Below are 72,089 nucleotides of genomic sequence, written 5' to 3'. Positions count from 1 at the left end.
CAGTCCTAAGAGGGAAGTGCATAGGAATATAGAAACACATTAATAAGTAGGAGAAATCACTAGTAAACCATAAAACAACAGCTATTCTCATATCTGATAGAATAGACCTTAAAATAATCAAAGTAATAAAGGATAGGCATGGACATTACTTAGTGTTCAGATGGTCAGTCATCCAGGAGGACTTAAAAAATAATATGCATCCAATGAGGGCTCATCTAAATAAGTTAAACACTTACTGAAAGCTACAAAAACACATCAATAGTACCATAGTAATAGTAAGAAACTTCAAACCTCCCTCTCACACATAGACATATTATCTAGGCAAGGAATCAATCAAGAGCATTAGTTGAAGTGATAGGTAGACTAGATAGACACAACAACACTCTGCTTAACATCTACTGGGTCAAAGAGGAATTCAAGGAATAATTTCAGATGTTCCTAGAATCAAATGAAAGTGAAGACACATGCTATCAAAATTTGGGGGATGCAGCTAAATCAGTACTTACAGTGAAAGTCACAGTCATACAAACTCCTATTAAAGAAGAAAAAATCCAGTAAACAGTATAAATTCATGCCTTAAAAACCTAGAAGAAGAGGAACAAAGCAAGACTAAAGCAACCAGAAGGATTGAAATAACTAAAATAGGAGCAGAAATAAATAACATTAAAATAAGAGAACCATACAAAAGATCAATGAAGCTAAATGTTAGTTCTTTGAAAAAGTAAAGAAAATTGACAAACCCTAAGCCAGACTCACAAAAAAAAAAAAAAAAGGAGGGAGTGGAAGAAGATTTAAGTAAATGGTATTGTAAGGGAAGATATCACAACAGACAACACAGAAACCCAAAATATTTGAAACTTGTATGAACAACTGTATGCCACTAAAGCTGAAGAAAACCTGGAAGAAATAAAAGAATTCCTAGAAAATGCCCTTCCAAACTGAACCAGAAAGAACTGCAAAATCTAAGTAGACCAATCATAGACAAAGACATTGAAACAGTAATTAAGGAACTTCCCAACAATAAAAGTCCAGGACCAGATGGCTTTATAAATGAATTCTACAAAGCCTTCAGGAAACACATTTACTTTTAAAACTCTTCCAAAAGATCGAAGACACAGGAATACTCCCAACTTCTATAAAGCCAACGCCACCCTGATACCAAAAGCAGACAGTGACACAAAAAATAAGGAAAACTACAAGCCAATATCTCTGGAGAACACTGATGCTAAAATACTGAACAAAATTTGAGCTAGCCAGGTAGAGTAGTATACTGAAAAGATTGGTCATCAAGACCAAGTGTGATTTATCCTAGGAATGCAAGTCTGGTTCAATATACATAAATCAATCAATGTGATTCACCACATTAATAAAAGCAAAACCAAAACCACATGATTATCTCAATAGATGCAGAGATAGCCTTTGACAAAATCCAACATTCCTCAAAACACTACAAAAATGGAAATAGATTGAAAATTCTTAGGATAGTGAAGTCCATATACAGCAATTATACAACCAACATCATACTCAACAAAGAGAAGCTGATAACATTTCCCCTTAGGTCAGAAATTAGACAGGGCTGTCCACTATCATCATTACTGATAAATATAGTATGGAAGTTACCACCATAGTAGCAATCAAGCATGAGTTAGGAATTAAAGGATAACATATTGGAAGGAAAAAAGTCATACTCACTGTTTGCAGATGAAATGATAGTATAGATAGAAAGACTAAAAGGAGACATTTAGTGGTGCACCTGGTTAAGCACACATTATAGTGCACAAGGACCCAAATTCAAGCCCCTGGTCCCCACCTGCAGGGGGAAAGCTACACAAGTGGTGAAGCAAAGCTGCAGGTGTCTCTCTGTCTCTCCCCTTCTCTATCTCCCCCTACCCTCTCAATTTCTCTCTGTCCTATCCAACAACAAATAAATAATTTTTTAAATTTTTTATTTAAGAAAGGATTAATAAACAAAACCATAAGGTAGGAGGGGTACAACTCCAGACCATTCCCACCACCCAATCTCCATAACCCACCCCCTCCCATGATAACTTTCCCATTCTCTATCCCTCTGGGAGCATGGACCCAGGGTCGTTGAGGGTTGCAGAAGGTAGAAGGTCTGGCTTCTGTAATTGCTTCCCCGCTGAACATGGGTGTTGACTGGTCGGTCCATACTCCCAGTCTGCCTCTCTCTTTCCCTAGTAGGGTGGGTCTTTGGGGAAGCTGAGCTCCAGGACACATTGGTGAGGTCTTCAGTCCAGGGAAGCCTGGCCAGCATCCTGATGACATCTGGAACCTGGGGACCAAGTAATGAAGCTGAAGGGTTGTCATTCCACATGTGAAGTCTCTGGACACAGTCTGAGGTGAAGCATGTTGAGGTGGCAATCGTTGCGTTGGTTAGGTTGTGTTCGGCGGATGCAATATTTTTAAAAAATTTTTAAAAATATATTTTTAAAAATGGGTAGATCAAAAACAAAACTGCTACTCTAATGAATGAAGACAAGAGCCCAGAAGAAACTACAAATCAGCCAGAAATAACCATAGATAAGAAAAGTATGCAAGCAATAATAAACTTATTAATCACAGAAATGAAAAGAACATTGGAGGAAAGGAATGGCAGTATTAGGGATACAACAGTTGAGACCTCCAAGGAAAATACTGATTATCTAGAGGCAATTAGAGAACTGAAAGCTGAAATAGCTGTAATAAAGAAAGAAGCCAAGGGAAGGGAAAGCAGACTAACAGAAGCAGAAAACAGAATTAGTCAGACAGAGGATGAATTAGAGAAAACTAAGAAAGAGGTGAAAGAGCTCAAAAAGAGATTGAGAGACACTGAAAACAACAACAGAGACATATGGGATGATCTCAAAAGAAGTAACACTCATATAATTGGCCTGCCAGAGGAAGAAAGAGAGGAAGGGAAAGGAAATATTCTAGAGGAAATAACAGAAGAAAACTTCCCAGACATGAATAACAGAAAGGACATCAAGATTCAAGAGTCCCAGAGAGTTCCAAACAGAATCAAACCAGACCTAAAGACACCAAGACACATCAACGTCACAATGAGAAGAAGTAAGGATAAAGAAAGAATCCTCAAGGCTGCAATAGAGAAACAAAAAGTCACATACAGGGGAAAACCCATAAGATTATCTGCAGACTTCTCCATTCAAACTCTAAAAGCAAGAAGAGAATGGCAAGATATCTGTCGAGCCCTGAATGAGGAAGGGTTTCAACCAAGGATAATATATCCTGCTAGGCTTTCATTCAAACTAGATGGAGGGATCAAAACCTTCTTAGACAAACAACAGTTAAAGGAAACAACCATCACCAAACCGGCCCTGAAAGAGGTTCTAAAAGACCTCTTATAAACAAGAACATCACTATAATACTTGCAATATATCAGAGCAAACAAAAATTTATTTTGAAAAATGGCACTACAATACATTAAATCCATAATATTAATAAATGTCAATGGCTTAAACTCACCCATCAAAAGGCACAGAATGGGGGGATGGATCAGAAAACATAACCCAACCATATGCTGCTTGAAATAATCCCATCTATCACAACAAGATAAACACAGACTTAAAGTGAAAGGATGGAAACTGTCATACAGGCTAACGGACCACAAAAAAGGGCAGGAACTGCCATTCTCATCTCAGACACAATAGATTTTAAATTAAATGAAGTAATAAAAGATAGGCAAGGACATTACATAATGATCAGAGGATCAATCAGCCAAGAAGACTTAACAATTATTAACATCTAAGCACCCAATAAGGTACCATCTAAATATGTCAAGCACTTACTGAAAGAATTTCAAAAATACATCAATACAATATAATAATAGTGGGAGAATTCAATACCCCACTCTCACACTAAGACAGATCAACAATGCAGAGAACCAACAAAGATACAAGAGAATTGAATGAAGAGATTGACAGACTAGACCTTTTGGACTTTTTCAGAGTCCTTCACCCCAAAAAACTGGAATACACCTTCTTTTCAAATCCACATAACACATACTCAAGTATAGACCAAATGTTAGGCCACAAAGACAGCATCAATAAATTCAAGAGCATCGAAATAATCCCAAGTATCTTCTCAGACCACAGTAGAGTAACATTTAACAACAAACAGAAAATTATTAAAAGTCACAGAATTTGGAAACTAAACAACATACTCCTTAAGAACCACTGGGTCAGAGTGTCACTCAAGCAAGAAATTCAAATGTTCCTGAAAACAAATGAAAATGAAGACACAACCTATCAAAATATTTGGGACACAGCTAAAGCAGTACTGAGAGGGAAACTTATAGTCATACAATCACATATTAAACAGCAAGAAAAAGCTCAAATGAGCAACCTTATTGCACACCTCAAGGACTTAGAGGAAGAGAAACAAAGGAACCCTAAAGCAACCAGAAGGACACAAATCACTAAAATTAGAGTAGAAATAAACAACATAGAAAATAAAAGAACCATACAAAAGATAAATGAAGCCAAATATTGGTTCTTTGAAAGATTAAACAAAATTGACAAACCCCTAGCCAGACTCACCAAACAAAAAAGAGAGAAGACTTAAATTAATAGAATTGTAAACGATAAAGGGGATATCACAACTGACACCACAGAAATCCAGAGAATCATGCAAAACTTCTATGAAGAACTATATGCCACCAAGCTAGAGAATCTGGAAGAAATGGAACAATTCCTAGAAATATGTGCCCTTCCAAAACTGAACCAAGAAGAACTACAAAATCTAAACACATCAATCACAGACAAAGAAATTGAAACTGTTATTAAGAATCTCACCAACAACAAAAGTCCTGGACCAGATGGCTTCACAAACGAATTCTACAAAACTTTCAGGAAACAGTTAGTACCCATACTTCTTAAGCTTTTCCATGAGATTGAAGAAACAGGAATACTGCCTTCCACCTTCTATGAATCCAAAATCAGCCTGATACCAAAAGCTGATAGGGACAGAACAAAAAAGGTAAACTACAGACCAATATCTCTGATGAACATACATGCCAAAATATTAAATAAGATCTTGACCAACCGGATACAGCAGCATATCAAAAAGATTGTTCATCATGACCAAGTGGGATTCATCCCAGGAATGAAAGGCAACATCCATAAGTCAATCAATGTCATTCACCACATCAATAAAAGCAAAGCCAAAAACCACATGATTATCTCAATAGATGCAGAGAAAGCCTTTGACAAAATCCAACACACATTCATGCACAAAACTCTACAAAAAATGGGAATAGATGGGAAGTTCCTCAAGATAGTGGAGTCTATATATAGCAAACCTACAGCCAACATCATACTCAATGGACAGAAGCTGAAAACATTCCCCCTCAGATCAGGGACTAGACAGGGGTGGCCATTATCACCATTACTCTTCAACATAGTATTGTAAGTTCTTGCCATAGCAATCAGGCAAGAGAAAGAAATCAAAGGAATACAGATTGGAAGGGAAGAAGTCAAGCTCTCACCATTTGCAGATGATATGATAGTATACATAGAAAACCTAAAGAATCCAGCAGAAAACTACTGGAACTTATTAGGCAATATAGCAAGGTGTCAGGCTACAAAATCAATGTACAAAAATCAGTGGCATTTCTTTATGCAAACACTAAGTCTGAAGAAGAAGACATCCAGAAATCACTCCCATTTACTGTTTCAGCAAAATCAGTCAAATACCTAGGAATAAAGTTGACCAAAGAAGTGAAAGACTTGTATGCTGAAAACTATGAGTCACTACTCAAGGAAATAGAAACTGATTCCAAGAAATGGAAAGATATCCCATGCTCATGGATTGGAAGAATAAATATTATCAAAATGAATATTCTCCCCAGAGCCACATACAAATTTAATTCAATACCCATCAAAGTTCCACCAAGCTTCTTTAAGAGAATAGAACAAATACTACAATCATTTATCTGGAACCTGAAAACACCTAGAATTGCCAAAACTATCTTGAGGAAAAGAAACAGAAATGGAGGCATCACACTCCCAGACCTTAAACTATATTATAAAGCCATCATCTTCAAAACAGCATGGTACTGGAACAAAAATAGGCACACAGACCAGTAGAACAGAATTGAAAGCCCAGAAATTAATCCCAACAGCTATGGGCATCTAATCTTTGATAAGGGGGCCCAAAGGATTAAATATGAGAAGGAGGCTCTCTTCAATAAATGGTGCTGGGAAAACTGGGTTGAAACATGCAGAAGAATGAAATTGAACCACTTTTTTGCACCAGAAACAAAAATCAACTCCAAATGGATCAAAGACCTGGATGTCAGACCAGATACAATCAAATACTTAGAAGAAAACATTGGTAAAACATTTTCCCACCTACACCTCAAGGACATCTTTGGTGAATCAAACCCAATTGCAAGGAAGACTAAAGCATAAACAAACCAATGGGACTACATCAAATTTAAAAGCTTCTGCACATCCAAAGAAACTATTAAACAAACAAAGAGACCCCTCACAGAATGGGAGAAGATCTTCACATGCCATATATCAGACAAGTAACTAATCACCAAAATATATAAAGAGCTCAGCAAATTTAGCACCAAAAAAGCAAATGACCCCATCCAAAAATGGGGTCCCAAAACCTAGATATACACCAGTTTCTGTGAGAGAGAGCATATGTTCACACGTATCCATAAACTACTGCAAAATATATGCCTGAAAGCAGAAGTACACTAGAGTTTGCAGTGAGTATCCCCCTGATACTTCCTCTCCACTATTACAAGCTTTGGGTCAATGATTGTTCAACAATTTGTTTGGCTTTGTATGTTAGCTCTCTTTTCAGTCACCAGGTTCCAGATGTCATCAGGATGCCGGCCAGGCTTCCCTGCACTGAAGACCCCACCAATGTGTCTTGGAGCTCCGTTTCCCCAAAGACCCACCCTACTAGGGAAAGAGAGAGGCAGACTGGGAGTATGGACCGACCAGTCAACACCCATGTTCAGCGGGGAAGCAATTACAGAAGCCAGACCTTCCACCTTCTACAACCCATAATGACCCCTATGCTCCCATAGTGATAGAGAGTGGGAAAGCTATCAAGGGAGGCTGTGGGATATGGAGATTGGGTGGTGGGAAGTGTGTGGAGTTGTACCCCTTTTACCCTATGGTTTTATTAATTTATCCTTTCTTAAATAATTAAAAAAAGAAAACAACCAAAAAAGTAAAACTAAAGAACACATCAAAAGCTTCTGGGAATTACTAGGCAATATAGTAAGGTGTCAGGCTACACAACTAACATAGTGTCAGTGGCATTCCTTTATGCAAACACTAAGTCAGAAGAATAATATATCCAGAAGTCACTTCCATTTATTGTTGCAGCAAAATCAATAAAATATCTAGTAATAAACCTGACCAAAAAAGTGAAATTTAATTGCTATTCAAGGAAGTAGAGAATGATATAAATATGTAGAAAGATATCCTATGCACATGGATTGGAAAACTTAATATTGTCACAATGAATGTTCTACCCAGAGCCACATAAAAATTTTATAAAAGGTTCCACCAGTTTTCTTTAGGAGAATAGAAAAAAAAGACTGCGTTTACCTGGGACCAGAAAATACCTAGAATCACTGACACAATCTTGAGAAAAAAAAAAAACAGATCTCAAACTATATTATAAGACCATCATAATCAAAACAGCTTGGTACTGGAACAAAAGTAGATACACATTCCATTGGAATAGAATTGACAGCCCAGAAATAAATCCCCATACCTATGGATGTCTAATTTTTTAATAAAGGGGCCCAAAATATTAAATGGAGAATGTGGGACTATGTGAAAGCTTTGTAGAGCTTAGGGAAAACTCTCCCCATCCTTGGATGGAGGTCTGGGAAAGACACCCCCTTGTTAGCCTCTCTCATAGAGATAAGCAAAGAGGAAAAAGTCTTGCACACTCTTCCTGCTTGTAAGACTCTCAAGCCCACAGAAATCTCACAGTTTCTCCCTGCTAGCAGCAGGCCATATGGCTTCCTACTTTAAGCTTTATTCAAAGTTCACATAGTTACCCAGAGTTCATATAACCACCTCACTTTTGATCACAAAGGAAAACACACTCCATTAAACACCTTCTTGACACCATACAGTGAAGCCCCAAAACACTATTTCCTTATGTTTCTTGATATCTATGATTTACATCAATCTTTGTTTATCTTCTCTCCATCTCACCTTATTGGTTTAACCACTATTATCCTCTCAAACGCCTTTGGATAATTAAATGCCTACATCAGGAAACTAATTATCTTGACCTTTATGTATTTGCATCAGTTCTTGTGATACCAGCTCCCTACCATAGGGGCAAGCTAAGAAACCTGTAATTTCTGACGTATTTGAAAAATGTTCTTTGTTTAAAACTCTATATATACCCAAGTCCACCCCTGAATAAATTGAGAGTGTTTGTATCAGAATCCTCCCTGAGTCTCCTTCTTTATCATGTAGTCTCTGGAGCTAGAGATGGAGTCTTGGTAAGCTTACTTTGATGGCTGGAGTCACCCCATGTGAGCCCCAGCAGGAGAAAGGATGCTCTCTTTAATAAGTACTATTGAGAAAACTGTGTTAAAACATATAGAAGAATGAAACTGAACCATTATATCTCATTAGAAATACAAGTAAACTCCAAATAGATGTTATACAAGAACCTGGATATTATGCAAGACCTGGATGTTATATAAGGACCTGGATGTTATACAAGAAACTATCAATTAAAGGAAAATGTTAGTGAAACTCTCTCCCATCTAAATCTCAAGGGCAAGTTTGATGGTAAAGGTGCAATTGCAAGGAAGAATAAAACAAAATTAAACAAATGAGACTGCATCAAATTGGAAAGCTTCTGCACAGCAATAAAATTTAACCCAAACATAGAAATTTCTCACAGAATGTGAGAAGTTCTTTACATTAAACAAGACGCTAATAACCAAAATATATAACTGCTCATGAAACTTAGGTACAAGTAAGCAAGTGGCACAATCCAAAACTGGGCAGAGGATATAAACAGAATATTTACTACAGGAGAGATAGAAAAGAACAACAGACAAATGAAAAATTGTTCCAAGTCACTGATTGTCAGATAAATGCAAATAAAGAAGCAATGAGATACCACCTGAGTACCATACATCAGAAATTACAGTAACAATAAGAAAAGAGGTTGTGAGCACAAAGAGACCCTACTGTACTGCTAGTGGAATTGTAAGCCTGTCCAACCATTGTGGAGAGCAGTCTGGAAAACCCTTACAAGGCTATAAATGGACATTCCTAATGACCCAGTAATTCCTTTCCTAGGGATATATCTGAAGGAGTCAAACACACCCATCCAAAAATATATGTGTACAGTTATGTTGATAGCAGCATAATTCATAGTAGACAAAACCTGAAAACATTCCAGGTGTCCACATAGGGGTGGGAAGAGGGACAAAGACCTTGGGTAGCATGAATTGTTTCGATATATAATCCTCTTAATTTATAGTCTTATAAATCACTATTTAATCAATATGAGAAGAGAAAAATAGATTTAATGTCTTGAGCTTTTTAATGTACCTAGAATATTAATTCCTTGAATCTAAGTACTTTAGGATTCAAATTAATAAACTGATTAAATTTCAACACTGGGTACAAATAGTTATTCCTTTTTTTAAAATAACTTTTTTCTTTCTTTTTACTATTAAATTACCTATAATCTTAGACAAGGGAGACTGAAGCAAATAAATGGTCTTGTCAATATGTACAATACAGTTGTTTGTAAATAGCATTAAATTATATAAATCACAGTAATGTTTTATACAGAACCTCTGGGGCTTTTCTTCATGCTTCTTTTGATCCACACCATTAGATACTATGTTTGCTTATCTCAGCCAAGCCAAGGAAACCTTGGCTATCTTGATATGTTTCACTTTGAATTATGTACAGAGAAGCCAGGCCTAGGACATAAACCTTCCATTTCCATTACCCTGGTCAGACCTTTCCTAGGTCATAGGACTCCTTAATTCTATTTTGGTGGCTCACCTCCTGGAAGAGTTATAGAACCTAGATATAGAGCAGGGGACAAGAAATTGGGCACAGGTGCACATGTATGCATTAAGGCAAATACCTTAAAGTAAAAGTGTGCAATAGTCTACAGTGACTCAATAAGTGCAGCAAGCAAGTAAAAAAAAAAAAAGACACTATAAAGTACTTAATCAAATATTTTATATTTAAAACTAGATGCATTCCTCACCTACTTCCTACTTCATTTCCTTCATTAATTCTAATTATAATCCTGCCAAATAAAGTAAGGACTACAACAACTGGATAAGGACAAGAGGATAGCACAGTTTAATGATGGTCATTTTGGTCACTACAAGGCCACCCTAGCATCCAGGTCCCTAGTCAGGAAATCCTGGGATTCCCATACAGATATGATGGGCCTAGGCCTCTAAAAGATACCTCTCTTCACCATCACTGTTCATCTCCATCAGGAACATCATAAACGATCTGTGGGTCTCTCTAGGACCTTGCCCTCAATATGGAACAGTAATGATAGAAACTGAAGGAAGGCTGGAACATCATACTTTGTTACTCAAGGAAGACTGATCCTGAAATGATTCATCCCTAGAATGCTCCTATCTATGACCACTTAATTTGAGTTTAGACCAGAGGGGATACAGAGATTTCACAGGCTCTGTTGTTGTGCAGCCCACAGAGAAGAGAGAGAGGAGGTCCGGAGCAAAGAGGGAACACAAATCTTTATTTGCACTGGCACCTCAGAGAAGCAGGTTGGGCCACGTGGAGGTAGCGAAAATGGCCACCTCATGTGTAACCTTTCCTGCATCTGAACACCAAAGTGGAGTGCTAGCAAGAGAGCGAGGTGTGGAAGAAGGGCTTTTATAGGAGCAGCTTTCGCGATAATGGGAAGGGGGAGGAGTAGCCATAGCACTCCAGGATAGGATAATAACTCTCATGAGAATGGGAGGGGGGAGGAGTAACCAAAGCACTCCAAATATCGCGGGGAAAAGACAATGCCCTGAGGGCACAACATGGTGAAATAGGCACTCCGAGAATGTCCCAACTCTCGTGGGAACTAGCAGTAGCCTGAGGGGACAACATGGCAGATGTGACTGCATCTGCACAATTTCCCAGCAAGTCTCCTGTGCTAACTACTGATAGACATGGGTCAGATCAATGAGGTTTACAATTAATGGTACTTATATACTTTTCCCCTATTTTAGAGCTACTCTCTACCCTGACCCAGTTTTCCAGTCCTATTTCCAACTCTGACATTATCTTCCCAGACAATACTTTTAGCTCACTTGAAAGTTAGCTTTCAAAATTAGGCAAACATTAGTAAAATCATGTACCCATTGGAATAAACCTAAAATAGACTTCCTAGCTTCTTCCAACATGAAGACCTCAAATATCAGCTTCTAGGTTCCTAACTTTAAATTACTAATTATTGAAAAAAAAATGCTTTGCTTTATATTTTAATGTTTTTCAGCCACTAATTTGCAGATGATGCTATGACAGCCTGACTTCCCTGGGCAAATGACCTCATCAATGAGTCCTAAAACCCCACCTCCCCAGAGCCATACCCATTTGGGAAAAATAGAAACAGTCTGGGGGTATGGCTCCATCTGCCAACATACATATCCAGCAGAGGAGCATCTACACTTCTGCACTCCATAAAGATTCTTGATCCATACTCTTGGAGGCATGAAGAGTAGAGAGGCTTCTAGTGAGTGGGATGGGATGTAGCACTCTGGTTGGGGGAAATGTGCCCTTCTTATCCCACAATATTGTCAATAATTATTAAGTCACTAATAAATTATTAAAAATAAAATAAAAACATATTGTGTATAAAATAGTTAATAATAAATAGTTATTTTTTCTACAAATTTTTTTTGAATGGGAGCTACTCACTGCCCTAATCCAACTTTCTAGCCTTTTTCTCTACTTTAACACCATTTTCTCAGACAATATTATTTTTTTATTTATTTAAGAAAGGAGACATTAACAAAACCATAGGATAAGAGGGATACAGTTCCACACAATTCCCACCACCTGATTTCCATATCCCATCCCTTCCCCTGATAGTTTTCCCATTCTCTATCCCTCTGGGAGTATGGATCCAGGGTCGTTGTGGGTTGCAGAAGGTGGGAGGTCTGGCTTCTGTAATTGCTTCCCCGCTGGACATGGGTGTTGACTGGTTGGTCCATACTCCCAGTCTGCCTCTATCTTTCCCTAATAGGGTGGGTCTCTGGGGAAGTGGAGCTACAATACACATTGGTGGGGTTGTCTGTCCAAGGAAGTCTGGCTGGCATCGTGCTGTCATCCAGAACCTGTTGGCTGAAAAGAGAGTTAATATACAAAGCCAAACAAATTGTTGAATGACCATGGATCTAAAGGCTGGAATAGTGCAGATGAAGTGTTGGGAGGTATTCCCTGCAGGCTCTTGTGTACTTCAGTTTTCAGGTATATATTTTTCCCTAGTTTATGGGCACATGTGAACATATGCTCTATCTCAGGGGACCTGGACTATATCTAGGTTTGGGGACTTTACTGGGGAGTAGAACACCTGGAATGTAATTAGAGAATACTATGAAAGGAAAGGTCTCACCCAAATGATGAAGCTGAAGGGTTGTCATTCCACACATGAAGTCTCTGGACACAGTGTGAAGTGAAGCATGCTGGGGTGGCACTCGCACTGATTGGGTTGTGATCTGTGGATGCAATATTACTTGGTATGTATTGAGAGAAGCATGCAGGAAAGTGGGCCCCATCCTAAGATTCCAGGACTGGAAGAAATATAGGCTCTATAGTGGAAATGTGAGGTTCCTGCTGTCTTAGGGTTCAAGAAGACAATGGATAGTTATTGTTATCATCACATTATTTAGTAATTGGGTTAACTTTGAAAAGTCTCTTTGTTAGGGTTTGGGGTATAATATCCAGCATCTTGTATATAGCTCTGCTACCAGTTGCTTCTGTTCTCCCTGGTCTAGGCTTTTGAGAGAGTCAACGTATCAAAGATAGCCTATGTATTTAAAAGACTTGGTCTGTGTTTTAAGATGTTCTAGACATATGATCAATTTTTCCCCTCTCATATTAATTAAATAGTGGTTTATATGTCTACAGTTTAATAGGAGTGTACATAAATATCATTCCCACCACCAAAAGACTGTGTCCCATCCCAACCCCCCACCCCCCACCCCCCACCACACCAGGAAGCCCAATGGCCACCCTCCCCTTCACCACAGGGTTTTTACTTTGGTGCCCTGCTCTAGATTTAATCAGATCCTGCTTTTAGTTTCCCTTTCTCTTCTTATCCAACTTCAGGTTAGCTATCAAACTCAAACAAAACAATCATAGTTGTGTGCCTCCTGGATTATGCCTAAAATGGACTGTCTAGCTTCCTTCTACTCTAAAATCTCTAATCTCATCTCTTCTATTCCTACATTTTTGTTCCTGTTAATTAACCATTTTGTCTCAACTTAGGTCCTTCTACCTTTCAGACACTTAGTTACAGATGCTACCATAATTCCATCCTGACTTCTCTGGGCAGACAAACTCACCAGTGATTTCTAAATCCTTGCACCTCCAGAGATCTGGCCCACTAGGGAAATATACTAACAGGCCAGGGATTATGAATCAACCTGCCAACTTTCATGTCCAGTGGAGAAGCAATTACAGAAGCCAGAACTCCTACCTTTTGCAACCTCAAAACAACCTTGATCCTTACTCCCAATGGGGGAGAAGTGATAGAATTAAGATAAGAGGGATCTGAACTCCAGCTCCATCAGCAGCCATAGAGAGAGAAGTAAAATGAGAGAGACATATGGCAGTAAATAGGTTTTCGTGAGTGGCTTTGAGGGGAAGAGATACTGGATCATGAAAAAAGGGGCAATTATGTACAAATGTATAAATGTAGACATAATTGTAGAGATGATAGCTGGCCTGTTGGTATGCTTCTAAATAATTCTGCTTCTAAAAACCCCTTCTGTTTCATTTGGTTTACCCCCCCCCCATTTAACACTATTCTATTTACATAACTAAGCACCAGCATGCCTGCATGGCATTGGTTTAATCCCCATTGGTTTAATCCCCATTGGTTCATGATGTCTTTTTGCTCTGCCCCCTCTCCTTGTCACACCCTGATTTTCACCAGTCATTTTTCTCTCCACCCTCTCTACGTCACATCCTGTCTACACCCTATTTGGCAAGTATATATAAAGACAGCATTGTGAGCTTTAGTTTAGTTTTAGCATATCTTGGTTTAGATTACGCTGCATTCCGCGTGAATAAAGAGATACTGCCTACAGCTCAGCCATGAGTCCCTGGTCATCTGTCTCCCATCAGTAAAGCTCAGTCCAACATAATGATGCCTGAACAGGGAGCAGCACTGATGTGGGACCTAACCTTCCCATCCTCCAGATAAGTAAACTTGGCTACCCACCCACCATGGGTTGCCTCTCTACTTATGAAGAGGTTTGCCAAAGCCTCTACTGTTTCATCATGAGACAATTTCTCTGTCTCTGGAACATTTTGCTCTGGGCTACACTTTGGTTCCCTGACCAGGAAGTTTGGTTTCTTGTGACCCTAATCATAGAGCTTGGGAGATGCATGGAGATTTCTCCTTGGACTTTCTGGATTCCCTCTCCCATGTTTCCCGAGGAAAAAGACTACATTTTGCTCCGGGCCACAATTTGGTTTTTTATGATCGTCGTAGAGCTTGGGATATGCAGAGATTTCCCCTGGGATTTTGTGGACTTCTTACCATGGAGAAGGACTACTCTAATTTGAGGAGCATTCTCGAGTACCCTGGCAGTCCCCAAGAATGGAGACACATGGTTAGTTCTACTCTCCTGATTGGACTCTTTCTTCGATGGGAAGACACTTTTAAAAAATGGGTGCCTGCAATCCTGCAGGAACAGTCAGAAACACCCTAAATGGAATTTCGAGGAGCTTTTTGGACTAGGATGCCCTCTGGGGACTCATGATGCTACATGGTGAGATCTGGATAATCTGGTTCAAGTTGTGTTTCATAAGAGAGTGATTTGAATGACTGAATTTTTGTTTGACATTGACTTAAAAAAATGTTGCATGCGGCCATGATTTCTAGAGACATCCAGAAACAATCAAAAAAATGCTTTTCCCTCCTTTGATTTATTTTTTTTTATGTCTTGACATAAATCTAAAACGTTTTGTTCTGAAAACGATGAGTTATGGACGGGGCAGAGAGTGCAATGATTATGTTAATGATTCTTGTGCCTGAGGCTTCTAACCGTGGTTCTTCTGTTTACCTTTCCACATTTTATTGAGTTTAAACTGTTTAAACAACCTTAAAATCATACTAGAAAGGACTTCCAATTATAATGGAGTTATCAATTATAGTAAACTTCTAATCTGCTACATGTTTTGTTTGACAAGTAAGTGAATTTCAGCTGTCAAGTCTTCACATGAAAAAGCATCTGCTCAAAAAGAATTCCTGGAAATCCATTTGGACCCCTGTTCTTTGACATTGCCCACAAGATGTAATGACTACAACACACCCCCAGAAACCAATGATGTGACCTGGCACCACCTGAAGAAACAGATTCACATACTCCAAAGCTCACTCTCTACAGAAAAGTGGAATTCCAGTGGCTGACATTCCCCAACAAAACAGACGTGCAGCATTTCATCCCCTGGCATTTTCTTCCGTGGTCATCTACTTTGGACTGACACTTCCATTGGACTTACTGGTACACCTCTTGGACACTTTATACAACTTTACAGCAGCTTCCCTTTATGCTGCTGGGTTTCTCAAAGACTGACTGCAGCAGTGCATGGACTTTGCAGCCAGAGCCTTGCGACTTTATAGGCCATGTCCCCTCACATGCAGGCTCTGACCCCAGACTCAGGAAACCTCCCCTCCTTACTAGGTCATGCCCACAGAGGCATGAAGTCCCTTTGAGGCAAGAGATGCCCACAGAGGCATGAAGCGCCCCCAGAGGCAATAGATGCCCCCAGAGGCAAAAAATGATCCTTCGCCTGCTAGGCCTTGCTCTTTGAGGCAGGAAATGCCCCTCTCAGACCTCCCCTTGGCATCTCACTGGTTCTTACTGCTCTCCTATTTTGTTCCTCCATGTCGTATGCCAGTTCTTTTGAAAATGCCTGTATGATAAAGGTTTCTGTTCACCCCACACTCCTGATACTATGGCCATTAGTTAAAAAGAAAGGGGGAATTGTTGGTATGCTTCTAATTCTGCTTCTAAAATCCCCTTCTGTTTCATTTGGTTTAACCCCCCCTGTTTAACACTGTTCTATTTACATAACTAAGCACCAGCATGCCTGCATGGCATTTGTTTAATCTCCACTGGTTCATGATGTCTTTTTGCTCTGCCCCCTCTCCTTGTCACACCCTGATTTTCACCAGTCACTTTTCTCTCCACCCTCTCTACATCACATCCTTTTTACACCCTACTTGGCAAGTATATATAAAGACAGCATTGTGAGTTTAGTTTAGTTTAGTTTAGCTCAGCTTAGATTGTGCTGCATTCTACATGAATAAAAAGATACTGTGTACAACCCAGCCATGAGTCCTGTGTCATCTGTCTCTGCTCGTGAAGCTAGTCCAACACTGGCCCATTTCTACAACCTTAGGGCAACTGTGGTGGATTGCAGTGAGGAGAAGATTCAGAACTCTGGTGAAGATTCAGAACGCTGGTGGTGGGGATGGTATGGATTCAGAACTCTGGTGGTGGGGATGGTATGAATTTAAACCCCTGTTGACATGTAATTTTGTAAAGTAAAAATAAATAAGTAAATAAAAGATATCGGCTGGGGCTGGGGGTGTGGATTGATCTCACAACATCCATGTTTAGTGGAGGAGCAATTATAGAAGGCAGACATTTCACCTTTCACCTTCTGCACCCCATAAATATTTTTTGTCCATACTCCCTGTTAAGGATAAAGAATAGGGAATCTTCCAATAGAGGGGATGGAACACAGAGCTCTGATGTTGGGAAGTGTGTAGAATTGTATCCCAGTTATCTTACAATTTGTGTGGGAATCTAAGGATTCCCTGACTAGGGCCCTAGATGATGGGGAGTCTGGTATTGACCAAAAAGGCTATTATTAAGTGAGGCAGTCTCTTGTCCTTACTCAGCTTTTGTAGTCCTTTCTTCATCTGATAGCCTTAGATTTTTCTGCCAGTTGTTTAATTGCTGAGTGCCATTTTGTGTACCAAACAAGACTTAGGCTTATAGGGTATGTTTTCTTTAGGCATTTCTGTTAGATTGCCATACTAATTTGGTCTAAGTCTTATCAATTAGAAAATTTATTATGCTTGGTTGAGCACACATGTTATAATGTTCGAGGAACCCCGTTCAAGGTCTCCTTCCCAGTTCCCACCAGCTGGGGCAGTTTCAGAAGTGATGAAGCAGTACTCTCTCTTCTCTCTCTCTCATTTATATATCTATCTCTATCTCTCCTTGCTCTCACTTTTGGCTGTCTTTATCCAATGAATAAATAAAGATAATAAAAAGAGAATGTATGTTATATAGGCACTTCTACTAGGATTCCAGACTTATTAGGTCTACATCAAGTCACAAAGACATATTAAGAAATGTTACTTTGTACAATAATTGTGGCTTGCTTATGGGTACATGTATGCCTGTGCCCCATACCCTAAACCCTAGCCTATATCTAGCATCTGTAACTTTTTCAGAAGATGTGACATTTAAAGTGGAACTAGGTAGTCCCATGTGTTAAGAAATATTTCACCAAATTTGAGGAGTTGACAGGTTGAAAACTCAGGCTTCATATCTCTGGCTACAGTTAGCAGTAAAAATTCATTAGCAGCATAAAATGGGATAACACCATTAGTAATGACAACTTAATTGAGACAAGCAGTTGCAATGTAAAGGTAAGGAATCAAAGAGAGGAATAAAATAAATAAGGGAATAGTCCTATAGGTTTCAAGGTTCTTTGTTCTTAATAGCTGCATAGTGTTCCATTTTGTAAATATACCACAGCTTTCTCAGCCATTCATCTATTGTTGGGCACCTAGGTTGCTTCCAGATTTTAGCTATTATGAATTGTGCTACCATGAACATAGCTCTACATATACATTTTTGGATGGGTTTACAGAGTCCTTAGGATATATCCCTATGAGAGAAATTACTGAGTCATATCAGAAGTCTATTTCTAGACTTGGGAGGGTTCTCCAGACTGCTTTCCACAGAAGTTGGACCAATTTACATTCCCACCAGCAGTGTAGAAGGGTTCCTTTGCCCCACAATCTGTACAGAATTTTTTGGAACTGTGATTTTTGATGTATGACTTACTCATAGGGGTGAGAAGGTATCTCAATGTTGTCTTTATTTGCATTTCTCTGACAATCAGTGACCTGGGTAAATTTTTCATGTGCTTCTTAACCTTTTGGATCTCTTCTGTAGTCAGTATTCTGTCCATACTTTCTGTCTGTTTTAGGATGGGATCATTTGGTTTTTTGTTTACAACTTTGATGAGTTCTTTATACATGATGGTTAATAGTCACTTGTCTGATGTACGGCATGTGAAGATCTTCTCACATTCTTGTAGAGTTGTCTTTGTTTGGGTAATGGTTTCTTTGACTGTGCATAAGTTCTTCAATTTGATGTAGTCCCATTGATTTTTTTCTGCTTTAGTCTTCCTTGCAATTGGGTTTGAATGATCAAAGATGTGCTTGAGGTTTAGGTTGGTAAGTGTTCCACCAATGTTCTCCTCTAAGTATTTGATAGTTTCTGGTTTAATATCCAGGTTCTTGATCCATTTGGAGTTGACTTTTTTTCTGGTGAGATAAAGTGGTTTAGTTTAATTCTTCTGCAGTATTCCCAGCATCATTTATTGAAGAGAGTCCTTTTCCTCCATTTAATAGTTTGGGGCCCCTTATCAAAGATTAGCTTGTCCATAGGTGTGGGGGTTTAGTTCTGGACTTTCTATTCGGTTCCATTGGTCTTTGCACCTATTTTTATTCTAGTACCAGGCTGTTTTGATGATGATAGCCTTATAATATAGTTTGAGATCTAGAAGTGTGATGCCTCCATTTCTGTTTCTTTTCCTCAAGATGGTTTTGGCAATTCTACGTGTTTACTGTTTCTAGATGAATTATTGTAATTACTGTTCTATTCCATTAAAGAAGCTTGTTGGAACATTGATGGGTGTCGCATTAAATTTGTATATGGCTCTGGAGAGATAACTCACTTTGATAATATTAATTCTTCCAATCCATTAGCAGAGGATATTTTTCCATTTATTTGTATCATTTTCTATTTCTTTGAATAGTGACTCATAGTTTTCAGTATATAAGTCTTTCACCTTGGTCAGGTTTATTCCTAGGTATTTTATTGATTTTACTGCAACAGTGAATGGAAGTGATTTCTGGATATCCTCTTCTTCAGATTTAGTGTTTGCATAAAGAAATGGCAGATTTTTATACACTGATTTTGTATCCTGATACCTTGCTATATTGCCAAATAACTTCCAGTAGATTTCTGCTGTAATCTTTAGGTTTTTCTATGTATCCTATCATATCATCTGCAAATAGTGGGAGCTTGATTTCTTTCCTTCCAATCTTTATGCCTTTTATTCCTTTCTCTTCCCTGATTGCTTTGGTTAGAATTTACAATACTATGTTGAAGACTAGATGATAAAAGACAGCCCTGTCTAATCGCTGGTCTGAGGGGGAATGTTTTCAGCTTCTGTCCATTGTGTATGATGTTGGCTGTAGGTTTTATGTATATGGACCCCACTATCTTGAGTAATTTCCTATATATTATCATTTTTGTAGTTTTTTGAGCATGAATGTTATGTTGGATTTTGTCAAAGGTTTTCACTGCATCTATTGAGATAGTCATTCGATTTTGCATTTTCTTTTATTGATATGAAGAATGACATTGATTGACTTACATATATTGAACAAGCCTTGCTTTCCTGGGGTAAATGCCACTTGGTCAGGATTAATAATGTTTTTGATGTATTGCTGTATCTTGTTGGCCAGGATCCTATTCAATACTTTAACATCTTTCTTCATCAAAGATCTTGGTCTACAGTTTTCCTACTTTATTGTGTTCCTATCTGCTTTTGGTATCATGGTGATGTTAGTTTCATAGAAAGTGGATGGAAATGTTCCTGTTTCTTAGAACTTTTGGAAGAGCTTTTTTTAAAAAAAAATTTATAAAAAGGAAACATTGACAAAACCATAGGATAAGAGCGGTACAGCTTCACATAATTCCAACCACCAGACCTCTGTATCCCAACCCCTCCCCTGATAGCTTTCCTACTCTTTAACCCTCTGGGAGTATGGGCCCAAGATCATTGGGGGATGCAGAAGGTTGAAGGTCTGTCTTCTGTAATTGCTTCCATGCTGAACATGGTCAATCCATAATCCCAGCCTGTCTCTCTCTCTTTACCTAGTGGGGAAGGACTCTGGGGAAGCAGAACTCCAAGGCACATTGGTGGGGTTGGCTGTCCAGAAGAGTCTTGTCATGTCCTGCTAGCATCTGGAACCTGGTTGCTAAAAAGAGGGCTAATATACATAGCCAAACAAATTGTTAAACAACCATGGACCTAAAGGCTGGGATAGTGCAGAAGAAGTGTTGTGGTGGGGAGTCCTCCATTTTGTAGATAGCTAGTAGGCATATTCTAGTTACATATCGAAGGGCCTGTAGCTATACTAGTGTTCTTTTGTGTGTGTGTGTGTGCCTGAGCCTAAAATCTGGTATGTAGAGGAATCCTAATTATTGTCTGGGGAGATGATGTCATGGCTGGGAAAAGAACTAGAAAGCTGGATCAGGGAAGATAGTGGCTACCTAATATGGGGAAGGGGTTTAACTATTGTTGAATGTAAAGTTCATCGATGTGATATTATTTGGGGCCCATAATTAGCTTAGAAACCTGTGTGACGTCTACATCCCTCTAGATCTGAGCTCACATTCTGTGGTCACGAGTAGGAACATTCCATGCTGCCCCAATATTGACCCATCTTCCTCAGGCGTAGCATAGAGTATGTTGTCCATCCTCCCTTCGGAGGACGGAACATTCTCTACCATTGTTGATCCAGGTTGAGGACAAGGTACTATGGGTGCCCACAAAGGGGTATATTTTATTGTTCCTAATACAGATGACCAGTAAAAAATGGAGTTTATTTGAGGTCTAGGCCCATCAAGTCTGTTTGGGAGTCTCAGGACTCCCCAATTAGGGCCCCAGCTAGTGGAATGGTCTGATAGTGACTAAAGAGTCATCATTAAAATATGCCAGTCTCTTGCCCTTATTCAGCTTTTGCAGTCCTTGCTTTGATAAGGTTAACTTTGGAGTGAGTGAGAGAACTGTAATAGGAAGTAGGTAAAAAGGGTATCTAAGTCTAAGTAGACACTATTTCATTATAAACTTGATACTGACTCACTAAAGACTATTGTGTTACTTTTGAGATAATCCCATAGGTCTCTCTTGTTGTTTTCAGTGTCTCTCAATATCTTTTAGAGCTCTTTTACCTCTTTCTTGGTTTTCTCTAGCTCATTCTCTGTCTGGCTAGTTCTGTTTTCTGCTTCTGTTATCCTGCTTTCCCTTCCCTCAGCGTTTTCAGTTCAGTTATAGTATTAGAATGTTCTACTAGTTGGCCTTTTAGTCCAGCTATTTCAGCTTTCAGTTCTCTAATTGCCTCTAGGTAACTAGTATTTTCCTTGAGGGTCTCATCTGTTGTTTCCCTAATTTTGATAGCCCTTTCCTCTATACTTGTCTTCATTTCTGTGATTATTAGGTTTACTATTGCTTGCATACTTTTCTTATTTATGGTTACTTCTGACTGATTTGAAGTTTCTTCTGGGATCCTGTCTTGATTCACTGTGGTTGCAGTTTTATTTGCTCTTGATTTAACCATTTTTTATTGATGTGTTTATTTTATTTTATTTTTTCTGTTCTGTTGTTCTTCATCTGTTGTGTTTTGAGTACAAGCCACACTATGCTAAATACCTTTATGACTAGTGTGGTCACCAACCTCAGAAATTAAAACAGTAGTAACTGAAGCAAGGATTGATGCAGTTTAACCAATATAAGTTAGCCAAAGAACACCTCTAGTTCACGAAAAATAGCAATTAAATCCAAATGAATGAGAAAGAGAAAGGAAAAAAGAGAAGGCAAGAATAGACAATTATGCAAATTATGAAATAGCTGGACTACTGTCTACTATAAATTCTAGGGATATCAAGAAGTGGAAGGGAAGTAGAGAAGAGAGACACACACACAGAGTCCACTATGAGTCAGATTTCTTCCCCAAAATAGTTCACAAGCGAGTATCAGTGAATTCATAAAGCAGAAGGAGGAGAGAAGAAAAGAAGACAAGAGAAAGAAAAAATTTAAAAAGAGCAGTAAAGGAAAGAAGTTTTTTTTTTTTTTAATTAGCTAGGAAGAGGAAAATGAGGGAGAGTGGATGGAAGAGGGACAATGAAACAAGTTTCTCTCACAATGGATAGGACAGCCAGTCACCTAGCAATGGAAAAAACAATGACAATTAATTTTGGTCAACCTGGAGAGGGAGGGGGAAAAGGGACACGCATATATATAATAGTAATAATAAAATAGGCTAGAGTAAAAAGCCCTAACAGTCAGTCTGCAGTTTGGTGGGATCAGGATTAGCTCAGGGAGCCTGAACAAAGACAGCCAATTGTTTTTTTTTAAAAAACAAACAAACAAAAAAACCTCCAGGTAATCTTTCCCAGGCAGGGGTGTGGGGGTGAGGCTCTGATTCGTCAGATACTTTGTCAGTGAACTAGAGCTCCTTCCACTTAGAAAAAAAAATGGGGAAAGAGAAGGTAATCAAATAGGAAAAGAATTGGAATGACACCCCTGTTGATCCAGGAATTTTGGTAAAAAAAAAAAAAAAAAAAAAAAAACCTCACCGGGAGCCTGCTAGTAGCAGCTCTCCATCTCCTGGTGTCTGGATATTGGGTGGGGGTAGGGATGTGCTTCAGAAATAATCGGAAGATTTACTTTTTTTGTCCTCAGTTTTCTAACCGAAGATTGAGGTATCGTCACCTCCTTGGTGTCAAACGTAGGACTCCTTATTCCCTGTCCTGCTGACAATCCAATATCCTACCCTATCTAGTTGCTGTTGTTGGAGCTCATGCCAGCAGCTGCCTCCAAGTCATCATCTTGGCTCTGTCATGGAAGAGCTTTAAGAGTACAGGTATTAACTGTTTCCTGAAGGTTTTTTAGAATTCATTTGTAAAGCCATCTGGTCCTGGACTTTTGTTATTGGGAAGATTCTTAATAATTGTTTTGATTTCTTTGTCTGTGACTGATCCATTTAGGTTCTGTAGTTCTTTTTGTATCAGTTTTGGAAGGGTATATGCTTCTAGGAATTCTTTCATTTCTTCCAGATTCTCTAGCTTGGTGACTTACATTTGTTCATAGAAGCTTCACAATATTTTTTTGGATTTCTATGGTGTCATTTGTGACATCTCCTCTATCATTTACAATTATATTTATTTGAGTCATTTTCCCCTTCTTTTTAAGTGACTCTGGCTAAGGATTTTTCAATTTTGTTTAATTTTTCAAAGAACCCACATTTGACTTTATTGATATTTTGTATGGTTCTCTTATTTTCAGTGTTGTTTATTTCTGCTCTAATTTTAGTGATTTCAGTCCTTCTGGCATCTTTACACTTCTTTTGTTTCTTTTCTTCTAAGTCTTTAATGTATGTAGTAAAATAGTTTACATCAGCATTTTCTTTTTCTCTAATGTGTGATTTTTATGGCTATAAATTTCCCTCTCAGTACTGCTTTAGCTGTGTCCCAAATATTTCAATAGCTTGTGTCTTTATTTTCATTTGTTTCTAGGAACATTTGAATTTCTTGCTTAAATTCCTCTTTGACCCAGCACTTATTAAGCAGTATATTGTTGACTTTCCAAATTCTGTGACTTTCAGTAATTTTATGTTTGCTGTTAAGTTAGCTTTACTCCACTGTAGTTTGATAAAATGCTTGGGATGACTTCAATGCTCTTGAATTTTTGATACAGTCTTCATGGCCTAGCATGTGGTCTATCCTTGAAGATGTGCTGTATGTATTTGAAAAGAATGTGTATTCCTGTTGTTTTTTTGGGGGGGGTGAAGAACTCAGAAAATGTCCAGGAGGTCTAGTCTATCTAGTCTATCTCTTTGCTTAATTCTCTTTTTTCTTTGGTGATTTATGTTTAATTGAGCTTTCTAAGTGTGAGAGTGGAGTGTTGAAATCTCGTATTACTAGTGATGCATTTATGTAGCTCTTTCAGTAAGTGTTTCATGTATTTAGATGGGCACTCATTAGATGAGCACTCATGGGAATAGATGCTAATAATTGTGAAACCTTGATTGATTGATCCTCTGATCATTGTGTAATGATATTGTCTATCTTTTATTATTTAATTTAATTTAATTTAAAGTTTATTGTGTCAGATATGAGAATGGCTGTTCCTGCCTTTTTTTGTGGACCATTAGCCTGTTTGATAGTTTTACATCCTTTCACTTTAACTCTGTGTTTGTCCTTTTGGATGAGGTGATATTACTGCAAACAGCATATGGTTGAGTGGTGTTTTCTGATCATTCTTCCTACTTGGTGTCTTTTAATGTGTAAATTTAAGCCAATGACATTTATTGATACTATGGATTTTAAAGTATTGCCATTATTCAACAATTTTTTATTTGCTCTGATATATGGCATGTGTTTTGGTGATATTCTCATTCACAGGAGGTTTTTTTTTTAGAAACTTTCAGAGCAGTCATGGTGATAGATGCATCCTTTAACTGTTTCTTTTCTGAGGTTTGTATCCCTACATCTAGTCTGAATGACAATCTAGCAGGACATACTATTCTTGGTTGAAACTTTTTTTCATTGAGGGCTCTGTAGATACCTTGTAACTCTCTTCTGGCTTAAGGTTTGAGTGAATAAGTCTGCTGATAATCCTATGGTTTTTCCCCATGTGACTTTTTGTTTTTGTCCTGCAGCCTTTCGGAACCTAAAGTTTGTTCATTTTCTTATACTCTGTAGTCACTTGACAATGACAAGAGATGGTGCTATTGGCTAAAGGGCACTTTGTCTATAGCTCTGGGATAATCTCCTTCTTCCCTTCACTGCCTATGCATATGAATCTACCTTGAGGCAAGAAACATTTCAGATAGTCACTCATACTTGAAGATGGTCTAGTAATCTAAAAGAAAAAGGGTATTTTTTTTCAAAATAGTTTTAAATTCAAAGAGCAAAGTACTTTGAAAATCATCATTAACTGAATATATCAGTTTCAAATTTTTTCTTGAAAGTTCAATGGACTTAATAAATGTATAAGAAACTTAACATAATACATTATAAATTCAGAAAATTATTGCTTTGTTTCTACTTAATTTTTCTCATTAACTACTTTTCTCATTCATGAAAATCCCTACTGAGTATAAATTATAGGCAAGTCTTTGAGACAATTGATGGATAATACTCAATACATCAATTTTATAAAGGAATTATATTTATGTTATTATATTTGAGTTCAATTATTTTGTTTAATCAAATTAAAGATACATGTCAAGAGAATCTAAAGTTATGTGTTGTATTATTTATATTAATAATATCAGGAAAAAGAAATCTACCTAAATTGAAAACTCTTTTGAATTATTCAGCCAAAAAAAAAAAAAAAAAAGAAGAAACTGCAAAACTGTCCTTCAAATTAAGTACATGAATTTAAACAAGTTGACCATATTGGATTTTTATCTTTGGCAATGTAAATGATATGCAGTTTTTGTATAGATTTCATAATAACCTAAAAATATTTCAGTAGCTAATATATTAAACATTGTAAATAGAAATATTATTTGACTTGGAGTGTATGGAAAATTTATTAGTATCTAATACCTACATTAAGTTTGAAATGCCAAGCAATTGTGAAAAATCTGTAACATTTTATAGTATATTGCCAATCAGGCAAAAAGCAACCAATGTGAATTAAATAAAATAAAGTCTTGCTTCAAAAATAGAATGATATTTCCTCATAGAAGTTGTGTCATTATGGAAACTGAGAAATATCAAAGAACAATTTATTATAGTTGCTCAATAATGGTATAAAAGGCTAAATAAAAGGAACAAATTGCTTAATATCACTCTTCCCCACAACATAAAACAAAGTTAAAATGAGACAACTATATCAAAAACAAAAGTAATGAAGGAAATGTTCATTAGGGTAAAATAGTATGAAGTATAAAATAATACAAATTAAATTTTCTAAGAAGCAAGAAAAATCAGTCATTTATCTTATTTATCTAGTCTAATATGTAGTATGATGTCATAGCACAACTTTCATGCACACTGTTAATAGTGGTATAAATTATTGTAAGAATAACTTTATCAATTTATTTGAAGTTATTTATATTTTTCTTAAATATTGGCTTATTACATTGTATTGGTAGGATTCCTAAGTATGCGATTTTTTTATAGTATTTTATATTTTGGTAAATCAACATTTACCTATTAATGAGAGTACAGTGTTTTTGACTCTACGAATCTCCCAAATTAATTTATTAGTCTTTTCATATACAGGCATTTTCCCCTATCTCTTTTACATTGCATTCCAATGGAACTAAGAATATAAACTTATATATGTTCTAAGCAAATGAATCATGTGATTCAAATGCATTGTAAAACCAATGACCAAGGTTCCCACTTCTATTCCTGGATATGATAGAAGTTGCACACAATATCAAGTTAAAAAACTGTCATTTAAAAAGAAGTAACTAGAGGGTAAGTGGTGATTATGTCTCTATCACCAGGAGGGTATACTTATAAGCATACCTAAGCAAACCCTGATAATTTAGAGATACAATAATTTATTTGGATGTTATGCTAAGAATTATTGCCATTTATATAATCAATATTTACTGAGGTCAGAAAGGCATCACCAAATGATTGCATGTGGAATACCAGATTGACTCCACCAGTCATCCTTTGTTCTTCAGTTAGTTACATGAATAAAAATCGCCAGTCTAGGTTTATATGACTTATATGGGTACTTCTATCTATCACCACTAGATGTGATCTGTCCACCATCTTCTGACACTTGCCACTTTCTTCCATTATGTCAATAAGTGTGCTGACATTCATACAGTCAAAGGAAAGTATAATATGCATCCAGACAAAACTTTGTTTTCTGCTGGTGTCCTTTAGCACCAATCATCAGCAGTTAAACACCCCAAGTGAATATTAGCATGCTTCAAATCTAACTCTATCATCAAGCTGTAATTTCATAATCATGAAATGAAGCCTAAATACAAATATAGTATGTGCCAACAACTAAGACAACTGAAACTGCAAATTGCTTATACCATTTACTAACCCTAAACTCAAAAAAATGTATGCATATCTACAAATAAATTATGCCACTACACAATCATCTATAGTTTCCCAACAGTCACATGTGTGAACACCACTACAGTGGCCAATGTCCCTGCTGGTAATTTTCCTTGAAAATTGAGACTATCCACAATTAACAAACTCCATGAATAAATTATTTACAATCATTAAAGATATCTCATAGCACCCACCAAGGTCCACAGACCCACTAATGCTATAATCCTAATGACCCAAGTTTAAGAAACACTAGTCCTCAAGCCCCAATTCCACCATACACATTTCACTTGACACTCTATGACATAAAAGTTAAGTAGCATAGCATGTTACATTGTGCCCTTCCTTTCAAGTACTGAGAGATCTCAATATGAAGAAGTGACCTTTGTAGTTCCTGACCTATCCAAGAGTTTACATAACAGGCTTTGGGAAGATAAATTGATAGCTATCACCTTTGTTGGTTCAGAAAAAAAAAAGAAAGAAAACTATAGATTTATGTCCCTAATGAACACTTCTGTGATAATCCACAAGTAAACCTTGGCAAATAGAATATAATAATATATGAAGAAAATTAAGTTCAGGACCAAGTGGAATTTATCCCTGGGAACAGGGATAGTTCAATATCTACAAGTCAAACAATATAACCCACCAAAACAACACAAGAGATAAAAAAAAAAAAATAGTGCTATAGGTCTCTTGGGATATATCTAAAGTAGAACACCTAATTTCTTTCAACATGAAGACCTCAAATATCATCTGCTATATTATTATATTTAGGTTCCTGATTATTGAAAAAATTTCCCTACTTTATATCTAAATATTTTTCAGCCACCAAGTTGCAGATACTACCATGATGCCAATCTGACTTCCCTGGCCAGATGACCTCACAAATGTGTCCTGGGTCCTCCCTAGAACTGTATCCCATTAGGGAAATATAGAAACAGCCTGGGGCTATGGATTAACCTGTCAACATTCATGTCTTATGTAGAAGGATTACAGAAGCCAGACATTCCACCTTCTGCATGACATAAAGAATTTTGACCCATGTTCTCAGGGAAACTTCCAGTGGAGGGTATGGGATATAGAACTCTGGTGGTGGAAATTGTATGGGATTCTACTCCTCTTATCTCACAATATTGTCAATCATTATTAAATCAATAATATAAAAAAGTGTCATATCAATTCATATAAAAAAGCATCTGGCAAGATTCAACATATATAATAAAGACTCTCCAGAAATTGGAGCTAGAAGGATGGTTCCTGAACATAATCAAGACCATTGCCAATAAACCCACATCTAGCATCATTCACAATGAGGAAAAGCAGATTTTTTTTTCTTTTAAAATAGGTAACAAAACAAGGATATCACCACTATTCAGAGAAGTAAGAGAAATCAAAGATATACACATTAGGAAAGTAGTAATCATACTATCACTCTTTGTTGGTGACATGATAAAAATATAAAAAAACCATAAAGATTCTAGAAAAAATATGAAAACAATTAAAATTATTAAATTTAAATAACAGGATACAAAATTAATACATGTAAATATTTGGCATTTCTGTATACAAACAAGAAGTCAGAGGAAAAGGAAATAAAAGATTCAATCTTATTTACAATTGAGCCCCTAAAATAAAATATCATGAGGTGAATATTACAAAGAAGATAAATGACCTTTACAATGAAAGCTTTAGGACACTGCTAAGAGAAATAAAGACACACAGAACTAGAAGAACAGTCCTTGTTCACGAATTGAAAAAATAGTCATTATTAAAATTGCCATTATGCCAAATGCCATCTACACTTTCAGTGTAATCCCAATCTAGGTCCCTATATCATTTTTCAAGAAAATTGAACAAGTTGTCAAAAAACTTATGTGGAACCACAAAAAAATAATAACCAATGTACTTCTGAGAAAAAAGAAAATATGGAGGTACAACTTTAGTTTATACTACAAAGAAACAGTAGTTAAAACAACATAGTACTGAAATAAATGGAGCAGAGTGAAGATCCCAGAAATGAGTCCACACATATAAAGGTACCTAATGCATGACAGAGGGGCCAAAATAATTGAATGAGGGTAAAGAAGGTCTCTTCAACAGTTTGTGATTAAAAAATTGGACAACAATGTGAACAAAAGTGAAGCTAGACTGCTGTACACCAAAATCAAATAAAAATGGATCAAAGACCTGGATATTAGATCAGGAACTCTAAAATTTCACACCTGTGAGAACAGCTTCCACCAATAAAATGGGAAATGATAATTGTTGGAGAGACTGTGGAGAAATAGGGATTCTACTAGACTTCTGGTGGAAATGAAACCTGGGTGCAGCCCCTTTGAAATATGATATTGAGAATCTTTAAACAAACAAAGATGGAATTAACTTATGTTCCAGCAATACCCCTCTTAGGCACTAAGGACACTCAAACTCTAATTCAAAGGGGCATATGCATCTGTATATTTATAACTTTATTGTTCACTATAGCCAATATGTGTAAGAAATATAAATACCTATCAACAGATGACTGGCTACAGAAGTTAAGGGATATTCCATGGAATAATACTCTGCAAACAATAAAAGATAATATTGTGTCTTTGGAACAAAATGTGTTGCTATGCTTCACATTGTTTTGGTTTCGCTCTCCCCCACTGGGAGATTTGGTTAGGCCCTTGCTAGTTTTTGCACTACTCCCTTCTCCCCGCCCCCTACCCTACATACTTCCTGAGTTCCTGCTGCAGCTGCTGGAGGAGAAAGATGGAGGAGCACATTGCCCGCTCCTGAATAAAGATTAAACTGTGTTCTCAGCTTAGCCATGAGTTAAATGAAAAAGGGTTTCAACATAGTTCTCATAAAGGTAAAATTAACTTACATTTAAAGTCTGAGTTAAAAATTAGTTAAAAATCAATATATTTTAACTAAGCTAGTCTAAAAAAAAAACCTGTGCACACCTACGGTGTGTCTCCATCTTTAATGGGTGTAACAAAAGGTTAAATAGACTTGTTGATATGTAAAACTCTCAATCCTTCTCAATTAGAAATGGTAGATTGCACAATGGTTATGCTAATAATTCTCATGCCTTAGGTTTTTTTTTTCCATGGTTCTTCTGTTTACCTTTCCTCACTTTATTGTTTGAACTTTAAACAACCTTAAAGTCATACTAAAAAAGACTTCCAATTGTAATAGAGTTATCAGTTGTGGTAAACCTCTAACCTGCTACAAGTTTTGTTTCATAAGTAAGTGAATTGCAGCTGTCAAGTTCTCTTGACAGATAAGTGAAATTCCAACAGCTGACCTTCCTCATACAACGTTCCACCCCCTGGCATTCTTCAGTGGACATCTGCTTTGGACTGACACTTCTATTGGACTAACTGGTACACCTCTTGGACACTTTACACAACTCTACAGCAGCTTCCCTTTATGCTGCTGGGTTTCTCAAAGACTGACTGCAGCCAACTACCTTTGGACTATAGGCCATACCCCACCCCCACTCCAAATAATGCCTGTGAGGCAAGTAACGTCCCCCAGAGGCAAAAGAAGCCCCCAGAGGCAGGAAATGTTTTTTTATCTGATACAGCTTTGCCCAAAGAGACAAAAAATGGCTCCCTCAGGCCTTCCCTTGGCAGCACACTGGTTCTTGTGTGGAGTTGTACCCCTCCTACACTATGTTTTTTTTAATTAACCCTTTCTTAAATTAAAAAAAAATAAAATAAATAAATAAATAAATCCTAGACCAGGAAGAACAGAAGCAAGCGGTGGCACAGCTAAATTCAAATAATGTCAAAGGACATATTTTTTAAAAATTTTATTGTTTATTTTTTAAATTTATTTTTATTTAAAAAAGGATAAATTAACAAAACCATAGGGTAGGAGGGGTATAACTCCACACAATTCCCACCACCCAATCTCCATATCCCATCCCCTCCCCTGATAGCTTTCCCATTTTCTATTCCTCTGGGAGCATGGACCCAGGGTAATTGTGGGTTGCAGAAGGTGGAAGGTCTGGCTTCTGTAATTGCTTCCTTGCTGAACATTGACATTGACTGGTCAGTCCATACTCCCAGTCTGCCTCTCTCCCTAGTAGGGTGGGTCTCACCTGAATAATGAAGCTAAGGGTTGTCTTTCCACACCTGAAGTCTCTGGACACAGTCTGAGCTGAAGCATGTTGAGGTGGCAATTGTTGCATTGATTAGGTTGTGACCGGCAGATGCATTATTATTTGATATGGCTTGGGAGAGGCATGTGGGAAAGTGGGCCGTATCCTAAGGTTCCAGGAATGGGGGAAATATAGGCTCTATAATAGAGATGTGAGGTTCCTGAGGTTCCTGCTGTCTTAGGTTTCAAAAAGACAATCGATAGTTAATGTTATCATCACATTACTTGGTAATTGGGTTAACTTTGAAAAGTCCTTTTGTTAGGGTTTGCTGTATAGTACCCAGTGTCTCATATAGCGGTGCCACTGGTTCTTTCTGATCTATTTGGTCTAGGTTTTTGAGAAAGTCCGCATATCAAATACACAGCCTACATATTAAAAAGACTCAGTCTGTGTTTTAAAAACTTCGAGACATACAATTAATTTTTCCCTTCTCATATTAATTAACTAGTGATTTATATGACTACACTTTACCAGGAGTGTATATAAACACCATTCCCACCACCAAAAGACTGTCCCATCCCACCCACCCACCGTCACCCCCCACCGGCCCAGGAATCCACATGTCCACACTCCCCGTCACCACAGGGTTTTTACTTTGGTGCCCTACTTTCAATTTAGTCAGATCCTGCTTTTAGTTTCCCTTTCAGATCTTCTTTCTCAACTTCTGTTGATGAGTGGGATCATCCCATACTCATCTTTATCTTTCTGACTTAACTCACTTAACATAATTCCTTCTAGCTCTGTCCAAGATGGGTCAGAGAAGGTGGGTTCATTGTTCTTGATAGCTGTATAGTATTCCATTGTGTATATATACCACAGCTTTCTCAGCCACTCATCTGTTGTAAGGGTACCTGTGTTGCTTCAAGGTTTTAGCTATTATGAATTGTGCTGCTACTAACATAGGAGTACATACCTCTTTTTGGTTGGGTGTTATGGAGTCCTTGGTGTATAACCCCAGGAAACGAATTACTGAATCATATGGAAGGTCTATGTCTAGCCTTGTTAGAGTTCTCCAGACTGTTTTCCACAGAGGCTGTACCAATTTACATTCCCACCAGCAGAGCAAAAGGGTTCCTCTGTCTCCACAGCCTCTCCAGCATTTGTTGCTGCTGTCCTTTTTGATGTATGCCATTCTTACCGGAGTGAGGTGGTATCTCAATGTTGTCTTAATTTGCATTTCTCTGAAAACCAGTGACCTGGAGCAGTTTTTCATATGTTTGTTAGCCTTTTGGCTCTCCTCCAAGGTGAATGTTTTGTTCATATCCTCTGCCCATTTTTGGATGGGGTCTTTTGCTTTTTTGGTGCTACGTTTGCTGAGCTCTTTATATGTTTTGGTGATTAGTTTCTTCTCTGATGTATGGCATGTGAAGATCTTCTCCCATTCTGTGAGGGGTCTCTTTGTTTGTTTAATGGTTTCTTTGGATGTGCAGAAGCTTTTCAATTTGATGTAGTCCCATTGGTTTGATTCTGCTTTAGTCATCCTTGCCATTGAGTTTATTTCATCAAAGATGTCCTTTAGGTGTAGGTGGGAAAGTGTTTTACCAATGTTTTCCTCTTAAGTATTTGATTGTTTCTGGTCTAACATCCAGGTCTTTGATCCATTTGGAGTTGATTTTTGTTCCTGGTGAGATAAGGTGGTTCAATTTCATTCTTTTGCATGTTTCAACCCAGTTTTTCTGGCACCATTTATTGAAGAGAGCCTCCTTCTTCCATTTACTCCTTTGGGCCTCCTTATCAATGATTAGATGTCCATAGGTGTGGGGATTTATTTCTTGGCTTTCAATTCTGTTCCACTGGTCTGTGTGCCTATTTTTGTTCCAGTACCATGCTGTTTTGATCATGATGGCATTATTATATAGTTTGAGATCTCGGAGTGTGATGCCTCCATTTCTGTTTCTTTTCCTCAAGATGGTTTTGGCAATTCTTTTTTTTTTTTTTTTGGCAATTCTAGGTGTTTTCAGGTTCCAGATAAATGATTGTAGTATTTGTTCTATTCTGTTAAAAAAGCTTGGTGGAACTCTGATGGGTATTGCTTTAAATTTGTATATAGCTCTGGGGAGAATATTCATTTTGATGATATTTTCTTCCAATCCATGAGCATGGGATTCCTTTCCATTTCATGGTATCAGATTCTATTTCCTTGCGTAGCAACTCAAAGTTCTCAGTATACAAGTCTTTCACTTCTTTGGTCAATTGTATTCCTAGGTATTTGATTGATTTTGCTGAAACAGTAAATGGGAGTGATTTCTGAATGTCTTTTTCTTCAGATTTAGTGTTTGCATAAAGAAATGCCACTTATTTTTGTACATTGATTTTGTAGCCTGATACATTGCCATATTGCCTAATAACTTCCAGTAATTTTCTGCTGGATTCTTTAGGTTTTTCTATGTTTACTATCATATCATCTGCAAATAGTGAGAGCTTGACTTCTTCCCTTCCAATCTGTATTCCTATGATTTCTTTCTATTTCCTGATTGCTGTGGCAAGAACTTCCAATACTATTTTGAAGAGTAATGGTGACAGTGGCCAGCCCTCTCTAGTCCCGCATCTGAGGGGGAATGCTTTCAACTTCTCTCCATTGAGTATGATGTTGGCTGTAGGTTTATTATATATGGAATCCAATATTCTGAGGAATTTCCCATCTATTCCCATTTTTCGTAGAGTTTAGAGCATGAATGGGTGTTGGATTTTGTCAAAGGCTTTCTCTGCATCTATTGAAATAATCATGTGGTTTTGGCTTTGCTTTTATTGATGTGGTGAATGACATTGATTGACTTATGGATGTTGAACCAGCCTTGCATTCCTGGGATGAATCCCACTTGGTCATAATGAATAATTTGGTCATAATGAATAATTATAATGAATAATTTTTTTTGATATGCTGCTGTATCTGGTTGACCAAGATCTTGTTTAATATTTTGGCATCTATGTTCATCAGAGATATTGGTCTGTGGTGTTCCTTTTTGGTTTTGTCCCTATCTTCTTTTGGTTTCAGAGTGATGTTGGATTCATAGAATGTGGGAGGGAGTATTCCTGTTTCTTCAATCTTATGGAAAAGCTTAAGAAGTATGGGTACTGTTTTCTCAAAGTTTTGTAGAATTCGTTTGTGAAGCCATCTGGTCTAGGACTTTTGTTGTTGGGGAGATTCTTAATAACAGTTTCAATTTCTTTGTCTGTGATTGGTTCATTTAGGTTTTGTAGTTCTTCTTGGTTCAGTATTGGAAGGGCATATTTTTCTAGCAATTGTTCCATTTCTTCCAGATTCTCTAACTTGGTGGTGTATAATTTTTTGTCGAAGTTTCACATGATTTTCTGGATTTCTGTGGTGTCAGTTGTGATATCTCCTCCATCATTTACAATTCTATTAATTTGAGTCTTCTCTATTTTTTGTTTTCTGAGTCTGGCTAGGGTTTTGTCAATTTTGTTTAATCTTTCAAGGAAAGATTTGGCTTTATTGATCTTTTGTATGCTTCTCTTATTTTTGATGTTGTTTATTTCTGCTCTAGTTTTAGTGATTTCTGTCCTTCTGGTTTCTTTAGGGTTCCTTTGTTCCTCTTCCTCTAAGTCCTTGAGGCATGCAGTAAGGTTGTTCATTTAAGCTGTTTCTTGTTGTTTAATATGTGATTATGTCTATAAGTTTTCCTCTCAATACGGCTTTAGTTGTGTCCCAAATATTTTGATAGGTTGTGACTTCATTTTCATTTGTTTCCAGGAACATTTGAATTTCTTGCTTGCGTGACTCTCTAACCCACTGGTTCTTAAGGAGTATGTTGGTTAGTTTCCAAATTCTGTGACTTTTAATTATTTTCTGTTTGTTGTTAAATGTTAGTTTTACTCTACTGTGGTCTGAGAAGATACTTGGTATGATTTTAATGTTCTTGAATTTAATTTAAAATCTATTGTGTCTGATTTGAGAATGGCTGTTCCTGCTTTTTTTGTAGTTCATTAGCCTATATGACAGTTTTCCAGCCTTTCACTTTAAGTCTGTGTTTATCTTGTTGTAACAGATGGGATTATTTCAAGCAGCATATGGTTGGGTTATGTTTTCTGATCCACCCCACCCACTCTGTGCTTTTTGATGGGTGAATTTAAGCCACTGACATTTATTGATATTATGGATTTAATGTATTGTAGTACCATTGTTCAAAACAAATTTTTGTTTGCTCTGATATATTACAAGTATGATAGTGATGTTCTTGTTTATAAGAGGTTTTTTAGAACCTCTTTCAGGACCGGTTTGGTGATGGTTGCCTCCTTTAACTGTTGTTTGTCTAAGAAGGTTTTGATCCCTCCATCTAGTTTGAATGAAAGTCTAGCAGGATATATTATCCTTGGTTGAAACCCTTTTTCATTCAGGGCTCGACAGATATCTTGCCATTCTCTTCTGGCTTTTACAGTTTGGGTGGAGAAGTCTGCTGATAGTCCTATGGGTTTTCCCTTGTATATGACTTTTTGTTTCTCACTTGCAGCCTTTAGGATCCATTCTATATCCTTATTTTATCTCATTGTGACTATGATGTGTCTTGGTGTCTTCAGGTCTGGGTGATTCTGTTTGGAACTCTCTGGGCCTCTTGAATCTTAATGTCCTTTCTGTTGTTCAGGTCTGAGAAGTTTTCTTCTATAATTTCCTCTAGAATGTTTGCTTCCCCTTCCTCTCTTTCTTCCACTGGCAGGCCAATGATACGAATGTTACTTCTTTTGAGATCATCCCATATGTCTCTGTTGTTGTTTTCAGTGTCTCTCAATCTCTTTTTGAGCTCTTTCATCTCTTTCTTAGTTTCATCTAACTCATTCTCTGTCTGACTAATTCTGCTTTCTGCTTCTATTAGTCTGCTTTCCCTTGCCTCAGCTTCTTTCCTCAGTTCAGCTATTTCAGCTTTCAGTTCTCTAATTGCCTCAAGATAATCAGTATTTTCCTTGGGTGTCTCAACTGTTGTTTCCCTAATATTGCCATTCCTTTCCTCCAATGTTGTTTTCATTTCTGTGATTAATAAGTTTATTGCTTGCATAATTTTCTTATCTTTGGTTACTTCTGGCTGATGTAGTTTCTTCTGGGCTCTTGTCTTTATTTGTTGTAGAAGCAGTTTTATTTGTTCTTGATCTAGCCATTTTTTAAATTTATTTTTTTCTTATTTTTATGTTCTGTTGTTCTTCAGTTGTTGTGTTTTGAGTACAAGCAACACTGTACCTTTATGACAAATGCAATCACCAACCTCAAAAATTACAATAGCAACTGAAGCAAGGATTGAAGCAGTTTAATCACTATCAGTTAGCCAAACAATGTCTCAATTCCATGAAAAAATAGCAACCAAGTCCAAGTGAAGAAGAAAGAGAAAGGAAAAAAGGGATATCAAGAATAGATAATTATGCAAATCTACTATCCACTATATATTATAGGGGTAGCAAGAGGAGAGAGGGAAGTAGAGCAGAGATACACACATAGAGAGTCCACTCTGAGTCAGATTTCTTCCCCAAAATAATTCACAAATTAATATCAGTGAATTCAGAAAGCCAAAGAAGAAGGAAGGTAGAAAGGAAGACAAGAGAAAAATAAAAACAGGAGAAACAAGAGAGAGAAAAGAAAAAAGGTAAGAAAAAGAGCTGTAATAAAAGAGCAGTGAAAGGGAAGTTTTTTAAATTGATTAATTAATTAATTTTATTTTTAAAATTAGTTAGATGAGGGAAAAGGGGAGAGTGGGTAGAGAAGGTAGGAGTAGTGAAACAAGTACCTCTCACAATGGATAAGACCCCCAGTCCCTGGCAATGGAAAATACCCTAAGAGTTAATTCTGGTCAGCCTAAAAGGGGGGGTAAGACATACACCTTTATTAATAATAAAATAGAGCAGGGTAACAAACCTGTCCCAGATTGCCTCAAGCCTCCTGAGCAGAGGTAGTTGATTGTTAAGAAAGTAAAACAAACAAACAAAACAAAAAAACTGAAAGAAAGAAAAAAAAAAACCACCTCAGGAATAGCCAAGAATAGCAAGAATAGACAGTTATGCAAATCTACTATCCACTGTATATTCTAGGGGTAACTGGAGGAGGAAGGGAAGTAGAGCAGAGATACACACAGAGAGGATCCACTCTGAGTCAGATTTCTTCCCTGAAATAACTCCCAAACACTTATCAGTGAATTCAGAAAGCCAAAGGAGGAAGGAAGAAAGGATGAAAACAATGAGAAAAAGAAGAGAAAAAAGAGATAGAAAGAGAGAGAAAAAAGAAAAAGAACAGTAATAAGAGATCAGTGAAAGGAAAGAGTTATTTATTTATTATTTAATTATCTAGGCAGGGGGAGTGGGTAGGGAATGTAGGAAGAGTGAATGAAGCAAGTTACTTTAGCTGTGGATAAGACACCCAGTCCCCTACCAATGGAAAATACACTAAGAGTTAATTCTGGTCAACCTGAAGGAGAGGGGGAAAGGGATACGCGTTTATCTAGTATTGATAATAAAATAGAACAGAGTAAAAAACATGTCCTGTCTTCATCTTGGATGGCTCCAGATTGCCTCAGGCCCCCTGAGCAAAGGCAGCTGATTATTGAAAAAATAAAGCAAAAAAAAAAAAAAAAATTCTGTCGGTCTTTCCCTGTCTGAATAAGGCTCTGCTTGGTGGAATATTTGTAGCTGGAATTGGCCACTTAGAAAGAAATAAGGCCAGGGGTTTCAGAAACGAATAGAATTAGAATGCATGACACCTCCTGGTGGGACAGGAATCTTGGTAGGGAAAGAAGCTCAGCAGAGGAGCCTGCTAGGAGCAGATCTCTGGCACCCAGGGACTGGTTATGGGGGAGGAGAGGGGGTCAGGGGTGCGCTTCGGGAATAATAATTAAATTTTTTTTCCTTTCTTTTTACTCTATTTTCTAACCCAAACTGAGTTATAGTCACCTCCTTGGTGTCACCACTAGGACCCTTTATTGACTGTCCTGCTAAAGGCAAAAATCCTACCGTTTCCAATAGATGTTGTTGGAGCTCAAGCCACTAGCAGCTTCTCATTCCACCATCTTCCGGAATCTATGTTTATTTAATTTTTAATTTTTTATTTCTAAAGGAAGCATGACTAAACCATAGGATAAAAGGGGTACAACTCTGCACAATTCCCACCACCATAACTCTGTATGCCATCACCCTCCCTGATAGCTGTCCTATTTTTTAACCCTCAGGGAGTATGGACACAAGGTCATTGTGGGATGCAGAAGGTGGAAGGTCTGGTTTTTGTAATTGATTCCCCACTGAACATGGACATTGACAGGTCAATTCATACTTCCAGCCCAAAGGACAACATAAATTATGGTGGTGTTATGTATGATATAGCAAATTTTAACAAAGAGATTTTTCAAAGTTAACCCAATTGCCAAATACTGTGATTATAGTAATAACTATCTATTGTCTTCTTAAACCTAGGACAGCAGTAACCTCCCACTTCCTCTATAGAGCCTATATTTCCCCCAGTCCTGGAACTTCTAGGGTGGGACTCACTTTCCTATACACTTCTCTTCTCTCAATTCATACCAAATAATATTATATATATTAATATAATAAATAATATAAAATAAAATAAATAATAATCTGACAATCCAAACCTATCAATGCAACTACCTCAGCATGCTTCACTTCAGACTGTGTACAGAGATGTCAGGCATGGAATGTCAAACCTTCAGGATCATTACTCGGATGAAACCTTTCCTTTCATAGTATTCTCTAATTCCATTCCAGGCCGTTCACTACCTAACAAAGTTCCAAAACCTAGATATGGGCCAGGTCCCATGAGATAGAGCATAGGTTTACATGTATCCATACCATTAGGGCAAATATATATACCTGAAAGCAAAAGTACACAATAGTCTGCAGTGAGTCAGTATAAAGTTCCTAATGAAATCGTATCTAATTAGACTTAGATACTCTCCTCGCCTACTTCCTATTACAGTTCTCTCCCTCACTCCAATGCTAACCTTAGCAAAGCAAGGGCTACAAATCTGAATAAGGGCAAGATATTGGCATACTTTAATGATGACTCTTTAGTCACTAACAGGCCACTCCATCAGCAGGGGCCCTATTTGGTGTGTCCTGAAATTCCCAAACAGACATGATGGGCCTAGACCTCAAATAAATCACTCTCTCCATTGTTACTGTTCATCTCTATCAGGAACAACAAAATATACCGATTTGTTGGCCCCCATAGGATCTTTCCCTCAACCTGGATCAACAATGGTACAGAATGTTCCATCCTATGAAGGGAGGTTGGACAACATACTTTATGCTACACCTGAAGAAGATGGGTCTATATTGGGGCAGCATGGAATGTTCCTACTCATGAGCACAGAATGTGAGCTCAGATCTACAGGGATGCAGTGGTAACATAGGCTCCTAAACTGAATATGGGCCCCAGACCAAATCAAATTGATGTGGTTTACAGTCAACAATGTTTATACACCTTTCCCTTACTTGGGAGCTACTCTCTCCCCTGATCCATCTTTCTGGTCCTTCTGCCAGCCTACTAGCTATCTACAAAATGGAGGACCCCCCAAATCTTCATCTGCACTATTCCAACCTTTAAGTTCACGATTTTTCAATGATTTGTTTGGCTTTGTATGTTAACTCTCTTTTCAGCCACCAGGCTCCAGATGCTAGCATGATGCTGACCAGACTTCCCTGGACAGACAACCCCACCAATGTGTCCTAGAGCTCTGATTCCCCAGAACCCTACCCTACTAGGGAAAGAGAGAGGCAGGCTGGGAGTATGGATCGACCTGTTCAGCAGAGAAGCAATTACAGAAGCCAGACCTTCCACCTTCTGCATCCCACAATGACCTTGGGTCCATACTCCCAGAGGATTAAAGAATAGCAAAGCTATCAGGGGAGGGGATGGGATACAGAGTTATGGTGGTGAGAATTGTGTGGAGTTGTACCCCTCTTATCCTATTGTTTTGTCAATGCTTCATTTTTGTAAAAAAAATGTATATGGAAATGCTTTCTGCCAATATTTTCCTCTAAGTATTTGACAGTTTTTGGTCTAACATCAAAGTCTTTCATTCACTTGGAATTTTCTTCTGAGTTTGGTGAAATACAGTGGTTCAGTCTCATTCTCCTGTAGGTTTCAAACTAATTGTTCTAACACCATTTGTTGAAGAGACTCTCCTTCCCCTCATTTAATAGCCTGGGCAGCTTTGTCAAAGATTACATATCCATAGATGTAAGGGCTTACTTCTGGGTTCTCAATGCTATTCCACTAGTCAATGTGTTTATTTGTGTTCTAGTACCAAGCAACTTTGATTACAACAGCCCTGTAATACAATTTGAGATCTAGGAGTGTGATACCTCCAATTCAGTTCATTCTTATCAAGATTGTTTTCACAATTCTAGGTCTTCTCTGCTACCAGATAAACGTTTGTAACATTTTCTCTATTCTTCTAAAAAAAATTGGTGGTACCTTGATGGGAATTATATTAAATTTGTATATGGATCTGGGTAGTATATTCATTTTGATGATGTTAATTCTTCCAAACCATAAACATGGAATATCTTTCCACCTTTTTGTGTCTTTTATATTACCTTGAATAGTGACCTTTAACAGATCTCTCTTTCCCCTATCATTGGTCATTTCCATTAGGGACAACATAGTGGATCCTCTTGTGAACCTCTATAAGATCATGTCATCAATGTATAATAGCAATGCTACAAACTGCCCAAATCTCCAAAGGAAGGCTGGGTCAACATACTCCAGCACTTAAGGAAGATTGTGTCCTGAAATTAGTGCAAACTAAAACATTCACTATGATCCTGGAATGAAAACTCAGATGACAGGGATCCAGAGGTTACACAGGCTCCTGTGCTAAATAGGAATAGACATGGGAGCTATTACTGATTGATGAGGTGTGCAATTAATGGTATTTATATAGTTTTCCAATATTTGGAGCCTACTCTAGTCCCTGATCCAAATTTCTAGCCCTATTCCCACCTCTGACACCATCATCCCAGACAATACTTTCAGCCCACCTGCATGTTAGTTCTAATGCTCAGACAAAAATTATTAAAAGTGTGGTCCATCAGAATATACCTAAAATAGACTTCCCAACTTCTTCCAACACCCCCAAATCTCATCTGCTATATTCTTACCATTTGGTTCCTAATTGTTAAACCATTTTTTCCCTTTATTTTATTGCTTTTGAACCACCAAGTAGCAGATGCTACCATGCCACCAACCTGACTTCCCTGGGCAGACGACCCCAAAAATGTGTCCTGGAACCCCACCTCCTGATAGCTCTACCACAATAGGGAAAGATAGAAACAATAGGGAAAGATAGAAACAATAGGGAAAGATAGAAACAATAGGGAAAGATAGAAAGATTATAGCTATAGGTTGATCCATCAACATCCATGTTCAGTGGAGAAGCAATTATAGAAGCCAGACTTTCCACCTTGTCACTCTATAAAGGATTTTGGTCCACCCTCTCAGTGAGATAAATAATGGGATACATTCCAATGGAGGGAATGGGATAAGGAATTCTGGTGGTAGGAATTGTATGGAATTGTACGCCACTTATCTCACAACCTTGTGGATCATTATTATATCACTAATAGAAAATGAAAGATAATTAATTAATTTAAGAGATAAACAGATGATCTTCTAGTCATTGTCAAAGTTCTACATCCCAAGGAAACTGAATTCATATTCTTTTTTGAGTCCTCAAGGAAAATTTTTATATTAGGTCACAAAGTCAGTATCAAATATTCAAGAACATTGAAATTATCCCAAGGATATTCTCAGATCACAGTGGAATTAAACTAACACTTAAAACAGAGATAGAATTAGTAAAACTCCCCAAATTCAGAGACTAAACAGTTTCAACCACTACTGGGTCAAAGAGGAAATCAAGGAATAAAATAGAATGTTCCTAGAATCAACTGAAAATGAAAACATGATCTATGAAACTACTTGGGAGAAAGCTAAAGCTATACTTAGAGGGAAGTTCATAGCCATAGAAGCACACGTTAGGAAACAAGAAAAAGCTCAAGTAAATAACCCGACTGCACACCTCAAAGTCTTAGAAGAAGATTAGCAAAGGAACCCTAAAACAACCAGGAAGACTGAAAAAACTAAAATCAGTACATTAACAAATAGCATAAAAATAATAGAACCATACAAAAGATCCATGAAGTCAAATATTGGTTCTTCAAAAATATAAATAAAATTGACAAACCCTTAGTAATACTCACTAAAAAAGGGAGATGGCTTAAATAAATAGGATTGTAAATTATAGGGGAGATATTATAACAGACAACACAGATCCAAAGTATCATGTGAAGTTTCTATGAGCAACTGTATTCCACTAAACTAAAGGATCTAGAAGAAATGGAAGAGTTCCTAGAAACTTATACCCTTCAAAAACTGAACCAGGAGGTTCAAAACATAAATGGACTTATCACAGAGCAATAAGTTGAAAAAGTTATAAGAACCTCCCCAATAAAAAAAGTCCAGGACCAAATGGCTTTACAAATGAATTCTATAAAATATTCAAGGAAGAGTTAATACTTTAAAGCTGTATCAAAACATCAAAGGCACAGGAATACTCTTTCACTTTCTGTGAATCCAACATCATCCTGATACCAAAAGCAGATAGAGAAAACTATCAAAAATGGAAAACTACAGACAAATATCTCTTATGAACCAAGATGTTAAATTCTGAACAAGATCCCAGCCAACTGGACACAGTAGTATATTAAAGAGCTTGTTCATCATGACCAAGTAGGATTTGTCCCAGGAATGCAAGCCTGCTTTATATACATAAATCAATCAATGTGATTCACCATAACAATAAAAGCAAAACCAAAAAAGTCATGACTATTTCAATAAATGCAGAAAAAGCCTTTGACAAAATCTAACATCCCTTTCTGATCAAACCACTAAAGAAAATAGAAATAGATGGAAATTCCCTTAAGACAATGGATTCCATATACAGCATACCTACAGCCAACATCATACTCAGTTGGGAGAAGCTGGAACATTGTTCCTCAGATCAGGGCTGCCTGCTATCACCATTACTCTTCAACATAATATTGGAATTTCTTGCCATAGCAATCAGGCAAGAGCAAGGAATTAAAGGGATACAGATTGGAAGAGAAGAAGTCAAACTCTCTCTATTTGCAGATTGTATGATAGTATTCATAGGTAAACCTAAATAATCCAGGAGGAAGCTCTTGGAATTTATCAGGCATTATAGTAAGGTGTCAGGATACAAAAATAACATACAAAAATGAGTGCTATTCCTTTACACAAACACTAAAAAGATATCCAGAAATCACTCTTATTCACTGTCACAACAAAATCAATAAAATATATAGGAATAAACATAACCAAATAAATGAAAGGCTTTTGTACTGGAAATTATGAGTCCCTATTTCAGGAAATGGAAAATAATACAAAAAATGCAAAGATATCCAATGCTCATGGATTAGAATTATTAAAATCAGTATAATCAAAATGAGCATTCCAGAGCCACATACAGACTTAATATTATACCCATTAAGGTCCCATAAACTTGCTTTAAGAGAATAGAACAAAAATTATAATCATTTATCTGCAACCAAAAAACATCTATAATCAGCAAAAATATCTTGAGAAAAAGAAACAGAACTGGAGTCTTCATACTTCCAGATGTCAATCTATATCATAAAGCCATTGTAATGAAAACTGTCTGGTACTAGAAGAAAAAAAGAGACACAAATTAGTGGAACAGATTTGAGAACCCATACCTTCAGACAAGTCATTTTTGTTAATGGTACCCAAAATATTAAATACAGAAAGGAAAATTTCTTCAATAAATGGTATTGGAAAATTCAGGTTGTCCTCAGTCCCTCCGCCTCCCTGGACACTGGCGGAGGAGACAAGAGCAGCCCCTGGGGATCCAGGGAGACCTTGGCAATGAGAGAGAATGCGCAGAGAGGAAGGGAACACACAACCTCCATTGGGAGAAGCCTCAGAAATGTTTCATTTATTAGTGGATACAAGCTATTAGATATACCCAAAAGGTTTGAGAAAGGATAAGGTAATTATTAAGCCATACACACAATGCAGAGTTAAATCTTGACCTGTCAGGTGTTTGATCTTAGCTGGGAAGTTACCATATATGGTCTGGTCATGACTCACAATACATAAGTAGGCTCTTTTTCTCTAAGGGTGAATTACAAGCACCTCTGGGCAGGGAGGGGGAAGGGGGCAGTTGAACAAAGCCAGGATATTTGTGATGGGTTTCAGTTGGCCATACATGGTAATTCATGGTCTTTGTTCAAAGGAAATGAGGAAGCATGTGCAGGAAAGTTCCCAGTCTGAAAAAGACCATCCATCATAAGTTCATGAGGTCAGGAGGGACTAGCCTACCATCCCTCAGGGAGGGGGCTCAGGGTCAACCCACTCATACTCTCATGGAAATAATGCCTGGACTTCACAGACAGTGGAACCTTTCCCCACAGGGAAAACTGGGTTGAAGCATACAGAATAATGACACTAAATCATTATAGCTCACCAGAAACAAAAGTAAACTCCAAATAGATCAAGGACCTATTAGACCAGAAACTATAAAATAGTGGTGGTACTCTTTTCTATCTAAATATCAAGGACATCTTTGATAATAGAGACCCAAGTGCAATAAAGACTAAAACAAAAATAAACCAATGGGACTATATCAAATTAAAATGCTTCTTCTCAGCAACAAATGAATAAATAAATAAATCACCCAAACAAAAAGACTCATCACAGAATGGGAGATATTTACATGCCATACATCAGACAAGAGGGTAATAACCAATATATATATAAAGAGCTCACCAAACTCAGCAACAAGAAAACAAATGACCCAATTCAAAAATAGGAGAATATGAAAAGAATATTCATCATAAATTGATACAAAAGGCAAAAAGACATATGAAAAATGTTACCAGTCATTGATAGTCAGAGAAATGTGAATAAAGACAAGAATGAGATACCACTTCACTATTGTGAGAATGTCACATATCAAAAATGATAGCAGCAACAAATGCTGGGGAAGTTGTGGGGGGAAAAGGAATCTTCCTGCACTACTGGTGGGAATGTAAACTGATCCAAGCCCTGTAGACAGTAATCTGGAGAAATTTCACAAGGATAGAAATGGAATTTCCTTATGACCTCTCCTAGGGATATATCCTAAAGAAGTCAAACACACCCATCCAAAAATATATCTGTATACTTATGTTCATGGCAGCATAATTTGTAATAGCCTAAACCTGGAAGCAATCCAGGTGCCCAACAACAGCTGAGTGGCTGAGAAAACTGTGGTATATATACCTAATAGAATACTACTCAGCTATTAAGATTTAAAATTCCATCTTTTTAGACTCACAGTGGATGGAGCTTCAAGGAATGCTGTCAAGTGAGATAAGCCAGAAAGATAAAGAAGAATATGGGTTAATTCCACTCATAAACAGAAGTTGAGAAAGTACATAAAGAGAATCACAAAACAGAATTTTATTAGATTTGAAGTATTGTGCCAAAGTATTGGATTTGGAGTATTGTGCTTGGAGGAAGGGTAGATTTTAATATATACTGTTCAGGGGTGGGAGTAAGGACACAGACATTTGGTAGCAAGAATGGTGTTAATTCATACTCCTAGTAACATATATCTTCATTCAATATAAGGGGGGCTAGATTAAATGTCTTGAGCTCTTTAATGCATAGATTTTACTTCTGAGTATATATTGCTTTAGTCTAAGTACTTAATGTTTCTAAACTGTAAAGTAATTGAATTCTTATGCTGGGATTAATATTTTTAAATTTATTTATTGGGAGATTAATAATTTATAATCAACAGTAATATAAAATAGTTTATACATGCATAAAATTCCCACACAACAAAAGAGAGAGGCGGGCTGGGAGTATGGATCGACCTGTCAACATCCATATTCAGCGAGAAAACAATTATAGAAGCCAGACCGTCAACCTTCTGCATCCCATAATGACCTTGGGTCCATACTGCCAGAGGGTTAAAGAATAGGAAAACTATCAGGGGAGGGGATGAAATATGGATATCCGGTGGTGGGAATTGTGTGGAGTTGTACCCCTCTTATCCTATGGTTTTGTCAATGCTTCCTTTTTATAAATTAAAAAAAAATTCCACACAACAATACAACCCCCACTATATCCTCTTCTGCCATCATGATCTATGACCTGTACCCTCCCACCCCAGTGTATTTAATTTTGGTGTAATACACCAACTCCCATACAAGTTCTGCTTAGGGTTTTCCCTTCTGGTCTTGTTTTCAACTTCTGCCTACCCTCCTACATATACCTCTAACAGATATATCTCTCCATGACCACTGGTCACTTCCATCATAAGCCTTTTTGTGTGCATCTACAGTACCTTGCCTTCAAAGTAGAACAGCAATGCTAGAAACTAGCGCATTCTATATAGGGAGGCTAAAACAAGCTATATTACCACTTGAGGAAGATTGGTTCTGAAATGAATGAAGCCCCAAATGTCCCTTGATGTGATGATGGACTGAAAACTCACACTGACAGGGAAGCAGAGACTACTATGCTAAATATTAATACATGTGTGTCCTAGGTCAGAATTATGGTTTCTATAGTTGATGGTACTTATATACTTTCCTTATATTTGGGAGCTACTTTCGGCCCTAATACATATTTCCACTACTCTTCTCAACTATGACACAATCTTCCTGGATAGCATTTTTAGCCACTTGCATTTAGTTATGAAGCTCAGGAAAAATTACTAAAGTTGGACTATGCCAAATTAAAAAACTTCTGCACAGCAAAAGAAACCACCACCCAAACAAGGAGACCCTTTACAGAATGGGAGAAGAGCTTTATGTGCCATACATCAGGCAGGAAGCTAATAATCAATATATATAAAGAACTCACCAAACTCTGCAACAAGACACAAATGATCCCATCCAAAAATAGGGACAGGATATTAACAGAATACTAACTAAATAAGAGATCCAAAAGGCAAAAAAAAAAAAAAAAACATATGAAAAATTACTGCAAGTCAATGATTGTCAGAAGAATGCAAATAAATGAGATACCACTGCACTCCTGTGACAATGTCATACATCAGAAAAGATAGTAGCAACAAATGCTGGAGAGGTTGTGGGGACAAAGGACTCCTCCTGCACTACTGGTGGAAATGTAAATTGGTCCAACCCCTGTGGAGAGCACTCTGGAGAACCTTCCCTGTTACCCTGCAATTCCTCTCCTGGGGATATATCCTAAGGAACCAAATACACTCATCCAAAAAGATTTGTGCATACCTATGTTCATAGCAACACAATTTGTAATAACCAAAACCTGGAAAAAACTCAGATGTCTAACAATAGATGAATGGCTGAGCAAGTTTTGGTATATATATTACTCAGCTATTAAAAATTATTTCACTTTGTTCATCCCCTCTTAGATGGAGCTTGAAGAAGTCATGTTAAGTGAGATCAGCCAGAAAGATAAGGATGAATATAAGATTATCTCACTCAAAGACAGCTGAAAATACTGCCATGATGCCAGCCTGCCTTCCCTGGGAAGATGACCTCACCAATGTGCCCTGGAACTCTACTTCTCCAGAACCCTATGCCACTTGGGAAAGGTAGAGAAAGGCTGGGGGTACGAATCAACCTGTCAGTGCCCATGTCCAGTGGAGAAGCAATTAAGAAGCCAGATCTCCCACCTTCTGCATCCCATAAAGACCTTTGGTTAATACTCCTAAAAGGATAAGGAATAGGGAACCTTTCAATGGAGGGGATAGGTTATGGTATGCTGGTGGTGGGAATTGTATGAGTTGTACCCCTTTTATCCCACAATCTTGTTGATAATTATTAAATCATGAATAATAATAATAAAAATAAGTCAAAAAATAAAAAAAACACAAAGCAGAACTTAGATTGGGTTTAGTTTATTGCATCAAAGAAAAGGACTCTGGGTGGTGGTGGTGGGGGGTTCAAGTCTTAAAACATGATGTCAGAGGACCTAGAAAGGGTTGAATTATTATGTGGAAAAAATGAGAAATGTTATACATGTACAAACTTTATTTTACTGTATTTTATTGTTGGCTGTAAACCATTAATTCCACCAATAAAGAAAAAAATGGAAATTTTTACAAAAATCATGGGCCCCTTAGAATATACCTAAAATATACATGACTTCCTAGGTTTTTCCCACACCAAGACCCTTAGCTTTATCTTCTCTATTCTTACTTTTTGGTTTCTGATTATTAAAAAATTTATCCTGCTTTGTATCTTACTTTCATTCTAAATTGCAGATGCTACCATGAACTCATCCTGACTTACCTGAGCATATGACCTCAACAGTGTGTCCTGGAATCTCACCTCCCCAGAGACTTATCCCACTAGTGAAAGACAGAGACAGGCTGTGGTATTTAATAGCCTTCCAAGATCCATGTTTAGCAGAGAAGTAATTACAGAATCCAAACTTTCCACATTCCACACCCCATAAAGTATTTTAGTCCATATCCTCAGAGGGATAAATAATAAAGAAACTTTAAATGGAGGTGATTAAATATTGAGCTCTGGTGGTGGGAATTATGTGCAATTGCACCCCTACTATCCTAAAATACTGTTACTCATTATTAAATTATTAGTAAAAATGTTTCAGAAAAGATCTTATGACCAAGAAAAAAGTCACAGTTGTATTTTTTCAAGAAAAAAAGCTAAAACTAAAGTGCATGAATTGTCAAAGTAATTATGCACCCAGACATTGACTTATACTACAAAGAAATGTTAATTAAATTAATGTAATAGTGGGGAACAAAAGGCACTCAGACCAATAGAACATAACACAAGATTCAGAAATACATGTACACAAATATGAACATCCAATATATGACTAAGAAGTCTAAAACAAAATAAATACCAGACAATCTCACTTATAGGTAAAACTTAAGAAATTAGGGAAGAAAGGAGAAACACAAAGTTATATATGGATTGAATGTAGTAAATCACAACAATGTGAAAGATTCTGAGGAAAGAGGGAAAGAAGAGAGTGGGGATGTGTTAGGGTTGAGATGCAGAATGATAGAAAAGATTTTCAGTTTGGGGTGATTGTGTAATGATAAAGACACCTATCACAAAGAGATGAAAGCCTGTGCCCATCTTCCAACAACTGCACTGTAAACCACTACCCCCAAATAGTATGGTTTAATTGTCATGTAGTAACCTAGGTTGTAGTTTGACTTCCATTGTGCTGGAGGAAGTTTCAGTGCAGTGTTATATTTTTCTGTATCCCTATGTCTATCTTAAAAATAAACTCAGAGTGGCGATGTCCAGGTGATTATAAAGTACCTATATATATACATACAAATAAACAAATAAGCATACTTATGCATACTAATCCAGTAACACTTTTCTTGGAAATAATATTCAAAGAACTTGAAAACATAATTGGAAGACCATTATGCACTGCTATGTTTGTAATTGTATTACTCAAAATAGTCATGGTATGGAAATAACCTAAATGTCCATCAGTATATGACTTGATAAATAGTATACTCAATTAATTACTACTATGCAGTTTTTTCATCTTGTACTTCTGATTAACAGTAAGTTGCAAGATTTCAAGATTACAGTGCATATTTACCATCATATCCATAGTCAGATTTCTGTGTCCTCATTTTTCCACATCCCAAATATAACCACCATATGTCTCATAAGTCTTATAGCAGTTTTTTGTCTCTGATATTTTTATTGTAGAGAGAGGATTCGTGGTTTACAGATTAAAAGTTTACACATGTGTAAAAGTTCCCAGTTTTTAGCAAAACACACTAGCCTCACCTATGTCTCCTAAACCATCTTATACTAGGACCCGAGCCTGTCACACTAGAGTCCTTTACTTTGGTTCAATACACCAAACCAAGTCAATGTTATCCTTTGTGTTTCCTTTTCTGTTCTTACTTCTTAATTTCTGTCTATAAGTGAGATCATACTATATTCATTCTCCTCTTTCTGGTTTATCTCACTTAGCATGTCCTATACAAGATGAGGTGAAGAAGTTGAATTCATCATATCAGTAGGTGAATAGGATTCCATTGTGTATAAATACCACAATCTTATAATCCACTTTCACTCATATGATGGTGGACACTTAGGTTGCTTCTAGGTTTTTGCTATTACAAATTGTGCTGCTGTGAACATTATATAATCATATCTTTTCTGATGGATACATTTGTTTCCTCAGAATATATCATCTTGAGAGGAATTTCAGGTACATAGGTTAGGTTCAATTTTGTCAAAAGCTTTCTCTACAAAATGATCACATGAATTTTAGTATTTCTATTACTTATGTGGTGGATCATACTTATTGAAATATGTATGGTGAACCAATCTTGCATCCCTCAGATAAATAACACTTGGTTGTAAAGAACAATATTTTTAATATATATCTATATCTTCTATGCTAATATTTGGTTCAATATTTTAGCATCTATATTTTTCAGGTATATTTCTCTAGTTTTTCAAAAATGGGCAGCGGATCTGAACAAAACATTCACTACAGAGGAGATTCAAAAGGCTAACAATCATAGGAAGAGTTGCTCCAGCTCACTGATTGTCAGAGAAATGCAAATAAAGACAACATTAAGATACCACCTCACCCCTGTGAGAATGGCATACATCAGAAAGGACAGCAGCAACAAATGCTAGAGTGACTGTGGAGACAGAGGAACCCTTCTTCACTGCTGGTGGGAATGTAAACTGGTCCAGCCTCTCTGGAGAGCAGTCTGGAGAACTCTCACAAGGCTAGTCATGAACCTTCCATATGACCCAGTAATTCCTCTCTTGGGGATATACCCCAAGGACTCCATAACACCCAACCAAAAAGATATGTGTACACCTATGTTCATATCAGCACAATTCGTAATAGCTAAAACCTGGGCAACCCAGGTTCCCAACAAGAGATGAGTGGCTGAGAAAGTTGTGGTATATATACACAACGGAATACTATGCAGCTATTAAGAACAAAGAATCCACCTTCTCTGACCCATCTTGGACAGAGCTAGATGGAATTATGTTAAGTGAACTAAGTCAGAAAGATAAACATGAGTATGGGATGATCCCACTCATCAAGAGGAGTTGAGAAAGAAGAACAGAAAGGAAAACTAAAAACAGGATTTGACTAAATCTGGAGTAGGGCATCAAAGTAAAAACCCTGGGGTGAGGATGAGGGTGGATATTTCACTACCCAGGGCATCAGGGGAGGTGTGGGCATGAGGCATAAGATGGGATACAGTCTTTTGGTGGTGGGAATGGTGTTTATGTACACTCCTATTAATTTGTAGTCATATAAATCTCTATTTAATTAAAATGGGAGGAGAAATTGATTGTATGACTCAAACTTTTTAAAGCACAGACTGAGTCTTTTTAATACATAGGCTGAGTCTTTGATATGTTGACTCTTTCAAAAGCCTATATCAGGGAGAACAGAAGCAACTGGTGACACAGCTATATACAAATAATGTCAAAGGACATAAATTATAGTGATATTTGGTATTATACAGCAAATACTAACAAAGGGAGTTTTCAAAATTAACCCAATTACTAAATAATGTGGTGATAACAATAACTATCTATTGTCTTCTTGAACCCTAAGACAGCAGGATCCTCACATTTCCACTATAGATCCCATATTTCCCCCAGTGCTGGGTCCTTAAGGTGGGGCTCACTTTCTGCATACTTCTCTTAATTCATACCAAATAATATTCCATTCACCTATCCCAACCTAATCAATGAAATGAGTACCACCTCAGCATGCTTCACATCAGACTGTATCCAGAGACATCAGGTGTGGAATTACAACCCTTCAGCTTCATTACTCAGGTGAGGCCTTTCCTTTTCTAGTAGTTTCTTATTCCATTCAAGGTAGTTCACTTCCTAACAAAGTCCCAAAACCTAGATATAGGCAAGGTCCCCTGAGAATAGAAATTCTATCAGTGGAGGGGACTCAGAGATATGGTGGGGGGAATTGTGTGTTGTACCCCATTTATCCTAAGGTTTTGTTAATGCCTCTTTTTTTAAATAAAAAAATTAAAAAATAATTGTTAAATCTTCTTGGTTTATTGATCCTCTAATCATTATATAATGGCATTGGCTATCTTTTATTACTTTATTTAATTTAAAGTCTATTGTGTCAGAGATGAGAATGGCTGTCCCTGGCTTTTTTTTTTTTTGTGGTCCATTGGCCTGTATGATAGTTTTCATTCTTTTCACTTTAAGTCTGTGTTTGTCTTGTTGGGTCAAGTGGGATTCTTGCAAGCAGCATATGGTTGGGTTATGTTTTCTGATCCATCCTCCCACTCTGTGCCTTTGATGGGTGAGTTTAAGCCATTGACATTTATTGAGATTATCGATTTAATGTATTGTAGTGCCATTATTCAACAATTTTTATTTGCTCTGATATATGCCAAGTATTATGGTCATGTTCTTGTTTATAAGAGGTCTTTTAGAACCCCTTTCAGGAAAGGGTTGCTGATGGTTGCCTTCTTTAACAGTTGTCTGTCTGAGAAGGTTTTGATGCCTCCATCTAGTTTGAATGAAAATCTAGCAGGATATATTATCATTGGTTGAAACCCCTTTTCATTGAGGGCTCGATAGATATATTGACATTCTCTTCAGGTTTTTAGAGTTTGAGTGGAGAAGTCTGCTGATAATCTTATGGGTTTTCCCCTGTATGAGATTTTTTGTTTTTCTCTTGCAGCCTTTAGGATACTTTCTTTATCCTTACTTCTTTTCATTGTAACTATGATATGTCTTAGTGTCTTCAGGTCTAGGTTGATTCTGTTTGGGACTCTCTGGGCCTCTTGAGTCTTAATGTCCTTTCTGTTGTTCAGGTCTGGGAAGTTTTATTATTTTCTCTAGAATGTTTACTTTCTCTTCCTTTCTTCCACTAGCAGGCCAATTATATCAATGTTACATCTTTTGAGATCACCCCATATGTCTCTGTTGTTATTTTCAGTGTTTTTCAATCTCTTTTTGAGCACTTTTACCTCTTTTTTTGTTTTCTCTAGCTCATCCTCTGTTTGGATAATTCTGTTTTCTGCTTGTGTTATCCTGCTTTCCCTTCCCTCAGCTTCTTTCTTCAGTTCAGTTATAGTATTAGCTTGTTCTACTAGTTGGCCTTTTAGTTCAGCTTTTCCAGCTTTCAGTTCTCTAATTGCCTCGAGGTAACTAGTATTTTCCTTGAGGGTCTCATCTGTTGTTTCCCTAATTTTGATAGCCCTTTTCTCAATATTTGTCTTCATTTCTATGATTTATTAGGTTTACTATTGCTTGCATACTTTTATTCTCTAAGGTTAATTCTGACTAATTTGGAGTTTCTTCTGGGATCCTGTCTTGATTCATTGTGGTAGCTATTTTATTTTCTCTTAATTTAACCATTTTTTATTGATGTGCTTTTTTATTTTTCTGTTCTGTTGTTCTTCAGTTATTGTGTTTTGAGTACAAGCCACACTATGTTGGACTATGTGAAAATTTGGTAGAGCTTAGGGGAGCTCTCCCATCCTTGGATGGAGGTCTGTAAAGACACCCAACTTGTTAGCCTCTCTCCTTATAAAGATGAACCAAGAGGAAAAGTCTCCCAGACTCAGTTTCTCCTTGTTAGTCTCTCAAGCTCACAGAATGCCTACTGCCTCTCATACTTAGCTCATTCTCTTGCTATCAGACTAAGTGGCTGCTTGCTTCAAAGTTCATTCAAAGTTCACACATTCACCATAACTTCATCTTTTGATCATACAGGAGAACACACTCTGTCATTCACCCCCTGCCAGTACCCCAGCAGTGAGACCCCATATTCTATTTTCTTGTGTCCTTTGATATCCGTGGTTTATATCAATCTTTGTTTTCTCTTCTTCTTCTCTATCTCACCTTACTGGTTTAACCCCTATGCTTTTCTCAAATACCTTTGGATAATTAACTTGCCTGCATCATGAAAACTAATTTTCTTGACCTTTATGTATCTCATCAATTCTTGTCATACCAACCCCCTACCATGGGGGCAAACTGACCTTTAAGAAACCTGTAATTTCTGACATATGTGAAAAATGTTTTTTGTTTAACTCAGTATAAAAGCAGGTACCCGAGAATTGGGCAGTAGCACAGTGGGTTAAAGGCAGGTGGTGCACAGCTCAAGGACCAGCTTAAGGAACCCGTTTCGAGCCCCGACTCCCCACCTGCTGGGGTGTCACTTCACAAACAGTGAAGCAGGTCTGCAGGTGTCGATCTTTCTACCCCCTCTGTCTTCCCCTCCTCTCTTCATTTCTCTCTGTCCTATCCAACAACAACACCAACAACAATAATTACAACAATAAAAAAACAAGGACAACAAAAGATATAAATAAATAAATAATAAAATCCTGTACCCATTTCCAAATAAACGGATGTGCATACCAGAATATCTCTTGATGCCTCTTTCTATTTTATGCAGTCACTAGAACTGGTGAGGGAGGGTCAGAGGCTTACCCCACCCTGGTTGAAGCCATTCCACGTGAGTTCCAGCAACACTATACTAAATACCTTTATGACAAATGCAGTCACCAGCCTCAGAAATTAGAGCAATAGTAACTGAATCAAGGATTGATGCAGTTTAACCTATACCAGTAAGCCAAATGACGCCTCCAGTCCATGAAAAAAATAGCAACCAAATCCAAATGAAAAAGAAAGAGAAAGGAAAAAAGGGAAAGCAATAATGGACAATTATGCAAATCTACTGTCCACTGTAAATTTTAGAGCTAGCAAGAGGAGAAAGAGAAGTAGAGAAGACATACACACACATACACAGAGTACACTCTGAGTCAGAATTCTTCCTCAAAATAATTTACAAACGAGTATCAGTGAATTCAGAAAGCAGAAGGAGGAAGGAAGAAAAGAAGACAAGAACAAGAAAAAAAAGAGCATCTAAAGGAAAGTTTTTTTTTTTAATTAGCTAGGAGGAGGGAAAAGGGGGAGAGTGGATGGAAGAGGTAGAGTGAAACAAGTTCCTCTCACAATGGGCACCCAGTCACCTAGCAATGGAAAAAGCAATAACAGTTAATTTTGGTCAACCTGAAGAAGGAGGGGTGGAAAGGGACACGAATATATATAATAGTAATAATAAAATAGAATAGAGTAAAAAACCCTAACAGTCAGTCTGAAGCTTGGACGGCCCCAGATTGGCTCAGGCAGCCTGAGAAAAGACAGTCAATTTTTAAAACAAACAAACACCTCCAGGTAGTCTTTCCCAGGTGGGGGTAAGGCTCTGATTGGTCAGATATTTTGTCACTCAAATAGAGCTCCAGCCACTTAGAAAACAAAACAAATAGAGGTAATCAAAAAGGAAAAAGATTGGAATGACACCCCTAGTGAGCCAGGAATCTTGGTAAAGAAAAAAGCTAAGTAGGGAGCCTGCTAGTAGCAGCTCTTGAGCCCCTGGGGTCTGGTTATGGGGTTGGATGGAGTGGTGCACTTCAGAAATAATCAAAAGATTTCCTTTATTTTTCCTCCATTTTATAAACCAAGATTGAGCTATAGGACCCATCCTTGGTGTCACACTAAGGGCCCCTTATTCACTGTCCTGCTGACAGCCCAGTATCTTTCCCTATCCAGCTGTTGTTGTAGGAGCTCATGCCAGCAGCTGCCTCCATATCATCATCTTGGCTCTGCCCCCCTTTTTTTTCCATTTTGTTGCACTTGTTATTGCCATTATTGTTATTGTTGCCATTGATGTTGTTGTTGGATAGGACAGAGAGAAATGGAGAAAGGAGTGGAAGACGGGGAGAGAAAGACACCTGAAGACCTGCTTCACTGCTTGTGAGACAACCCTCCTGCAGGTGAGGAGCCAGGGGGCTCAAAACAGGATCCTTGTTCTGGTCCTTGCTCTTAACCTGATATGCTACTGCCAAATAGGCACTTTTTACATGGAGTTTTAAAATATTTAATTCATTTTAGTGTGTACATGTCTGTGTGTGTGAGAGAGACAGTGAGAGAGATTGAGAGAGAAAGGGAGAGACATATATACAGACTGACTATAACTTTCTCAAATATGGTTTATGGTGTTTCTAGGGAATGAACCTGGGACCTAGCAGCCTCAGACATACAAGCATACCATTATGATGTTTCCTCAGCTGTCACATATGGATTTAAACTTGTCTTTATTTTTAAAGCAATATATTTGGATATATTTACATGAAAAAAGGTAAGGTGTTGTAAGGATAGTTGAGAGATTCCAACAGGTAAGTGTGTATGTTTTAGGTTTGGGGTTTGGGTCAGGTTTATTGTTTAGGTTAGAGATTAGGTCTGCAGATAAATTACTGTTAGAAATGGAATTAGGATTTAATTTTATAATTGCTTTCAAATTCCTTAAAGTGTGGGTTAGGGTAAGGTATAGGTCAGATAAGATGAAGGATAGGAGCAAATGAGCCAATATGGAGAATAGGTTACAGATTAGGTCCAGATAAGGACTGTCCAGTTATTTATTTTTATTACAGACTTCATGTTGATTTCTAAAATTACAAGATAACAGGGGTATAATTTCCCACCTTTCCCACCACCAGAGTTCCATTTTCCCATTCCGTCCATTGAAAAAATATGGTAGTTCTCCTAAGATCACAGGTATGCATTGACTATTACTTCTATGTCTATCTATGCTTCTATAAATATTAATATATTTATTTATTGTCTTTTTTCTATCGCCCTGCCTTCTCTTCATTTCTTTTTAAAATTATCTTTATTTTTTGGATAGACAGCCAGAAATTGAGTGGGAAGGGCAAGATAGAGTGAGACAGAGACACACCTGCAGCCTTGCTTCACCACTTGTGAAGCTTTCCCCCATAGGTGTGGGGCCCTGTATACTGTAATGTGTGTGCTTAACCAGGTGCCCTACTGCCTAGATTCTCTTAACTCCTGAGTCAGACCTACATCTCTTATTATTTCTGAATACCCTTCTTTTTCGTTCCTCTTCTCTTTCAAGGTCCTGATTGAATTGGGGTTCACAGCCCTCTAGCCATCTCCCCCTAATATTTCCCATCCTCTTGGTGTTTGTACCAAAATTTTTTTCACATACAAAAGGTGGGGGTTAACAGTTTCTGCAGTTGCTTCTTGAGCTTCCCAGTTTTATATTCTGGGTCATCTGAACTTTAGAGATACATAGGCACACAACTTTGAGTTAGAAACTGGTTGTTTTAGAAACCATAAGTGTGTAGATTAGGGAATATTGGCTGAGTTTTAAAAATTTAGTTTGATAAGTATGAAGAAGATAGCATTAGAGATTGAGGTCAAGTTAGGGTTCAAATTACTATTCAAATAGAATGTGTAACCCCATGGTGGTTGTATGTGTTTAATTTACTCATACAAATAGTTGTGTCAATCTCTCTCCCTCCAAACTCCTGATGTTAATAAGTACTTTTTAAAAGTGGACAAGAGCATTGAAATTTCACATGTATCATGCTCCTGTTTAACTCTCCCCCCAACAGACACTATCATGCACAGTCTTGGACTCTAGCTTCTTGTCAGAAGATGGTTCACCCATTAAAGCACACATACAGTCTGTAAGTTTTGTGAGTTCAGTGCAGAGCCACTCCACCCCTCTCTCCCACACACATGGTAGCCTGTGTGTAGAGAAACTTGAAGAGTGCTGCAGCAGGTCTTTGGCGTCTGTAACTCTCATTTCCCCATCACTCTTACACTGTTCTCATAGCCTCAGAGCTGGGTCCTCCCCTCCTGTGCCTTACTCTCCCACAAACATCATAGGCATAAGAACGGTGTAGTAAATCTGTGAAATTCACATGTTTAAATGTACTGTGCATAAAACGTGAACTCTCCATAGTCCACAAAATGCTAAAAACAACTACCATCCAGAATAGTGGTATTTTTCTGCCCCTTGTGGGCATTCAGTAGAATGCACCTGAGAACAGAAAATTAGAAACAATGAAGAGTTTAGGTTGTTTTAGAGGTTTAGGGTTTAGAATTTAGTGGCTGGGGTGTAGAAGTTAGGATAAAAATTAAAAAAAAAAAAAAGGAAAAAACTAGTATAGTCATGGGTGCTTTGGAATATAATTAAAATAGGTCTACTAGCTATCTACAAAACAGAGACCCCCCGAATCATCTGCACTATTCCAGCATTCAGGTTTATGACTAGTCAGCAATTTGTTTGGCCTTATAAGTTAACTCTTCTTTTAGCCACCAGGTTCCAGAGGCTAAATGATGCCAACTAGGGAAATAGAGAGACCAATTGGGAGTATGGATCAAACTGTCAATGCCTATGTTTGGTAGGGAACCAATTACTGAAGTCAGGTTCAGGTCCAGGGCAGTGTTAATATCATGGTCAGTTCAAAGATCAGGGTCAGGTTCAGGGTCAGCCTTAGGCTCAGGACAGGCTCAGTGTTAGAATTATGTTCAGGGAAAGGTTCAGGGTCAGGTTTAGAGGTCAAGCTTAAGATTAGACCTAAAATTCAGGTTGAGGATCAGAACTACGGGAATAGAGTCACGGTCAGGGCCAGGCTTATGTTGGAATTATAGCCAGTTTCAGGTTTATGGTCAGGGTCAGTCTCAGTGTCACAGGTTAGGTATTATAGTTAAGTTCAGGGTCAACCTGAGAGTCAGAGTTACAATCAGGATTAGGGTCATTGTCAGTTTCATGTTCAGGCTCTGGGTCAGGGACAGTGTTAGAGTCCTAGTCAGTACAAAGTATCAGGTCTGGTTCAAGGTCAGCCTCAGGCTCAGGAATAGGCTCAGTGTTAGAATCATGGTCAGGACCAGGTTCAGGGTCATGTTTAAGATACAAGCATAGGATTAGATGTAACATTAGGGTGAGAGTCAGAATTAGGGGGTTAGAGCCAGAGTCAGGACCAGGTTTAATTTAGAATTATATTCAATTTCAGGGTCACAGTCAGGGTCAGTACCAGTGTCATAGATTAGAGTTGGTCAGTATAATGTTAGGATTATAGTTGAGTTCAGGTTCAGCCTTAGGGTCAGAGTTAGATTCAAGATTAGGGTTATTTCAGGTTTAGGCACAGGGGCTGTGTTAGGGTCATGGTCAGTGCAAAGTTCAGGGTGAGGTTCATCATCAGCCTTAGGCTCAGGAACAGGCTCAGTGTAAAAATCATGGTGAGGGCAAGGTTCATGGTCAGGATCTGGGTTCATGCCTGGCAGGACCCAGGTTTGAGCCTCACATGACTGGAGTTCAAGCCTCAAGGGACCCAGACTCATACCTTGCAGGACCCAGGTTCAAGCCACACAGGATCCAGGTTCGAGCCTCTGGAGACGCGGGTTTAACATGCCGGGACCCAGTTTCAAGACTCATAGGACCTGGGTTCAAGCCTGGTGAGACACGAGTTTGAGCCTTGCGTGACCAGGGTTCAAGTCTTCTGGGACCTGGGTTTGCACTTCACAGGACCCAGTTTCAAGCCTTGTGGGACCTGGGTTCGAGCCTCGGGGAATTTGAGAATCGTGTGTCCCTGTTTCGAGACTAAGGAGATGCTTGGGGCCAGAGTTGCAGCCTTGCAAGGTCCTGGTTCAAGCCTTGTGGGACCTGGGATAGGGTGTGTGGGACCTGGGTTCAAACCTAGCAGGACCCAGTTTCTACACTTTCAAGACCCTGGTTTGAGCTTGGCGGGACCCGGGTTTGAACCTCCTGAGACCCAGGTTCAAAACTCGAAGGACCTGGGTTCAAGCCTGGTGGGACCACTTTTTGAGCCTCGAGTGACCAGGCTTCAAGCCTCAATGGACCTAGGGTCTAGCTTCAAAGGAACCAGGATAGAGTCTGCGGGACACAGTATTGAGACTCCTGAGACCCAGGTTCAAAAATCGTGGAACCTGGGTGCAAGCATGGAGTGACTCGGATTTGCGCCTCACAGGACTCTGGTTCAAGATTTATGTGTTACATGAATTCGAGCCTCATGGTTCTCAGGTTCGAGTCTAGTGGTATCTGAGTTTGAAAATGTCAAGACCAGGGTCCAAGCCTCATGGGACCTGGATTCACACCTCGCAGGACACGGGTTCAAGCTTTCTGGAATCCGGGTTTGAGCCTCATGGGACCCAGAATAGAGGCTGTGGGACACGGCTTCCAGGCTCCTGAAACCCTGGTTCAAGACTTGTGGGACCAGGGTTCAAGCTTTATGGGACCTGGGTTCACACATCACAGGACAGGGTTTAGACCCTTGTGGGACCTGGGTTTGAGCCTCACAGCATATGGATTTGAGAATCACATGTCCCTGTTTCAAAACTAGGGGACCCAAATTTGAGCCTCATGGGTCCAGGTTTGAGTCTTGCAGGACTCTGGTTCAAGCCACATGGGACTCAGATATAAGCCTTGCATAACTTGGCTTGCAGGCACTTGGGGCCTAAGTTGCAGCCATGCAGGACCCTGGTTCAAACCTCATGGGACACGGGATAGGGCCTGCGGGACATGGGTTAGAGCCTCCTGACACCCGGGTTCGAGGGTCGTTGGATACGGTTTCATCCCTAGCGGGATTTGGGTTTGAGCCACATGGGACCAGAGTTCAAACCTCATAGGACTTGGGTTCGATCCTCATCAGACCTGGGACAGAGCCTGTGGGACCTGGGTTCAAGGCTCCTGTGACCTGGGTTCTAGACTCTTGGGATCATGGTTCAATCCTGGGGGACCAGATTCACACCTCGCAAAACTTGGGTTCAAGCCTTGTGGGACTCAAGTTCGAGTCTAGTGTGATCTGGGTTTGAGTCACATGGGACCAGGTTTCAAGCCTCATGGGACATGGGTTCTAGCCTCATGGGACTCAGGATAGAGCTTTTGGGACCCAGGTTCGAGCTACTTGAGACCCGGGTTCAAGACTCATGGGACATGGGTTCAAGCCTTATGGACCCGGATTCGCACATAGCAGGACCCAGGTTCAGGTCTCTCAGGATCCGGATTTGAGCCTCACAGGACAGGCTTTGGAACCTCGAGGCAGCCAGAATAAAGCCTGTGGGCCCCAATTTAAGCTAGCGGGACCTACTTAAAAGACTTGAGAGACCCTGGTTTGAGTGTGATGGGACCTGGTTTGAGCCTCACCTGACCAGGGTTCAAGCCTCACAGGACCCGGATTGATATTTCACAGGATGCAGTACTGAGCCACTCAGGACCAGAGTTCAAGCCTCAGGTTCGAGTCTAGCGGGATCCGGGTTTGAGCCACACGGGACCAGGTTTCAACCCTCATGGCACCCAGGTTCGAGCCTCACTGGACCCGGGATAGAAACTGTGGGATATGGGTTCAAGCGTTCTGAGACCTGGGTTCAAAACTCATGGGACCTGGGTTCAAACCTGGTGGGACTCGGATTCGTGCTTTGCAGAACCCGTTAAAGCCCCGTGGGGCCAGGTTTCAGGCCTCACAGGACTCGGGTTTAAGCCTCATGGGACCCTGGATACTACCTGTAAGGACCCGTTTTGAGTCTCATCAGACCCAGGTTCTAGACTCGCATGACCTGAGTTCAAGCCTGAGGGGACAAGACTTGCACCTCACAAAACCTGGGTTCAAGCCTCTTGGGACTCAGGTTCAAGTCCAGTGGGACCTGGGTTTGAGCCACAGGGGACCAAGGATCAAGTCTCATGGAACCCGGGTTTGAACCTCACTGGACCCAGTATAGAGCCTGTGGGACCTGTGTTTGAGCCTCCTGAGACCTGGGTTCAAAAATCATGGAACCTGGGTTAGAGCCTTGTGGGACCCTGGTTCAAGCCACATGGGGCCCAGGTTCAAGCCTCCTGTGACTTGGCTTGCAGGTACTTGGGGCCCAGGTTGCAGCCATGGAGGACCCTTGTTCGAGCCTCGTGGGACCTGGCATAGGGCCTATGGGACCCAGGTTTGAGCCTCCTGACACCCGAGTTCAAGGATCATTGGATAGGGGTTCAACTCTAGCAGGACCCAGGTTTAAGCCACATGGGACCAGGGTTCAAATCTCACTGTGCTGGGGCTTATGTGGGTGGCTCTAGCCAGGAGGCAAGTCACCGATTCTCTCTAGCTAACTCAAGGGCTCAGTGATACAGAAAGGAGGCACCAGGAAGTAATCTGGTACAAACAATTTATTGGAAGGTGGGTTTGGGTATATATAGAAAGTTAAACAAAGAACATTTTTCAAATACATCAGAAATTACAGTTTTCTTAAAGGTCAGTTTGTCCCTATGTATGGTAGGGGGCTGGTATGACAAAAATTGATGTAATACATAAAGGTCAAGACAGTTATGATGCAGGCAAGTTAATTAACCAAAGGAATTTGATAAAGGCATAGAGATTAAACCAGAAAGTTGAGATAGAGAGAAGATAAACAAGAATTAATGTAAATCATAGATATCAAACACCATATGGAAACAGGAGTTTTGGGGTTTTCTCTGTCTGGTGTTTGAGGTGTATGACAGAGTGTGTTCTTCTTTGTGATCAAAAGGTGAAGTAGATGTGTGAATTTTGAGTGACTATGTGAACTTTGAGTGAACCTTAAAGCAGGCAGCCATGTGGCCTGCCAGCAGGGAGAAACTAAGAGTAAGAGGCCTGCCAGTATTCTGAGAGCTTGGGAGTATAACATGGAGAAACTGAGTCTGGGAGACTTTTCCCTCTTGGCTCATCTCTATGAGAAGAGAGGGTAACAAGTGGGGTGTCTTTTCAGACTTCCATAGGAGGATAGGAGAGCTTCCCTAAGCACTACCAAGCTTTCAGATAGTCCTACATCATGGGACTCAGGATAGAGCCTGCGGGACCTGGGTTTGAGCTAGGGAGACCCAGTTTCAAGACTTGTGAGACCCTGATTTGAGCCTGGTGGGACCCAGGTTTGAGCCTTGCATGATGAGGGTTCAAGCCTCATGGGACCCAGATTCACACCTCACAGGATCCAGGTTTGAGTCATGCAGGACCAGAGTTAAAGCCTCATGGGACCCAGGCTTGAGCCTCACTGGACCCACTCACTGGATAGAGCCTTTGTGACCCGGGATTGAATCTCCTGAGATCCATGTTCTAGACTCGCGGAACCTGAGTTCAAGCCTAGGGAACAAGATTTGTACCTTACAAAACCTGGGTTCAAGACTCATGGGACTCAGTTTGAGTCTAGAGGTATATGGGTATGAGCCACATGGGACCAGCGTTCAAGCTTTGCGGGACCAAGATTCACACCTCACAGGACACAGGTTCAAGACTCATTTTAGCTGGGCTTGCACCTCGTGGTTCCTGGGTTCATTTCTAGCAGTATGCTGGTTTGAGCCTGGTGTGACCAGGGTTCAAGCCTCATGGGATGTGGATTTGCACCTCATGGGACACAGGTTCAAGCTTTGCAGGATCCAGGTACCAGCCTCATGGGACCCGGAGAAGAGGCTGTGGGACCGGGGTTCAAGCCTCATGAGACCCTGGTTAAAGAGTCGCGGGACCTGGGTTAAAGCCTGGTGGAAGCCAGATTCACACCTTGCAGGATTTGGGTTCAAGACTCATAGCAACCTGTCGAGCCTTCTGGGCATCGGATTCAAGTCTAGTGGTATGTGGGTTTGAGCATGTCAAGACCAGGGTTCAAGTCTCATGGGAACTGGATTAGCACCTCACAGGACACGGGTTCAAGCTTTGCAGGATCCAGGTTCAAGCCTCATGGGACCCAGAATAGAGGTTGCGGGATCCAGCTTCAAGCCTCCTGAAACTCTGGTTCAAGACTTGTGGGACCAGGGTTCAAGCCTTCTGGGACCTGGGTTCTCACCTCACAGGACCCAGTTTTGAGCCTTGTGGGAGCCTAGGTTAGAGATTTGCTGCATACAAAGTTAAGAATCACATGTCACTGTTTCAAGACTAGGTGACCCATATTTGAGCTTCATGGGGTCTGGGATTGAGTCTTGCAGGACCCTGGTTCGAGCCAAATGCGACCCAGGTTCACATGACTTGGCTTGCAGGCACTTGGGCCCCAGGTTGCAGCCATGCAGGACCCTGGTTAAAGCCTTGTGGGACCCAGGATAGGATGTGGGACCAGGGTTTGAGTATCCTGACACCTGGGATAGAGGGTCCTTGGATTCGGGTTTAACTCTAGCAGAATCCGGGTTTGAGCTACCTGGTACCAGGGTTCAAGCCTCATGGGACATGGGTTCTAGCCTCCTGGGACTCAGGATAGAGCCTGGCTCAAGCCTAATGGAACCTGGATTAGAGGCTGGGGTTAGAGCCTCCTGAGACCCTGGTTAAAGACTCGCAGGGCCTGGGTTAAAGCCTGGCGTGACCTGGATTCGCACCTCGCAGGATTCAGGTTCAAGACTCGTGGCATCCTGTCGAGCTTCGTGGGTCTTGGATTTGAGTCTAGTGGTATCTGAGTTTGAGAATGTCAAGACCAGGGTTCAAGCTTCATGGGACCTGGATTTGCCCCTCCCAGGACAGGGGTTCAAGCTTTGCGTGATCTGGGTTCAAGCCTCATGGGACCCAGAAGAGAGGCTGCGGGACCCCGGTTCAATCCTCCTGAGACCCTATTTCAGGCCTCTCAAGACCCTGGTTAAAGCCATGAAGTACCCGAATTTGACCCTTGTGTGCACCCAAGGATCAAGTCTTCTGGGACCTGGCTTCCCACCTCGTAGGATGCAGTCATGAGCCTTGTGGGACCTGGGTTAGAGTTTCATGGCAGACAGATTAAAGAGTCACGTGTCCCTGTTTTAATAGTAGCGGACCAGGCTTCGAGCTTTGTGAGGTTGGGTTTGAGTCATGTGTTACCCTGGTTCGTGGCTCCTGGGACCCAGGTTCAAGCCTCACATGACTTGGCTGGCAGATGCTTGGGGTCCTGGTTGTAGCCTTGCAGGATCCTGGTTTGAACCTCGTGGGACCTGGGATAGAGCCTGTGGGACCTGGGTTCGAACCTAGCAGGACCTGGTTTCAAGACTCATGAGACCCTAGTTTGAGCCTGGTGGGACAGGGGTTCGAGCCTCCTGAAACCCAGGTTCAAGACTCGAAGGACCTTGGTTCAATCCTGGTGGGACCCCAGTTTGAACCACGCAGGACCAGGTTTCAAACTTCATGGGACCAAGTGTCTAGCTTTACTGGAACTGGGATGGAGCCTGCGGGACCCAGGTTTGAGCCTTCTGAGACCTGGGTTTAAAAGTTGTGGAACCTGTGTTCAAGCCTGGATTTTCACATCACAGGACCCAGGTACAAGACTTGTGGGTCCTGGGTTCAAGCCTCGTGGTTCTCAAGTTTGAGACTAGTGGTATCTTTGTCTGAGCCTGGTGTGAACAGGGTTCAAGCCTCATGGGACCTGGATTTGCACCTTGCAGGACACGGTTTCAAGCTTTCTGGAATCCGGGTTTGAGCCTCATGAGACCAAGAATAGAGGCTGCGGGACCCAGCTTCGAGCCTCCTGAAACCCTGGTTCAAGACTTGTGGGACCAGAGTTCAAGCCTTCTGCAACCCAGCCTCGCACTTCACAGGACCCATTTTGAGCCTTGTGGGACCTGGGTTCGAGCTTCGCAGGATACAAAGTTGAGAATCGTGTGTCGCAGAGACTAGGTGACCAGGATTTGAGCCTCATGGGGTCTGGGTTTGAGACTTGCGGGACCCTGGTTTGAGCCACATGGGAGCAGGGATAGGTCCTGCAGGACCCGGGTTCAAGCCTGACACCTGGGATAGAGGGTCCTTGGATACAGGTTAGACTCTAGGGGAATCCAAGTTTGAGCCATGTGGGACCAGGGTTCAAGCCTCATGGGAAACGGGTTCTAGCCTCATGGTACTCAGGATAGAGCCTTTGGGACCCAGGTTCGAGCTTCTTGAGACCCGGGTTCAAGACTCATGGGACAAGGGTTCAAGCCTGTTGGGACTCGGATTCGCATATCGCAGGACCTGGGTTCAGGTCTCTTGGGATCTGGGTTTGAGCCTCGCAGGACAGACTTTGGAGCCTCGAGGGAGCCAGGATAAAGCCTTCAGTCCCCAAGTTTAAGCTAGCCAGACCAACTTTGGAGACTCCAGAGATCCTGGTTTGATCCTGGTGAGATCCTGGTTTAAGCCTTGCATGATGAGGGTTTAAGCCTCACTGGACCCAGGATAGAGCCTGCATGACCTGGGATCAAGTCTCTTGAGACATGGGTTCTAGACTTTCGGCACCTGGGTTCAAGCCTGGGGGGACAAGAGTTGTATCTCGCAAAACATGGGTTCAAGCCTCTTGGGACTCAATTCAAATCTAGCTGTATCTGGTTATGAGCCACATGGGACCAGGGTTCAAGCCTCATGGGACCCAGGTTTAAGCCTCCTGACACCTGGGATAGAGAGTCCTTGGATATGGGTCTAGCATAATCCAGGTTTGAGCCACATGGGACTAGGGTTCAAGCCTCATAGGACACGGGTTCTAGCCTCATGGGACTTGGGATAGAGCCTTTAGGACCCAGGTTCTAGCTACTTGAGACACAGGTTCAAGACTTGTGGGACAAGGGTTCAAGCCTGTCGGGACCCAGATTCACACATAGCAGGATCCGGGTCCAATTCTCTCGGGATCTGGGTTTGAGCCTCGAGGGAATGGCTTTGGAGCCTCGAGGGAGCCAGGAAAAAGCCTGTGTGACCCAAGTTTAAACTAGTGGGACCTACTTTTGAGACTTGAGAGACCCTGGTTTGAGCCTGGTGGGACCCAGTTTGAGCCTTGCCTGACCAGGGTTCAAGCCTCACAGGACCCAGAGTAACACCTCACAGGATCCAGGTTTGAGCCATGTGGGACCAGAATTCAAGCCTCGTGGGACTCTGATTTGGGTCTAGTGGGATCTGGGTTTGAGCAACATGGGACCAGGTTTCAAGACTCACGGCACCTGGGTTTGAGCCTCACGGGACCTGGGATAGAACCTGTGGGACCCGGTTCGAATCTCATCAGACCCAGGTTCTAGACTCATGGGACCTGGGTTCAAGGCTGGCAGGACTTGGATTCACACCTCACAGGACCTGGGTTCAAGCCTTGGGTGGTCCAGGTTTGACCCACGTGGGACCAGGTTTTTCTGTACCTGGTTCCAGCCTTGTGGGACTCAGGTTTGAACCTCGCTGCATGGAGGATTGAGCCTCTCGGTTCCTGGGAGCAAGTTTTCAGGACCCAGATGTGACCTTCGCATGACCTGTGTTTGAGTCTATCAAGACTCGGGTTCATGCCTTTTGGTACCCGGGTTTGAGCATCCCAGGATTGTTGTTCAAATCTCACGGGACCTGGATTCGAACCTCGTGAGATCCATGGTCTAGTCTCATGGGACTCAGGTTTGAACCTCGCTGCATGGAGGATTGAGCCTCTCGGGACCTGGGAGCAAGCTTTCGGGACCCAGATATGACCCTCACATGACCTGTGTTTGAGCCTCTCGAGACTCTGGTCCATGCCTTTTGATACCCGGGTTCCAGCATCTCGGGACAGGTGTTTGAATCTCGCGGGACCCAGATTCGAACCTTGTGTGACCAAGGGTCAGGTCTCTCGGGACCCGGGCTCAAGCCACATGGTCCCAGGGTCGAGTTTCAAGGGATAGATTTGAGCCTCTCAATACCCAGGTTTGAGCCTCGTGGGAGGGTGGTCGGTTCTCGAGGGACCTGATTCAAGCATCTTGGGTCCTGGGTTCTAGCATCGTGAGCCTGGGGTCAAGTCTCGTGGGACACAATTTGAGACTCACAGTACCCGGGTTTGAGCCACTTGGAACCCAGGTTCGAACCTCCTAGGACATGGGCTCAGGCAATGTGGGACATGGTTTCGAGCCGCCCAGGGCCCGAATTCTAGCCTCGTGAGCATGGAGTTGAGTCTCAAGGAAGATGATTTGAACCTCACAGTAACTGGGTTCGAGCCTCTCGGGACCCAGATTCGAGCATCATGAGACTGGTTTCCAGCCTCACAAGAACTGGGTTCGGGACTCTCAGTACCTGAATTTGAGAATTCTGGGGCTGGTGTTCAAATCTTGTGAGACCTGGGTTTGAGCCTTGTGGGAACCGGGGTCAGATTTCACAGGAATCACATCGAGCTTCATGGTCCCAGGGGTTTTGTGGGACAAAATATGAGCCTCTCAGTACCTGGTTTCAAGCCTTGCAGGATCCAGGTTCAAGCCTTGGTGGTCTGTTCTTGAGGGACCTGATTAGAGCATCTTGGGTCCTTGGTTCGAGCAACATGGGAACCTTGCGTGACTCGGGTTCGAGCCTTGCCAGACCCAAGTTTGAATTTCTCGAGACACAGGTTTGAGCCTCTTGGGACCCAGATTTGACATTGGCGGGACCTGGGTTCGAGCCTCTCAAGACCCGGGTTTGAGCAGCCCGGGACCTGGGTTGTAGCCTCATGAGCGCTGGGTTGAGTCTCCAGGAACATGATTTGAACCTACAAGTACCTGGGTTTGAGCCTCTCAGGACCCGGATTCAAGCATCACGGGTTCAGGTTTCAAGCCTCATGGGACCTGGGTTCGAGCCTCTTGGTACCCATGTTCGAGCATCCCGGGACCGGTTTATGAATACTGTGGGACCTGGGTTCAAGACTTGTGGGATCAGGAGTCAGGTATCGCACGACACACACTTGAGCCTCATGGTCCCAGGGTCGAGTTTTGTGGGACATGATTTGAGCCTCTCAGTACCCAGGTTTAAGCCTCGCGAGATCCAGGTTTGAGCCTTGTGGACCAGTGGTTGGTTCTCGAGGGACCTAATTCGAGCATCTCAGGACCAGGGTTCGAGCCATGTGGGACCCAGTTTTATCCACCTGGGACCCGGGTTCTAGCCTTGTGAGCCCGGTGTCAAGTCTCACAGGACAGGATTTGAGTTTCGTAGTACCTGAGTTTGAGCCTCTTGGGACCCGAGTTTGAGACTCAAGGGACCTGTGTTCTAGCCTCGTGGACCCAGGGTTGAGTCTCAAGGGACCCAATTTGAGTCTTGCAGTACCCAGGTTCGAGCATCATGGGACCCAGTTTCGAGTCTTGCATGACCCGGGTTTGAGCCTCATGAGCCTGTGGTCAAGTCAGGGGACCCGATTTGAGCCTTACAGTACCTGGGTTAGAGCTTCCCGTGATCAAGGATCTAGCCTTGTGGGACTCAGGTTTTAGACTCGCAGGATCCAGGTTTGAGCCTCCTGAGCCCGTGGTCAAGTCTTGTAGGACAGATTTGAGCCTTGCGGTACCCGGGTTCAATTTGAGCCTTATGGTACCCGGGTTCGAGCCTCAAGTGACCCAGGATTGAGCCTTGTGGAATTCAGGTTTTAGCCTCTCAGGACCCAGGTTCAAGCCTTGGGAGTCCGGGGTCAAGTCTTGCAGGACACGATATGACCCGGGTTTGAGCCTCTCAGTATCTGGGTTTCCAGCCTCATGCGACTCGGGTTCGAGCCTCGTGGATGGGGAATGAGCCTCTCAGGACCTGGGAGTGAGCTTTTGGGACCTACATACAACCCTCACATAACCTCTGTTTGAGCCTCTCAAGACTCAGGTTCATGCCTTTGGGTACCCTGGTTCAAGCATCCCAGGACCGGTGTTCGAATCTCGAGTGGTACCAGGGTCAAGTTTTGCAGGACATGATTTAACCTCTAAATACCCGGGTTTGAGCCTCATAGGGGGGCGGTTGGTTCTCATGGGACTCGATTCAAGCATCTTGGGACCTTGGTTCTAACCTCGTGAGCCCGGGGTCGAATCTCATGGGACATAATTTGAGACTCACAGTTTGAGCCACTTGGGATCCAGGTTTGAACCTCACAGGACACGGGCTCAGGCAAAGTGGGACATGGTTTCAAGCCACGCCGGACCCAGGTTCTAGCCTCATGAGAGCAGGGTCGAGTCTCATGGGACAGGATTTGAGCCTCACAGTACCTGGGTTTGAGCCTCTTGGGACCCAGGTTTGAGACTCACAGGACACGGGTTTGAGCCTCAGGGCACCCAGGTTTGAGCCTCTCGGTACCCAGGTTGGAGCATCCCAGGACCGGTGTTGGAATCTTGCAGGACCTGATTTCAAGCCTGGTGGGATCCTGGGTTGGGACTCACTGGACACATGCTCCAGCCTCTTGACCCGGGGTTGAGTTTTGTGGGACACAATTTGAACCTTGTAGTACCCATGTTTGAGCCTCATGGGACATGATTTGAGCCTTGTAGTACCCGGGTTCAAGCCTCACGGTACATGGGTTTGAACAACAAGGGACCCTGTTTCAAGCCACCGGGACCTGAGCTCTAGCCTCATAAGCACGGGGTTGAGCCTCATGGGCCCCAGATTTGAGCCTTGTTGACCGGTGGTCAGTTGTCACAGGACCTGATTCAAGCATATCGGGACCTGGCTTTAAGCCTCTTCGTACCGATGTTTGAGCATCTCCGGACCTGTGTTTGAATCTTGCAAGACTTGGGATCCATTTGTGGGATCTGAGGTCAGGTCTCGCTGGACACGCATTCGTGTCTCGTTGTCCCTGGGTCAAGTTTTGCAGGACACGATTTGAGTGTCTCAGTACCTGGGTTCAAGCTTCACGGGATCTGGGTTTCAGCCTTGTGGACCAGTGGTCAGTTCTCGCAGGACCTGATTCAAGAATTTCGGGACACAGGTTTGAGCCACTTGGGACTTGATTTTGAGCCACATGAGCAGGGGGTCGAGTCTCAAGGAAGATGATAATGAACCTCACAGTACCTGGGTTTGAGCATCTTGGGACCTGTTTTTGAGCCTCTCGGTACCTGGGTTCGAGCATCCCAGGACTGGTGTTTGAATCTCGTGGGACCTGGGTTCAATCTTCATGGGATCTGGGGTCAGGTCTCATGGGACACATGCTGGAGCCTCATGGTTCTGGGGTTGAGACATGGGACACAATTTGAGCCTCTCAGTACTCAGGTTCAAACCTAGTAGAACCTAGCTTGGAACCTTACATGACTCGAGTTCAAGCCTCACCAGACCCGGGTTTGAGCTTCTCGGGACCTGGGTTTGAGCCTCTGTGGACCCAGATTTGATATTGGCGTTACCTGGGTTCAAGCCTCTCGAGACCCAGTTTTGAGTTAGGACCCTGGCTCTAGAATCATGAGGGCAGGGTCGAGTCTCAAGGAACATAATTTGAACCTCTCAGTACTTGCGAGATCTGTGGTCGAGTCTCATGGGACCCGAAATCAGCCTCTAAATACCAGGGTTCGAGCCTCGCAGGACACAAATATAGCCCTAGGGACACGGGTTTGACCCACAAGGGTCCTGGTTTGAGGCTGGTGGGACCCTAGTTCGATCCTTGCAGGACCTGGGGAGCAGGCTAGTGGGACCCCTATGAAGACTCGTGGGACCCAATTTTAAGCCTCACAGGTCCCTGGTTTGTGCTTTCACAGGACCAGGGTTTGAGCCTCTCAGCACCCAAAGTGAGCCCTGTGAGACCCTGTTAGGAGCCTCGCAGAACCCAGGGAGTAATATTGCAGGACCCTAAATGAGACTCGCGGGACCTGGCTTCAAGCCTTGTGTCCCCAGGATCAAGTCTCTTGGGAAACAAAATCAGACCTAGGTTCAATCCTCGTGGTACCCGGTATCCAGCCTCGTGGGTCCCAGGTGTGCCCTACATAGAACCAGGTTCGAGCCTCTCGGTACCCAAAATGATCCCTGCGAGACCATGTTAGGAGCTTCCCTGGGTCTGTGGACCCGGGATTGGGCCTCGCAG

This window comes from Erinaceus europaeus, chromosome 19, assembly GCF_950295315.1.
Source record: "Erinaceus europaeus chromosome 19, mEriEur2.1, whole genome shotgun sequence".
Lineage (NCBI taxonomy): Eukaryota > Metazoa > Chordata > Mammalia > Eulipotyphla > Erinaceidae > Erinaceus > Erinaceus europaeus.
This window is presented reverse-complemented; position numbering follows the sequence as displayed.